Genomic DNA, 72,089 nt, shown 5'->3' on the forward strand with positions numbered 1-72,089 from the left:
AATACATTGATGCATTACAACACTAGAGAGCACATCCTAGCTCACTACCACATGCTCTTGGAGTGGGAAATGCCATTAATTACCTATTGGACCTTTAAAGGTACGGCACCGTCCAAGTTTGAGATTTGGACACCATTGCTTCATTGCTTGTTTGTACATGAGTTTGGTGTGTCCATCCTTGACATTTAATATAGATTACTCATGCTTTGGCATATAATGGGGTGTGACAAACCATGTTAATCCTAAAATGGGTTAACAGTTCCTAGCCAATTAAATTAAGGACATGTTATCACAACACAAAGAGATTGGTAAAGGGACTTTATGCCCTATATCTCCTCTAAAAGTTGATTCAACCAACTAATCTCACATGCAAGAATTGTGGGTTACTTTTTACTTATCAAGATACAAAACTGTTACTACAATAACTAGAAGTAGATCTTGAATCATATAAGTAATCAGCCCAATTAGCATCACTATACCCATACCAAAAACTAGATCTTAAATCAACCATTACTACAATAACTAGATATAGAATCATATGATTAATCAGCCTAATTGGCAATATACCCATACAAATATGAGGATTTTCAGAAGCTTCAAACACAAATCCACCATAGTCAATAGTACCTTTGACATACATCAATGTCTTCTTTGTTGCATTCCAATGGTTCTTTGATGGCTCTTGCATGAATTGAGCCAAATAAGTAACTGCAAAACTAATATCGTGCCTTGAAATGGTTAAATTATTAAGACTTCAAACCATTTTCCTATAGAGAATAGGATCAACAAATTTTGGCCCATCATTAGGATGTAGTTTCAAGCTTGCTTCCATGGGATTATTCATGGGCTTAGCAGTTTGCAATATAAACCTATCAATCAAGCTTAATGCGCATTTCTTTTGCGACATACAAGTCTTGTTAGCATCTCTTGATATCTCTATTCCCAATTCAGAATGCAAAGCCTACAAATCCTTCATGTCAAATGTGGTAGAAAGCATAGTTTCAAGTCAAAAAATTCTATCGTGTTATTATAGGTCATGATTAGATCATTTAACCACCATAAGAGCAATATTACCATTGCATCACATATAAGGTAGGCTATCAGCAACTCCACTTTGTTAAAATCCATGTGCTTCTTTTCAAACCAATACCCAAGTTCTTGCTCTAATCCATAGAGCGCTTTATTGAGTCTACATACATAAGTAGACATTTTCAAATCTTCAGTATCATGTGGTTGATGCATGTAAACTTCTTCATCCAAATCACCATTCAAAATAGCATTTTTAGCATCCATTTGATGTCTAAACATGGTTGCAAGAGAAACAAGTTCTCTAATTATTGTCATTTTAGACATGGGGTTAAAAGTTTCATCATAAAATCAATACATGGGTATGAGAGTAACCTTTGGCAACAACGAACCTAGCCTTGTACCTATCTAAATACCATCAGCTTTAAAATTTGCTTTGTATATCCATTTGCATCTAATTGAGTTTCCATGAGATTTGGATCAGAATGCACAAGCTCCAATGGCTTTTGGCACAATTGGCCTTGTTTGTTGAGGGCAATCTTGAAGACTTTCCAAACTCACATACATGTGATAATTCATTTGTACATTAAAAACAATTGGGCATAAATGTACTCATACATTTATGCCCATGCTCCATTAGAAACAATTGGGCATGAATGTACTCATACATTCATGCCCATGCTCCATTAGAAACAATTCGTGTGATCAACTTTTTCCTCTCTTCCTTCACCTGAAGTGGATGCATAGTTGCCTTGGTTATACCTTCCTTCTGAGACATCTTTATCTTTCTGAAAACAAATGTCCTACTTTTCCTCAATAATGGCATACAATTCCACCCCAATCATAGACACTCCTATCATAGTCTGGACCTCGGCCTCTTCCTCTGTTTGCATAACCACCTAGATAGACATTCATAGCTCTCTTGGTATCCTCGATCGCCTAGCAGCTCTTCCTCTACCTTGTGTCCATGATTCCTTTTAGTTTCCACCATAAGAACCTCTTCCTCTCTGGCTTCTGGCTGTTCTTCTTTGTCCTCTTCCTCTCAATAACCTATCTAGTATGTCAACTCTGAATGGAATGGAGATCCTCCATGTAAGTTGATCTCTTAATCTATAAGAATCAATTATCAGTTGGAAAAATGGTGATGTGATAGGTTACAAGGCTGAATTCGAGAATGGGCAATGTTTGATCAAAGGCAAAAGAAAGAGTCATCTAGGTCATTGGCAAGAGAATAATGGCAGGTAAACATTGTAGGCTACATCAGCTCCAAACTAATGTTCATTGAATGCAAATCTCATAGAGATGTGTTTTACATAATTTTAGCATAATATGTATGGTCATACAAACTATAATTTGTTGGTTTTATTGAGAAGGACGCATATGATGGTTCATGGTTTACCTCTTTAGACTCATTGTGACAAAGTTTGTTAAGCATGTTATACAAGAAAAAAGTGAAGGTAGTTTTAATCAAGCAACAATAAGAGCAAGAGGCACATTGGATCTTATTTACATAGATGTATGGGAAGCTCAAACCCCAACACTACATGGGTTTATTTTTTGAAGCAAAAATCTAATGTGTTTGGCATTTTTACAATTTTAAAGCAATGGTTGAGAAACATACAAATAGGAGAATCGAATACGGTGAGTATATTTTAGAAGACACAATAATGGCGAGTATATATCACATAAATTTCATGCATTTGTGATGCAAATGGAATTAGAATGCTATTTACATGTCCTTACACTCCCCAAGAGAATGTTAGAGGCATGTTGTATGAGACGGGACATAACCCCATCACCAAAGGTAGCCCAGCCATGGAAGGAACTAATTATGCTTTACCTTCAACATTAAAGTAGGTGGAAGAACCAGATTTGTATGAAGATGCCAAGATACTAAATGGAAGCAAGCAATGAATGACGAGGCGCATGCATCACACAAGAGCAAAACACCATCAAACCTCCTTTCTTCAAAAGCACATGGCTGACTTTTTACACTATAAATTTAGGTTTCTCTCCGAGCTTACATGTGCTTAATTTCACTCCTTAAAGGTCCTACAATTGGGTGTGTAATTTCTTGCATCCAATCTTAAAGGTACACAAAATCAACAATTTTAAAGGTACACTTCAAATTGTAGATGCTAGAGGAAGCTTGTGAACAAGAATGATTCCTTTTAATTTAATCATTAACATTAATCTATTTAAAAGTTCTTTTAACATTGGATCTCTATCAAGCCAACGAACAATTATAGGAAATCAATGAGAAGTGTACATACATCTAGTGAAGAGGATAAGGGCAGATGCTAAAAAACCAAAGAGGAGCATGGACATAAGAGGGAGCTGACGCTTTTGTTCCAGAAAGGAGACAAGGCAACAACGAGGAAAAGGGAGAAATTAAAAGATAGACAAGTAGACGAGTGGGACAATTAAGAGACCAGAGACAAGCAAGTGTGAGGAAGCTTTTATAAGGCGACCTATGTCTATTTATTTACCATAGGAATCTTCTATATTTGTAAAAACACCTCTAAATATTCATATCAATAAAGCATGTACTTACCTCTGTTGGTGACCCTAGAGCCAAATACAAACATTATGGACAAATGTGTGCTTTTGCAAAGGAATATCAATGTGAAACTAATCTCTCTCTCTCTCTCTCTCTCTCTCTCTCTCTCTCTCTCTCTCTCTCTCTCTCTCTCATGCTCTAGTGGCCCAATTTTGCATTAGCATCTTTTGCTCGGTAACTTAAATTATAAATATTTTAAACTTTGTACATTTTATCTTATTACTAAGAGAATTTAATTCGCTCTATAGGTTCATTACTTCTAAGGAGATTGATCTTGTTAATACACCAAAGATGAAGAAAATGGAAGCATGCTTCTATGTTTTATAGAAAGAATTACCTAGAGGCTTCTTTGATAGCCAAGTACATTTTCTTATTCATCTCGTGTATGAAATATCTCTTGAAGGTGTTATGAATAGTCGATTGGGTGTTCTTATTTTAGTGGTTTATGAAAGTTGTCAAAGGATTTTTGTGTCAAAGAGCATGGCTTGCGTGGGGTCCATGGTGGCACAGGGGTGGTTAGTCCATGAATCATTATATTATGTGCCAAATTATATGGTCACTATGGATTCAAAGGCACAAAAATTATGGAATGATGATGAAGATGTAAGAAATACATGGGAGGTATTATCACGAAATGGAAAGAAAGTGAAGTTATTAGTTGAGGCTCATAAACAAATAGACACCTTTATATTGTATAATATGGAAATAATGGAAAATGGATCAAGTTATATGAGAGAGAAGGAAAAGTCATCCAGAAAACGATCTCACACCAAAACATGAGAAATTCATTCTATAGTAGAGTGGATTAAAATCTTGTTTAGAAAGATGGAGGAGGAAGGAAAAACACTTATTAATGATGAAATACACATCTCATGTCGATGATGAATATGTTAGTATACGAAGAAAGATGCAAACTTTAGTATTTTGGATAATTTTCAAGTTTATATTATTGATGATTAAGATCTTATTAACTTACTTTTGCCTGCAAGAACGATTTTATAGTAGTATGTAGGCTTATTATCAAAATTTTTGAATTGAAAGGATTGATAAGCACAGAGTCACGATGATGGACAATGGCGATATGGCATCATTTGAGCAATAAAGTCATGCTAGTGCAAAAGATCTAAATGTTATTAATGGTGAGTTAGTATATATTGGTGTACTCAAGGAAATCATTGAGGTCAATGTCATTAAAAAAGGCCTTATTTAAAGTACAATGGTTTGAGAGCACATATCACGATCAGTGCATCACTTTTAGGAAGGAGAAAAATGGATTTTAGGGGACTCTCCAATGGCGGTGGCTAGACATCACCACAGAGAGAAGAGAGCATAGTTTATAGTAGAGGCATGCAAAGGATCCCAAATGGTAGGAGCGGCGTGACATCTGGGTGGATAAGAGCATGTGCGCAAAAGGAAAGTAAAGGAAAGTAGAAGACGCATGGGGAAGCAAAGGTGACGTGCGACGTATGTTCCATAAAGAGAGCGAGGCGGAAACAGGCTTGAAGAAGGAGAATCGAGATCGTTTTAGGGGACTCTCCAATGGCGGGGGCCAGAGATCACCACAGAGAGAGGAGAGCACAGTTTGTAGTAGAGGGGTCTTTTGCAGGTTTATTTTTCATCATGGAACATGCAAGGTAGAGTCCCTGCAACCTTTTTTTAGTTTGTAGTGATGATTGAAGACAATGCACTGAGGATTTTTATTGAATCAGAGTAGAGGGAGGTAGCCAAGTAGAGAATTGGCCAAGGTGTTTCCTAGGTTCTGTGAGCAGAACCTCCGTTAGAGATGTGATCCAGATCAAAACGTCTTTGACTATAGTTGTTTGCAAGTTGGACAGAGATCATCTTTTTCACTGGGAATAGAGTTTGCAAAAGCACGCAAAGTAACTTGTCGTGAATGACAAAAGAGAAGATCATCTAAGCATGTTTGAGGTGTGGTAATTATATAAAGCAATAGAGGCTACATCCGGGAAAGCTAATACAATTAGGAAATGGTGGCGAGATGGAACCACGCCAAAGGAAAATATTAAAGCATTAGAAGAATGGTTGAAATGGTGGGAAGAAAGAATCTCATTGGGGCTACCTACACATGAATGTACGTATAATGTATTTTTTCTTGAAGTAGATATTCAAGGAATTTAGAGAGTATTACCAATATTTGAACCTTGTAGGATGATAGAAGTCCTTGGGAGCGGGCGGCCATTCCAAATACAAATCTTTCTAAAAGTGTGCATGCCTGGCTATCTAGAGAAGGTGGAAAGAGATCATGTCTTTTTCACTGGAAATAGAGTTTGCAAAAGAGATCATATCTTTTTCACTGGGAATAGAGTTTGCAAAAACATACAAAGTACCTTGTCCTGAATGACAAAAGAGAAGATCGTCTAAGCATTTTTGAGGTTTGGAGGTGATGTAACACAATAGAGGATACATCCAGGAAAGCTAATACAATTAGGAAATGGTGGGGAGATGGGACCGCCGCTAAAGGAAAATGTTAAAGCATTAGAAGAATGGTTGAAATGTTTGCAAGTGGGAATGAAGATGATGCTGAGAAGTGTGAAGTCTTTGGAAGACCCTAAAAGTTTCTTGTGCTGTCTTCAATTTTCTTTAAAGCCCTAGGTCTCAAGCTTGTTGATACTATTTGTTTGGTTTCAATGAAAGATACAGTGTTAAGAGCTTGAGTTCTTTGTGGTTTGGTGAGGTTTTGTGCCTTGGTTCTTTATTTGTATTGTGTTGAGTGAGATGATCAACGAGGATCTCCTATAAGGGAAAATCTGTCGTCTACTATGTCAAAACTGATTCTGAGTCAAAATCAGAAGAGAGAGTACACAAAGTTGGTTCTGTGTCAGCACAGTCAGACACATCAGCTGAAGGTAGAAAGTCTTTGGGTTAACATGTCTGAACATAAGGGAGATGCATGTGAGTCCTGTCTGACAGTCAGCAAATTAGTAGACAAAAGACCAGAGAGTTAAAGGTATTTCTAAGGTAGGAGTGAGTCAACTGTGTATCTATTGTGATGCATCCTTGGTTGCATTGAATATCTGGTGGGTATACAAGTGCCAACTGATCTAGATGGGAGGAACTCTACTTCAGTTGAGTCAGATTGGTCATCCTTGAGAATACAGCCATTCAGAGGCAGTTGTGGATTAGTTGTGGCAATTAGCAGAGGACTAGGTAAGTGATATCCCGTCAAGTTTAGATATGTTTGAGGGTCTGAGGAAATCCAGGTACCTAAAGAAAAGTCTTGTTTCTGTAAAGGCTTTGGAAGAAGATGCTTCTGTGTCAGAATTCAGAGGCAGAATAGTCTATTTTAGTCAGAAGAGGTGTTCAGAGAGGCCCTGACAGGCAAAAGACATCTTAGAGATCTAGAGGACAAATTTCTATCTAGGAGCTAAAAGAGGATTTTCAAGGCAAAAAAATCCCTTTTTGTTTCACAGCAGCTAAGAGTGGATAAGGTCAGATGGGTGTCAGCCATGGTCAGGAGAGGCTAATATATATGTGATCAGAGAGCTTTTGGTGACTTGTGCTGGTGGCTGAGTCAAAAAGGGACGTCGGGAGGGTATAAAAGTGTCCTCTTGAGTCAACTGGAGTGAGTCAACTGGAGGTAGGAGAAAAAAGTACAGGTCTGGTTGGAGCCCTTGGAGCTATGATTCTAACATTCCCCAATTCTAATCCCATATCTTTTCTTCCTTGTGTGCCTACTAGTAGTGTAGTATTCCTTGTATATGCCTGTTGGTGGTGTAGTAGAGGCCATCACCCAGAGACCACACCACATAATGATAATTGGGGAGGAAAATGTGCACTGGACATTGTGGGCCATTAGGAGAATGTCACCTCATTGAAAAGCAAGTTTTTTGCACTGATACAAAGAAGAAGGTGCACAAACTTGATGGAGAGTAGGTCACCAAGATTAGTGGCTCCTTCTTTCTGGTCGAAAAGAACATATGATAGAAACAAAATATCTCAATGGATGTGGTTTTGTAATCACAATGTAGACCATACATGGGGTGTGGACAACTTTTTCAAGCATCCACCAGCGATGCCATACAAATGGCTTGTGATCTTGGTACTAATGTCACAAAAGAGGAGCTAGCAAGTCTTAAGCAAGCAGGGTTTCACTTGAAAACTATATCATTATCACCATTTTTGGTAGAACTAAGACGACAAAGTGTCATGCAGGCACGAAACAGTGACCTCTATTCCCTTTCATCTTCTAGCAAGAGAAGCAAAAAGTGGAGGCACGGGATATCAAGAGAAGCTGAGAAAAGGCTTGCTACCAGCAGCCGATACTATGAATTCAACACTAGTGGAAGAGAAAACATTATTGGCAAAGGAGTCATGAGATTGTTCGCTTGATAACAGAGAATTGCTGTGATGTGCACATTAAGGTTGAACCTTATTGCACGTGCCAAGATTTTTAAAGGAGAGAGATGAAGCACAAACCATTTCTTGCATGCAAGCATATGTACTATTTTTACATGCATGTCTTAGGTTTGCCATGCAATCAGCACATGATTATTCATCAACCAACTCTCTCCATTAGGGATGTCACCTTCATGCTTGATTCGCCTCATCCTATCAAACGAGTATCAAGCCCATAGGCTAGCCAATTCACAAGCCTGGAACTATTTGGCATTTTAGTATGCCCTTAACATATTATTTAATCCTCGATAATATGTATTGTGTCATAACAAGTAGCGTTCACATGAGCCGGTTTGTAGTGTAAATATCTTGGCTAAAATTTCAAATTTTCGGTTAGAGTTTTGCATTGCCCTTATTTTCCCAGTCAAGTTTTTAGGGTATATCTATACTTCCCAGCATATATGCAATTTTGAGGGCTAAATCCCAGTTTATTCATAAGATCGTCTTTGTTTTACAAGGTTGAAAAACGTTTTTTCAAACCCTGCCAACAAGTTTACATTCTTTGACTTGACAATTTGCACCATTCTTATTTCTGATTGACGAGTTTTAAGCATTATTTGTGAACTGACAAATTGCACTTATTTCTGATGTGATGATGACGAGTTTTAGCCATTATTTATGAAGTGACAAGTTTTGTGTGGTGAGTTGGAAACATTTAGTATTGATGGTTATCTATTAATTTTGTGGCATGTACATAAGGTAATTTTGTACTTCGAAGATTTGGTGTTGTCACCTCTTGTGGGTGATAATATGTGAAGTGAAGACACATTATTGAAAAAGCTCCCAATTTTTCCATATTGGGACTAAAAGATCATAATTAAAAACTTCCATTTTTATAACCCCTTAGAAAATATACCCCTTAGGTACACACCCACTGCATGAAGTTGTACCTTCAACTCCTCATGTCCGACCTCCTTCATCATCCCAATTTCATCCGCAGTAGGAAGACAACCATAGTTTTCATTCTAATTCATTATATTAATAAATGAAAGTCATTATTATAAATACTAAATAAATAAAAAATGCTAGTTAAAGAATATACAATGGATAACATGAATTACGAATCTAGCTTGAAATGATCTAATTCCTCCTTTTTTGATGTGGTGAAATTTTCCTATCCTCACCATCTCGCTCATTACATGCTCTTGATGTGGAAGCCTCTTTTTTAACTTTGGTTCATCTCAAAAATATATCCATGAGGCCTTTGGTAATTTTTAGGGGCGAGCAAGTGTGTGCACTTTATCAGTCTTTCTTGATTTTCTCCTAAATTTATTTTTGATGTAAGTTAATGCGTATGTTATAGCACATCACCATCATTATATCATTTAGGAGTGAAGAGAAAGGGATATAATATTAAAATACTAATTCATTCTTTATAAATTACAGGATAATGATTTAAATTCTTCTATCCATACACCTCCTCTACCTACTTTGGCTAGAGCACCGCTTGATCTACCCCCTTACCATGGAGTCATCACATACTAACTCTTCACTCACGAGAGTCTGATCCACAACATAGGTTTCAATACCAAAGGACATGTTGGTGTCATCATTATCATGGACAAGTTGAACATAGAGGAGATGTTTGTACCTTGCATGAATCTCAGAGAGGCTTGTATGTGCAACCTATGGTATGAATCATATTATTGAAGATATTTGATTCGTTTTAATTTTAAATATTTGCTTTGGTTATTTTCTTATAGTTTTGTTTTCATGTAAAGATCACGATTCAACCAAGTATCCGATTTATCTTCAATGCATCTAGCTCTCGAGTTCTTCAAAAACAGAGGATATCACACTTTACACTAAACAGGCAACAGCATAGAACACGTCGTTGCTCTAATGCTATTCATGGTATATGCACCTGCTCGACTTGGGATGGATGTGGATTTACCACAATGACTAATTACACAAATTGCTCAAGATTATGAGTTATCACCTCATTTGAATTCATTAGTGAAATATTATGATCACAAATAAACTAGTGCTTGCATTGGGAAACTTCCCACAGATTGGGATAAATTCTCTCATTTAGGATATCTCTACATTATAGCACCTTCCTTGATTAGCGATGCATGTCATGGTCTTTAAATTGCTCAACATCTTCAAATTCCTCTTGGTCATGAAGTCACTCTTATAACCTTTTATAGACCATTATACACTAGAAGTGTTTGGAATCGCCTTGCATCCTATATAATTAGCATCTCCTCATATGGCATGAATTTAAGTGTGGTTCAATCCAAATAGATGCTAATGAAAGGAGGGTATTTTGGAACTGCACAAATATATCTAGGAGACCTTACACCCACCAAAATATAGATGGGCTTATAAATAGTTCAAGGGAAATATATATAGTGTAGAGCCCAATTGTGTTTTCGAGGAGCACACAAGTTGTGAGGACTATATGGGCCAACATTCTCAACATTATGTATTAGTTCTTGGCTACACGTTGTGAGGTTGTTGGGTGATGGCCTCTACTATACCACCAGCACAAGAAGAAAACACAATGGGATTAGAACTTGAAGACATTGAAATCCCAACTCCAAGGGCACCAATCAAACTAACTCCTGTCCTGAGCCCTCCAATTGACACCTTTGGACACCTCAACACCCTACCAACCTCCCTATCTGATCCAAATGCCTCCTCAAATGGTCCTATTAAGTCAACACTAAGCTCTAGCACCTCAAATCTTCCAACTACAAGCCTCTCCTAACCTCAGCTTATATCCAACTGACCAGCAACATCCCCATCTGACACAAAACCGACTAGAAACTACTCTAGAAATCCTCCACTTTTCCCCAATCAGAAACCTATCCTCCATGATCCCAGAATGTTTCCCAATCGTTAGCTTGCCTCAAAACCTTGCTTCAAGACCTAAACCAATCAACTACCCTCTACTAACACACAGATGACTGAACCTGTCTTAATTTTGCCTAGGCACTCTGACCAAACCGACAGACTTAGAACCCTCAACTGAATTAGAATCCTCTCTCACTTGCCTACAAACTATCTATGGCACGCTCATAATGCCCTCACCTTGCAAGGATACCACACTAAAGGCTCTCAGCTAATTACAGTGCTCTGACACACAGCTGCCTCCGAATAACTATCCTCTCAAAGCTTGTACAACTGACAGCTCACTCTAGTTCCCTCTCCTCTAAGTCAGCTGCTGTTGACACTTCTAGACTCTCAAAAAACTCTATCCTAACCCGGATACATCACTATAAACACGCCTAACCACTTATCTGGCGCAGCAGGTGACTCACAGCTCTACCACAGAAACTCCACTGAGACCACAAACTCGTCCAACTATTGTTGCCTCTCCTCACAGTGACCTCTGACCCACAAACACCTCTCTCAATCTTAGATAGACCAAAGCAAGGTCCCTACACCTTTAGGTGACTATCCTGAGGTCCACCTAACACTGTACCTTCTCAGCAAGTACTGACTAAGTGAGAACCAACTCAAAATCTATCCCCAATCATTAAATTATCATCCAAATGAGCTTCATCTCCATGAATTCAATGTAAACAACTCAATAATCATGACCAAAAAATCAAACAAAAGATGAGACCCAAAATGTATGTCTACTTCATATAACAACAAAACACTTCAGTGTCTCAATAGCCCTGAGGACCTGGGCAACAACATATCAGAATATAAACCACAAAACACTTCAGTGTCTCAATAGCCCTGAGACCTGGGCACCAACGTATCAGAAGAGAATACAAAATAGACCTCGGTGATAATTAAAAAACATAACATCTACAATAGAGGAGAAATCAAACTAGGTCAAGTATCTAATAGAGATGCTTCTTAGAGAACCCAGGGTACTCACCTGCCAAAATTCCTTCTAGATTGTTGCACTACCCAGTTTACTCATTCTCCCATACAGTTTCTTTTTCCATTTCATGCACCTGCACCTTATCCACCCTATTGTCATGTCTTTTTTCACTTTAGACTCTCTACACATCATCATTCATATATATCGTCCCCCTATACATAGTGTTTAGGATAATAGTGTTTAGGATGGGCTTGATATTCTCCTCACAACATTCTCTAGTTGGAGAGGAGCTTCTTTGTTAATTACTCATTTAGTAGACCTCTTGGTGCTCAACATAGACATGAGCAAGCAGGATTACCAATTAAATGTACCATTAGGATGCCCATCATCCAAATCTAGGACATGATTGTACTTCATTTTGTACCAACTATAAGTATGGTTATCATCATCTTTAAGTCTCCATAAACTCTTGTTATAGGATGTTTCTTCCCATGGATCATTCATTTAAAAAGACTGAAAAAAATACGATAACAAATCTGAGATGCGATTATCGCCTCCTATAATGACTCTTGCAAATAGCAATACAAAATGGACAGAGTTTAAATTTGCAAGGATAAAAAAAATCCAAGTGAAATACAATTGGGCATGAAGCCTAAAAAGTCTATATTTTATAGCCTTTAGTAGTGGAAAAAGCTGAAACTTGTACATTATCTTGATCCTAGGTATATTTTAAAGAATGTTGAAGGGTCCTTATGGAGATATTTGACAGGTGATAACGACACACCTGCATGCCGAGCAGATCTCAAAGAATCTAAGACAAAGAAGTGACTATGGCTTAAATACTCTGATGATCGTACTCATATCACTTATGAAGAAGCTCCATGGGTCCTCTCTAAGAAAGAAATACAAATTAGTTTTATCAAGAATTGCTAAAGTCTGAGCTACAAGTGGTTATGGAGCTTCTTTTGAAAATCTTTTCACTCTGGATAATGATGATCTATTGGGTTTAAAGTGGCACAACTTCATTCAGGTGAACTACAATGTTGGTTGGCTACTCTATTAATGGATTTTTATTTGCTTACAACTTTATCATTATTAAATACTCATGAATGAATCTAACAGCATGTTCTACCATTGGTTATCGCATGTTCTTCCATTGGTTATCGCATGTTCTACCATTGGTTATCGAAGATTGCTTAACACCTTTGATAAGGGATATAATTTATCGATTAGCATCTTTCACTCGGTAATATAAATTATAAATATTTTAAACTTTGTACATTTTATCTTCTTAGTAGTAAGAGAACTAAATCTTTAGAACTAAATTCACTCTACAGGTTCATTACTTCTAAAGAGATTGATCTTGTTAATATACCAAAGATAAAAGAAAATGGAAGAATGCTTGTATGTTTTATGGAGAAAGAATTCCATAGAGAATTCTTTGATATCCAAGTACACTTGCTTATTCATCTCATGGGAAGGAAAAACACTTATTACTGATGATGAAATACACATCTCATGTAGATGATGAATATGTTAGTATACTAAATTTGCAAACTTTAGTATTTTGGATACTTTTCAAGTTTAAATTATTGATGATTAAGATCTTATTAACTTACTTTTGCACGCACGATTTTAAAATAGTATGTGGGCTTATGGTCAAGATTTTTGAATTGAAAGGATTGATAAGCATAGAGTCATGACGATGAAAATTGTCCCTGTAAATCCTCATGGAAAACATGTATTTGAAGGAAGAGAATATATGATCGAGGAAGAATATAAATATGACATATGGTAGAGCAAGAGTAAGATATGGTAGAGAGAGACCCTGATATAGAGTAGGAGAAAAATAACAATAACATTAAAGACAATTAGGACAAACACTTCAAGAGCATGGAGTGGACCATATGAAGACAATAAAGATAGAGTGGTGCGGGTCCGTGTGATGCAGGTCCATCACAGTATGGGTGTGATGAGCCTACACCACCTCGTAGGGAAGTCTGGGTAAGCATGATGCTCAATTATGAAACCATCATATGTGAGCTTGTGGATTGGGTATGTGGCCTTGCTTGACCTTCTCGGACTAGTTTGTTTCTTACTGGTCAGAGTTGTACCTATGGAATCCACCAGTGCCATTGAAATTTCTTGGCTTACATGTATGCATGATGGGTCTACTCATACCAGCATCAGAACCCATGTTGAAGTCATCTATTACATCAAAAGTAACAAAAACAGGGTTGCTGTAAACTTCACCTTGCATGGCTCTGCTGCCACCTTGACCTGGTCTATAGATATGTCCAAACATCTTAGTTTTGTTTGGGGCTTGACTTGGTGATTTTTCAACATATCTACTACAACCTGCTGAATTTAGTTTGTCCAAAACTATCCTAGTCTAATTTTGGTATGTGAATTAAATGGCAACTTTGCCTTCTGAGAACTATGCGCATTTTGACCTGAAGCCATTTGTACACTTGGTTTTACATGTGTGCCACTTGTCATAATTGGTCTTGAGATTGACCTAAGTCTTGCAGACCATGAAGCCACTTCACTTGACACTTCTGTCACATCTCTTAACCCATAGCTAGAGTTACTGCTTGTACTTGCATCATAAGGTCCACTAGCACTTAACTCATTCTCTCAGGCCCATTTCTACCATGTAAATGACATCTACAACATCTGATTAACATCCAACAAGGTTGTATCAGATGTTTAACTCATCAAACACTATAGCTCTGCTAGTGTAAAACTATCCTAGCAGATGGATTGTAGCACCTACAGGCCTTACTTCCTGTTGAGTATCCTATGAAGATATACTTGTTTGCTTTAAGGTCCATCTTTGTCCTCACATCAAATAAACAAAATTTCACTCAAATAATAGCCTCATATTGTGAATAAATATCTATAAGTCTATCTTTCTTTTAATACCTTTTGTTGAACTCACGAGATAGTGACCCCCCCCCAACTTTTTAGCTTGGTAGAGTTTTTATTTGGACATGGATAGTGTAGGATAGATACAATAGCTCTCCCATGATCCACACGCGGCCCTAATCTAAAAGATGTTGTGGCCCTTGGATGGCCCTTCAAACCACATCCAAATGAATGGGGGTCTTGGATCCTCTATGTTTATAGTAGTAAGGGCCTAGGAATACAACATAGATGAGTTTCTCTACTAGCAACCCATAGCTGCCTTGTGCATGTGATGTGAGGGTGGCATGGTCTGCCCCGACTGGCCAAGTGGAGTAGATTGCCCCCATGGAGTAGATTGCCCCCATGGAGTCAATTGCCCCAATGGTAAGCCCACCTGTATATAAGATTAAACAATGAGACTTATAAAAATTCATAAGAGGTTAACTTTGTGTATGTGAGAAGGTTTGATGGAACCATATCTATGTCTGAGTAAACTGAGACCAAGCTTTCTGCCCATATCGTTCGTTGATAATAGATAGCATATTTTCCACATCTGGGTCTTTCGATGGGTTGATCTACATTACCTATACATAGATGCATAAAAGTCAATTTCTTGAAGCATAAAACATAAAGGCCTTATGTATAAATCTCTATGCATAGAGCGTACGCATAGAGTCTTATGCAGAGCCTTATGCATAAAGCCTATGTAGAGAGCCTTATGTATAAATCTTTATGCATAGAGCCTTATACTAGAGGTATGCATATAGCCTTATGCATAGAGCTACGCATACAGCCTTATGCATAGAGCCTACGCATAGAAGCTTTATGCATAGAGGTTGCAATAGCCTATGCATAGATGTAATCCTAAGCTAAACCTAAATCCAGCACCCAAGGGTGCAATAAAGCAAAAACATGTTGTAAGCAATCAAAAGAAGAAGACAGCTTACCGCTCTTATGTGAAGCCGAAACAGAGGATTAGTGCAAGAGCTGCAAAAAAAAAAAAGAGGCAACAACACAAGAATGCTCTAACGAAAGAATGCTTAAATCTTAAACAAAAAAGGCAAAATGTGACATTAGAACATTATTGAGACCTTCTACAATACTGCTTAGACAAGCAGGGTGCACAATGCCCCTTTTGGATAACAGCTTCTGAGAACTTTCCACACGCTCCCCACTAACAAGAGAATGATATGAAAAGATCGAGGGTTCCCCCTCCACTATAACCACGTACTCGCCACTCCCTACTTGACTTAACCAACATTCTAGATGGCCTACAATAATGCCCTATATCTCTATGCATAAGCCTAAACTCTAAACGCGGCACCCAAGGGTGCAATAAACATAACGTTGCACGAATAAGAGAGCTTACCTCGACAAGGTCAAGCTGAAGGAGAGGACAACAACACAAGAATTCTCTAACATAAGAATGCTTAAAGCTTAAACAAAAGAGGCAACATGTGATATTAGAATATTGTTGAGACCTTCTACAATACTGCTTAGACAAGCTGAGTGGACAGTGCCCCTTTTGAATGATAGTATCTAAGGACTTTCCACAAGCTCTCCACTATTAAAGCCAAAGGCAAATTCTCTTTTACAAGAGAAGGATAGTGAAAAGATCAAGGGTTCCCCCTCCACTATAACCACCTACTCGCGGCGGCCGATAACCACTCCTAACTTGACTTAACCAGCATTCTAGATGGCCTACAATTATGCCCCATATCTCTGTGCATAAGCCTAAATCCTAAACCCGGTACCTAAGGGTGCAATAAACATGAGGTTGCATGAATAAGCATAGGGCTTATGCATAAGCCCTATGCCTATGTATAAGCCTTATGCGCATAAGCCTATGCTTAAGTCTTAAGGCTTATGCATAAGTCCTATGCTTAAGGCTTATGCATAAGCATAGGGCTTATACATAAGTATAGGGCTTATGCATAAGCCTTAAGCCTTAAGCATAGGACTTATGCATAAGCCTTAAGACTTAAGCATAGGACTTATGCATAAGTATAGGGCTTATGCTTATGCATAAGCCTTAAGCATAGGACTTATGCATAAGCCTTAAGACTTAAGCAGAGGCTTATGCATAAGCCTTATGTATAGGCTTATGCATAATCCTTATACATAAGTATAGGGCTTATGCATAAGCCTTAAGCCTTAAGTATAGGGCTTATGCATAAGGCTTAAGCATAGGACTTATGCATAAGCCTTAAGACTTAAGCATAGGCTTATGCATAAACCTTATGTATAGGCTTATGCATAATCCTTAACCATAAGTATAGAACTTATGCATAAGTCTTAACCATAAGCATAGGGCTTATGCGTAAGCCTTAAGCATAGGCTTATGTATAAGCCTTAACCATAAGCATAGGGCCTATGCATAAGGCTTAAGCATCAGCCTTATGCATAGGCTTATGCTGCATAGGCATAAGCCTTAGATATAGGCTTATGCATAAGCCTTATGCATAGGCTTAAGGCTTATGCATAGACCTTATGCATAGGCTTTAATGCTAGGCTTATGCACGACTTGACCTAACCCTAATCCCGGCACCCAAGGGTGCAATAACACAAAGAGAAGAATCATAAACAGACAATGGAAAAAGAGGACTTACCTCTTCTTTAAGAAGTCGTAGGAGAGGATTGGCCTAAACCCTTGTTAGTTGTTCACTTGAATAAACCTACAAAAAAGAAACATAATAAATCAAAAAGGATAAAAAAGCAAAGGCACCGATTCCCAGGTCTTATTTGAATCCAATGCAACCATTTCTTCATACATGGCTATATTGCAATTTGCATGCCTAACAACATCATCAAAACATGTGGGTTCATCATCCTGCACACCCTTTGCCATATATGTATAATGGTGAGCCACATAGTCCTCAATCTTTCCTTGGTGTCCTCACAGCGAATGCCTTAGCCTTCCTTACACCAAGTGTACTAATAACTGGAATCCCAAACTCCTCGTTTAAGCTCTGCGCTTTGAGCTATTAGACTCTCCATCAACAAATGAATGCCCTATCGAAATGTCATGCATACCAAAGGACTTATTGACCTTCTCTTTGCCTTTATGTGATGCAACTGTTGAATTTACAGGAATGACGTTCTGACGCAGCTTGCAACTCCATGGTCTATCAATAGACCCATTTCTAGGGGACTCTCTCACAATCCACTCAATGATTGTGATTGTTGACTCTGCATTTTATGCAAACCACATGTTCTTGTGTATCAACCCCAATTGAGTCTTTTATATCAGCATACTGAGATGCTTATCTCATTAAATAAAACATCCCTGGTCACTCTCATCTCACGTGTGAGAAGGTTGTAACATATGTATCCCTTTTTCTCAACGGAGTAACCAATGAAAACATACTTTTTAGCCTTCAAATTCAGATTATCGCATAACTCATCAGGATAGGAATATGTACATATGCAATGCATCCAAAAACTTTCAGGCGTGACAAATTTGGTTTTCTGTCATTGTACTTCTCCTCTGGAGTCATACCATGCATTGATGCTATGGGAGTCTTGCTTATAATGTAAACTGCAATCGCACTGCTTCAATCCAATAATGATGAGGTATGCTCTTCTCAGCCATCAATGCAAGAGCAACTTTTGCAATGTGATTGTTCTTCCTCTTAGCAGCTCCATTTTGTTGCGGTGTACCTGCATGTGAATTGCCTCTAAATTCCATTCTTTCTTAGATACACATTGAACTTATCAAAGAAATATTCTCCTCCTCCATATGCGATCAACGTCCATAGTTTCACATGCAAGTTTTGATGTTTCTTCTGCACGGATGTTCCTACTATTCTGAGTTGAGTCCCTTTGATGACTTTTTTTATTTTCCTATCCTCATTTGAGCTTGTTTCAACCTTCACCTTGTTGAAATATACAAGTGAATAGGGTGTGTGTGGGAACAAGCTCTTGGATAGAGGCTGTAAAAGAGAAGATGTAATTGTGAAAGAACCTGTGAAAAGGTGAGAAGAATCTACTGGGAGAGAATAAAGGGTAGCATGAGAGAATTTAGGAGTGTGGAGATATTCTAGGAGATATTCAGGGAAAAGAGAAGAGGTGGAGAGAATCAGGCAAAAGGTGGAGATATTCTGGGAGTGAATCATGGAGAAATCAATGGGATTTGATGCTTATGTAAACACTATAAATTGAGGCATAGCCCTAATGAGAATTTGCTGGTTTTTGAGTATCCATGCCTACATTAATCTATTTGCTAATTATTCACTAATTACGTCTTAATCATTTGCTAATCACTTTGTTAATGATGTTGATTCTAGTGTTTGATCCACCATAGCTCATCATTATGCTCAAATTTCAACATGGTATCAGAGCCATGCCTAGAATCAATTAGGTTTATGAGCCCATTAGTTAATTAATTAGGATTAATAAATAATTAGCAAAAAATCAAATTTTTAGTTAGTTTTTCACTTCCCCCTTCACCCCCAGCCAGTGGAGGATCTCTAGCACCTTGCACACATAGAATTAGGGCACAAGTTTCTAACACAAGCTAGCCAACATCCTTGGCTACAAGCACATCAAAACGGCGCAGCAAACCGCAAAGTAAATCAGGAGAAATCGACGATGAAGTCAGCGCTGTTTTTTTGAGTGATTTGCAGATCTTGTGCTCATCAAATCAAATTGCTTCAATTCCTCTTAGCCCCAGGGGTTTTCAAGCATGCTCTACAAGCTGGTAAAAGACAGAATTCAATTTCATCAAGTCTACAGTGAGATCCAAGCTCTTCATCAAATCTGCAGGTGACTTTGGTAAAACAGAGATTAAGCTTTCAATATTTAGTCAAATCTTGTGTTTCTTGGCTTAATCCTCTACTAGACTCATTTCTATTGATGCCTTTGAAAGCATTTGAGCTCATTCAAAGTGGAAGGCACCAGATCTGGACCCCCCGCATACTCTGTTTTCTGCACACAAAACAGAGCATTAATTTGCTAATCAATGATTAATCAATGCTAATCACTATATTTTGGTGCAATTGAGGGTTCAAATTAACCATTAGGTATTTGATACAGATCCCTATAACTTCATATTGCAAATCGGAGTTGGTTTGATACTCCAACCATCTCGTACAAATTGGTTACCCTTGATTTAATGTAATTTCTGGTAAAATTGTGCTGATAAAATTGTGAAAATCATCATTTTGCATTTAACCCTTGGTTAATGCCTGTAAATCTCACTCAAATTCAGGATTATTCAAAGCCAGAGTTGCATTTGGAATGTGCATGAGAATGAATGCTATACGCATTATGTATTGGGCACATTGCATCAGTGTAAAAATGGGAACAGACACTGCCCTTGTCCAGAATAAGGATAAGGCAAGAGGTAAGACCTCCCGCATAGATTTGGGTTTGCATTGCATAATGATAAAAGATAAACATAAAAAGCCCAAAGGAACTATCAGCAAAACATTGAAACATGTTGCTCGCATGGAGCAAAATGACCTGACGGACGAGCTCATGGCCCCAGCCATGAAAGAAGAAGAATATCTCTTTCCAAGAAGAGGATCCACACCGAGAAGAAGATCTGAAGGAAGACATGGACACGAGAAGAGAAGCTGCCCCAAGAAGACTGAAAGAAGAGACGGACGTGTGGAGAGAAGCTGCCACCACGACAAGAAGACTGAAGACAAGAGAAGATGTGAGGCTCCAAAGAGTGAGGAGCCATGTGAAAATCTCTGAGAGAGAGAGAGAGAGAGAGAGAGAGAGACCCCACAACCCAATGTAACCTGCCCCAATAAAGTAAAACCACCTCTGAGCCACCGATGATGTAGGCCACATGGTAGATGTATGTGTGAGCACTTTAGTCAAGGTCGCAGGCACTTATAGTAGCCTTGGACACATAGAGAGAGAGAGTGTCAAGGACTATGGAGTTTAGGGACTTGAGGCACTGGTCGCAGACTATCAAGTAAGAGAGAAACTTGATACAGGGTCCACGTGTGCTGAGAAACTTGATACAGGGTCCACGTGTGCTGAGATAACTTGAGGGGAGGAGTAGACACTGGTCGCGGACTATCAAGTAAGGGGAGGCAAACTTGGTATAGGGTCTAGGTGTACTAAGATTATTCACTTGAGGGGAGGTGTTGAAATATACAAGTGAATAGGGTGTGTGTGGGAACAAGCTCTTGGATAGAGGCTGTAAAAGAGAAGATGTAATTGTGAAAGAACCTGTGAAAAGGTGAGAAGAATCTACTGGGAGAGAATAAAGGGTAGCATGAGAGAATTTAGGAGTGTGGAGATATTCTGGGAGATATTCAGGGAAAAGAGAAGAGGTGGAGAGAATCAGGCAAAAGGTGGAGATATTCTGGGAGTGAATCATGGAGAAATCAATGGGATTTGATGCTTGATGTAAACACTATAAATTGAGGCATAGCCCTAATGAGAATTTGCTGGTTTTTGAGTATCCATGCCTACATTAATCTATTTGCTAATTATTCACTAATTACGTCTTAATTATTTACTAATCACTTTATTAATGATGTTGATTCTAGTGTTTGATCCACCATAGCTCATCATTATGCTCAAATTTCAACACACCTTTTGCTTGTCCTTGGGTTTTTTTGGTTTCTCAGGTTCCAAATCCCTTTTCTTTGGTTGAGCTCTTGGTTGATTTGAGGCTTGTTTGTCTCCGTTTTAATTTTTGAGATTTCTTGTTTAGCTTTAGATCCTCGATGGTTTGATATGTTACAGCATTTTCCTCAATCCATTTTGAAGTTTCAGCATTGGGTAGATTTTGTTTTGGTGCGCATCGTAGCTTACAGCAAGTGTGTTAACATTTAATGGTACACTGGTTAACCATCCATTATGCACACAAACAACATTGAATGGTGCATATGCTTAAAATTTTCTACCCCTTGTTTGGTCTCATTCTAGGCCAAGGGCACTAAACTTTCTAATGTGAGTTCTTGGATTTATAGGATTTGAGGATTTTATGTCTCGAGTTGATTCATTTGTATAATATTTTTCTGAGTTGAAGATGATGTACTAATCAAACAAGGTTGGTGCGCACAACTTATATTGGTGAGATTTATTTGGATTAGTTGCATCAACTTTAGGAAAAAGTGTGGTTTTATAGCCTTGTTTGCAATGATTTCAATATAAAATCATTGGTTTAACACGGCTAGGTGGAAGAGATTTTAGATTTTGTTGATGTTTATCTCCTTTTGCATCCAAGATTTCTCTCGCCAAGTTTTTCATTAGGGCAACATAAAGCTGTTGAGTGATGAGCTTCAAAATCAATTTGTTTAAAACCCCTCGTTTAGTTCAGGGATTTTCTACTTTTGATATGTTGTCATCCAATCGGATAGCCTCTTTGCAACATTGGTCACATGTCTTAGGATTTCATATAAGGATCGAATTGTGGAAGAGCCATTTTTCTTTAGCCCCATTATAAAGCATCATTTTAATTGACCATTATTCAATTTTTTCCATGGTTCACGTCGTGAATCTAGAGTTTTTATCCAAAGGATAAAATCTCGTATGGTTTCATTAGTTCTTCGCTTAATTGAGTAAAGTTCACGTGATGCACACCACTAGTGACCCTACCTCGAGAACCCATAGATGAAAGATACCTTTAAGGTTTTGAAGTTCACTTTGATTTCATGCTGCAGTCTGGTAAACCTTCGAACTGGCTTTGCCCGTTAAGCATAATATAAAAGCTTGAACCTTAGACGTATAGTCAATAGCTCCTAAAGCACCACTATATTGTTCAAACACTTGCATGAATTCATATGGGTCTATGGAACCATCCAATTTATTCATATATTTAGATATTTCCTAGGCAACATGTTTAAGGACATCCGTTGAGCTATGTAACTAGAGGATAAAGAGGGTTGATAAGTGATTGGGTTAGAATTAGTGTTATGCAACGAACTTGAGATTAGTAAAATTGAGGTTACTACAAGTTTGGTAAAACCGAGTGGAGCACTTATGTGTACAGTGTTGGTCCAATGCAGATATTAAGTCCCGAAGGAGTGTGAGGCCTCAATGGGTGGCATAATTCTTAATGGGCTACCTAAGGCTAGCTTCAAGGTCTAAATCAAACATCTACATGTGCAGGTGTAAGCTTTGATCTCCTAGACTAACCATTGTTCCCTCTTTTCATCTTCTTCTTACAAGTCTCTTGGCTAAGAATCTCCGTTTTTTTCAGGTTTCTAGCATATGGGACCCCTTGGGCTGAAAGTCACCCATGCCTTTGAGATACTTAAACCCATTCATATTTTATAAGTATAGCCCTCATCAAGGAGATCAATTTGAACTAGACTTCTAGGTGCAAAACGGGGCCTCTGGAAGCTTTTAGATAGCTGGGATTCTTGAGCTAAAGTGCACACTCCTAGCTTCTTAAAAGCTTCTCTCCACTCCCTTTTATTATTTTAGACTCCATGTACCTTCTTTTGACCTTGTTCTTGCATCATGATTTTACAAGTTTGAGTTTTCATGGTGGTGATTCTGCAGGTTTACTTGTACACCATGATTCTAGTCATACACCGTAATTATCATCATGATTGGCAAAATGACATCGCTCATATGCCAAGTCGTACGGCATCGTAACTGTAAAATCACATGGATTTCCGCCTCGACTGTAGAATCACGTCACTCATACACTGTGATTTGTCGTCATGACTACAAAATTACACCGAATTTGTGATTTGTCGTCACATGACTACAAAATTACACCGAATTTCGCCCGTGACTACAAAATCATGCCCATTTTCTGTGACTGTAGAATCACGTTGCTCGTACACTGTAATTTGTCCATACATCGTGACTACAAACATTATTTTGTTTAAAAAACTAAAATTTAATTTTTTAGGAAGTTTTTAATGTTTTTTCTTGACCAAATTATCCAATATGGATCGCCGAAGCATTAAGATCATGAATATGTGTTCACTGGAACCCAATCTACCCTCTAAACTTTATTTTTTTATGTTTTCTGTCTCTTAACTTCACTAATTACAAAAAAACTAGTGTATTAGTAAAAATTAGTTTTTTTAAAAAAAAGAGTTTTGTTTTGATTTTTATGAAATTGTTTGTTGATTAAGCTACCTAGTATGAATGCTAGCATCCTAATGTAATCAAATACCCAAAAGAAATCTAGTTATCATGCAAAAATTAAGCATCTAAGCTCTATGTTAAGATATAAAAGAGAGCAGAAAAAAAACAAAAATCACAACATTTTGACACAAATCTCCATCAAATCCCACTATGATTCGTTGCACTCTGCTATTCAAGAGTGTGAGCAATGGATACAGTATAGATTAGAGAAAAACAAATCATAAAGCCAAGGAAAGCACGGCAAAAATGTTAAGGCTAACAGATAGCTTCGAGGGAACCACTCACCTCAACGTGTCGTGAAGATCTTTTTTATGGACGAGCTCGTAACCCTTGAGGTCCCCAAGCTCAACACTGCCATGGATAGCTTACCATTCAGCTTCTCCCGCCGTAAGCGTTGTCACACTGTCATGTTGCACTACGGACACTAATCCCTCCTCTCAGCTCAAATCATTCATGCACCCTCTAGCATGCATTGGAGAGAAGATTAGGGAGAGGTTTAGCAAGAGGAAAAGCTCAATTACATAATGGGAGAGTATTCTTGCATTATGAGAGAAATTGCCTTATATCAATGGCTATAAGTGTTCACACACTTAAACTCTGGCCGGGCAAAGATACGTAAAGCTTCTATTTGACCTATTGCTTATACATTGATTCATCTCATAATACATTGATGCATTACAACACTAGAGAGCACATCCTAGCTACCACATGCTCTTGGAGTGGGAAATGCCATTAATTACCTATTGGATCTTTAAAGGTACGGCACCGTCCAAGTTTGAGATTTGGACATCATTGCTTCTTTGCTTGTTTGTACATGAGTTTGGTGTGTCCATCCTTGACATTTAATATAGATTACTCATGCTTTGGCATATAATGGGGTATGACAAACCATGTTAATCCTAAAATGGGTTAACAGTTCCTAGCCAATTAAATTAAGGACATGTTATCACACAATACAAAGAGATTGGTAAAGGGACTTTATGCCCTATATCTCCTCTAAAAGTTGATTCAACCAACTAATCTCACATGCAAGAATTGTGGGTTACTTTTTACTTATCAAGATACAAAACCGTTACTACAACAACTAGAAGTAGATCTTGAATCATATAAGTAATCAGCCCAATCAGCATCACTATACCCATACCAAAAACTAGATCTTAAATCAAACATTACTACAATAACTAGATCTTTAATCATATGATTAATCAGCCCAATTGGCATCACTATACCCATACAAATATGAGGATTTTCAGAAGCTTCAAACACAAATCCACCAAAGTCAATAGTATCTTTGACATACATCAATGTCTTCTTTGTTGCATTCCAATGGTTCTTTGATGGCTCTTGCGTGAATTGAGCCAAATAAGTAACCGCAAAACTAATATCGTGCCTTGAAATGGTTAAATTAATAAGACTTCAAACCATTTTCCTATAGAGAATAGGATCAACAAATTTTGGCCCATCATTAGGATGTAGTTTCAAGCTTGCTTCCATGGGAGTATTCATGGGCTTGGCAGTTTGCAATATAAACCTATTAATCAAGCTCAATGCATATTTCTTTTGCGACATACAAGTCTTGTTAGCATCTCTTGATATCTCTATTCCCAATTAAGAATGCAAATCCTACAAATCCTTCATGTCAAATGTGATCGAAAGCATAGTTTCAAGTCGAAAAATTCTATCGTGTTATTATAGGTCATGATTAGATCATTCAAACATAAGAGCAATATTACCATTGCATCACATATAAGGTAGGCTATCAACAACTCCACTTTGTTAAAATCCATGTGCTTCTTTGCAAACCAATACCCAGGTTCTTGCTCTAATCCATAGAGTGCTTCGTTGAGTCTACATATATAAGTAGACTTTTTCAAATCTTCAGTGTCATGTGGTTGATGCATGTAAACTTCTTCATCCAAATCACCATTCAAAATAGCATTTTTAACATCCATTTGATGTCTAAACATGGTTGCAAGAGAAACAAGTGCTCTAATTATTGTCATTTTAGACATAGGGTTAAAAGTTTCATCATAAAATCAATACATGGGTATGAGAGTAACCTTTGGCAACGAACCTAGCCTTGTACCTATCTAAATACCATCAGCTTTAAAATTTGCTTTGTATATCCATTTGCATCTAATAATGAGTTTCCCATGAGATTTGGATTGGAATGCACAAGCTCCAATGGCTTTTGGCACAATTGGCCTTGTTTGTTGAAGGTAATCTCGAAGACTTTCCAAACTCACATACATGTGACAATTTATTTGTACATTAGAAACAATTGGGCATGAATGTACTCATACATTCATGCCCATGCTCCATTAGAAACAATTGGTGCGGACAACTTTTTCCTCTCTTCCTTCACCTGAAGTGGATGCATAGTTGCCTTGGTTAAACCTTCCTTCTCAGACATCTTTATCTTTCTGAAAACAAATGTCCTACTTTTCCTCAAGAATGACATACAATTCCATTCCAATCATAGCCACTCCTATCATAGTCTGCACCTAGGCCTCTTCCTCCGTTTGCATAACCACCTAGATAGACATTCATAGCTCTCTTGGTATCCTCGATCGCCGAGCAACTCTTCCTCTACCTTGTGTCCATGATTCCTTTTAGTTTCCACCATAAGAACCTCTTCCTCTCTGGCTTCTGGCTGTTCTTCTTTGTCCTCTTCTTCTCAATAACCTATCTAATCTATAAGAATCAATTATCAATTGGAGAAATGGTGATGTAACACGTTACAACGCTGAATTCGACAATGGGCAATGTTTGATCAAAGGCAAAAGAAAGAGTTATCTAGGTCATTGGCAAGAGAATAATGGCACATTGTAGGCTACATCAGCTCCAAACTAATGTTCATTGAATGCAAATCTCATAGAGATGTGTTTTACACAATTGTAGCATAATATGTATGGTCATACAAACTATAAATTGTTGGTTTTGTTGAGAAGGACACATATGATGGTTCATGGTTACCTCTTTGGACTCATTGTAACAAAGTTTGTTAAGCATGTTATACAAGAAAAACGTAAAGGTAAGCCAAAGGTTTTAATTAGGCAACAATAAGAGCAAGAGGCACATTGGAACTTATTTACATAGATGTATGGGAACTAGCTCAAACCCCAACACTACAAGGGTTTATTTTTTGAAGCAAAAACCTAATGTGTTTGGCATTTTTACAATTTTAAAGCAATGGTTGAGAAACATACAAACAAGAGAATCGAATATGGTGAGTATATTTTAGAAGACAATAATGGCGAGTATATATCACATAAATTTCATGCATTTGTGATGCAAATGGAATTAGAAGGCTGTTTGCATGTCCTTACACTCCCCAAGAGAATGTGAGAGAGAGAGAGAGAGAGAGAGAAAGAGAGAATAGTTTCACGTTGATATTCCTTTGCAAAAGCACACATTTGTCCATAATGATTGTACTTGGCTCTAGGGTCACCAACAGAGGCAAGTACTCGCTTTACTAATATGAATATTTAGAGGGGTTTTACAAATATAGAAGATTCCTATGGTAAAGAAAGACATAGGCCGCATTATAGAGTAAGGAGCATCTCTCTCTCTCTCTCTCTCTCTCTCTCTCTCTCTCTCTCTCGCGGCCCACTTTTGCATTATGGAGTGGAAGTTTTTTTTTTTTTGGGGGGGGGGGGGGGAGCATATCTCAAGCTTGTTGGAATGACATTGAGAAAGTGCAAAAAATGTTCTTAAGACGGCACTTACGAATCAAGGCAACTATACCCCTTACTCCCATGCTTTTAGAATCTTGTATGCAACCCATTGAGATGGAGGCCATCATGGGAGTGTAAAAATATGTGACTAAGGTTAAAGGTATAAAGAAACACCAGGGCACACTTAACTACATTGTCATTCCCTTGCCATCCAAGGCACAATTCTTCGCACCCGCTCCCATGATTTGGCCATTGAATCCGGGGCATGAAGTGGCCTAGAAAGAAAAGGTCGAGTATGCACATTATCCCAAGGTCATGAAATCGAGGATGAGGAACATTTCACACTCACATGCCCAACATATGCTGACATTAGAGTTCGCTTTCCAACATTGATCACCCAATGTACCAATCTATCCCAACTCCTCGAGGTCAGCCATAGCAATCCTCATATCCTAGGTACCCTTTTTATGTCTCTTATTTGAGCATACACAAGAAAGCATGACAAAATGCATAAGAGTTGGACCCTCTGATCCCTCAGAGGAGACTATGTAATGTTCTTACTGGTCTCTCGAGTATGCGAAGACATCGTCATCTCTCTCTCTTGCTTGGAACATACATATAAGTAAAATGTATGGGCAAATAAAGTTAACAAAAAGAATGAAAGCACCCACCAATAGGAGCACATCTTACTGTCATTGCCCCTTGGACGGCCTTCTTTTGCATTAGATAAGAGCGCTTAGAATAGATGAGATGAATCGTTTTGAAACCCCACACCAGTTTGACCTATTAATTATTTGCATATGAACAAAATTAGTACTTTGGACTCTCCTCTGAATTACATCAACTAAATTCGTAAAACACTTTACAATCAAAACAACATTAAGGAATCTTTCTATGCTTTCACGGCCAACAGTTGTAGGTGTCAAAGCAACCACCAGGTGGATCTTATCGTCTTACTCATATTGCAACAAGTCATAACACACGCACAATCTAAACTTACACAAGAACTGACACAAATCATTTTCACTTAGGATATGATGGTACAGTTCAGCTTGAACCTATGGAGCTCAGGCAAAGCATGACCAAAAATGCAATAACTTTGAGATGAGCCAAATCCTATACCAGGGCTCTTTGAGGTAAAGGAGGAAAGCAGTAATTTGACTTAATGATGCAAAGCATGCATGACTGGCCATACTTTTTAAGAGCTGAACATTCAACTCAAAAGATGGAAAGCATGTCTGGCCATGTTTTTTAAGAATGCTCCAACGAGCCCCTTACATGCATGCAGTAGCCCCAACTAGCCTTGTACTGTCAAGAGCTAAATGCTTGAAGCACTTGTATGATCATACTGCATAAACTGCATTCAGTTCTACCACTGGTGAGACTTCAAAAAACAATTAAGTTACTGCAATGAAAGCAACCATGCAATGGCTCTCCACCATACAATATTAAACTAGACTAAAAAAGGACTGATGATGTCACCTCCTTGCGGCATAACCCAGCGAAGGTGACCACCGAACAAAATAAATTACACCTACAAAGCTTGTAACAACATCCTCCATTCAATACATTATAGACCTGTTTTGTGTACTTGTCCTGCTGCAATTGGTTAAATGGATGCTCTCATCAACTATCTGCTTCAAGCTTCCTTGAGCTCCATGAGACGAGCAGCGTGCTTCTTCCCTTTTAAATGAGAGTCTAAATTTAGCTTGCTGGTGCAAGAGATGTTGCAAACCTTACAAACTGGATGTGCCTCGATCTGATTGCCCTGTTTTGCGTCTGCGGCAGCTGCAACCTTCACAGTAATTGCATCCGCCGATGCAGAAGCCTTCGGACGTTTAGCACTCTGCAAGGTTTCAACTTTCTCATCATTCACTCTTTTCCTGTCAACCACACGGACAGTTTTTGCCTCTTCCTTCAATTTCTCTAGCGCACTTTTGTGTTTTTTTCCTGCAATGTGAATAGCCAATGTTTTGGCATAAAAGCAGTTAATCTTGCATACAGCACACCATCCTTCTGATTCTCCAGGAGCAGGTTTTGGCATGTCTGCTGGTGGTTTCTGGTCCAAACCAGCCCGTGAAGAAAGATTTGAGCTCGGAAAGGGCTTAACTTTTTCAGCTTGCTTTCTGACTCTGAAGTTCTGCATCAAAACACCAGAGTCCAGACAGATGTAAAGTTTGCTGAGACAGCTACACCCAATAACACCAAAACCGAACTAAATCTAGGGTATTTAAGTCCAAGTAATAAGATAATGCTCATATAGCACTACCGTTAGGCCAAAAAAGAGCCAAAATGCACATATACAACTAAGGAGAAGCATGAATTGTATTGAAGGCTACTGTGTGATGTTCACTAAACACACAAGTACACACTTCTCAATCACATATATGTAGCTGCTATAAAGAGCAAAGAGACTTCCCATGCCTAGAGGGCACAAAACTGAAAATCCCTTTTAAGCAAGTGTCCAAACTGTCGGAATGCACAGCGGAAAATGAGACACTTGCTGTGAGAAAGGAAATGCAGAAGTATAGAGAGAGAAGCTGTATGAACTCTGCTATATACAATCAAGATCCGGTACAAAACCTGGTGTGAGGGTAAGGGTGGTATATATACCATCCTGGGATGCTAGTCGGTCAGGCTAAAACAGGCCGACAGCTCCAAGACAACTCCACAACTAGAAATACCAGTCGGCCAGCAGTACAGTAGTCGGCCAACAGTCCAGCAGTCGGCCAGCAACAAGAGAAGTCAGTGTCACGTGCATCCCGCACTTGATGCCACATAGACATTTCTGTACAAAAGGTGCAAGACTTGGGTGAAAGAGTGCACAGAGCGGAAGCAGAGTGGCACTAGAATGTGCTGAACAGAGAGTGCAAAACTATGCTGAATATACTGAAGCAAAATAGTCCCAAGCAAGAGACACTACAAGTCTCATAAGTGAGGGAGCAAAACATGTACAAGACTGAATGAGAAATGAGAGGCCAGCACCCACTATTTATAGTAGGGGAAAGCTGGCCGACTGGAGCTGCAAAACAGGCTGACTAGAGCTACTGGACAAGGCCGACTGGAAAATGCCAGAAAGGCTGGGAAAAATCCCAAAAAAATACTAGAAAAAGGGGTGGCCAGCCCACAAGCAAGGGCCATGCAAAAGGGACCAAATGGGCACCATAAAAGAGCAGAATCTGGGGATGAATGTGCTAACACCCCCTCTCAACACCAGATGTTGAACAAACTCCGAGAATCCAAAGATGAGGAGCCAAGGAAGCCTGAGAAACCGGCTTAGTGAACAAATCTGCAGCATTCTCCGCGGAAGGACAATACTCCAAACGCAAATCTCCAGCAGGAACCCGTTCACGAACATAGTGATATTGAATCTCAATGTGTTTCGTACGAGCATGAAACACAGGTAGGAGGACAGCCGAGCTCCTCCAATAATCTCCGCAACCATATCGCCTCACATGCAGCATAACAAACTGCACGGTACTCTGCCTCGATAGAGGAAAGCGCCACACTAGGCTGCTTTTTACTCCTCCAAGAAATGGCTCCAAACCCAAGTGAAAAAACACAACCAGTGGTCGAATGCCGTGTATCTGGATCTCCAGCCCAGTCTGAGTCAAACCATCCAACAAGAGTGCGTCCTTGGCCATAAAAGATGCCAAAATCCAGAGTGCCACGCAAGTACCGAAGAACTCTGAGAGCACACCGCCGATGCTACTGACGGGGTTTGGATGAGAAGGAACTCAATAATTGACTCCGAAGCATATGTCTCGGAAGCTTGTTGGTTCATTGATTTGGTTACTAAACACCAAATTGGACTTGAGCTTTCCAATGGGGCTGTTGAGCTCATTCATGTAGACACCTTTGAAGACTCATTGGGACGCAGAATTGTGGATCTTGCCGTACCTGCAGGGTAGGAAGGATCTCGGATTCTTCTATGACACTAGAGGGGGAACGACGGACCGAGTTAGACTCCAAGGTTGGAGTGACTTAGATTGGGCCCTGGGGAGGAGATCCAAACACGAGGAGATTTACATCAAGCTACGGATTTACCTTTGGCTCAAGAGCCATGTCTTGGGGCAGCCAACTATTGCCTTGTCTTCTACTGAGGCAGAGTACCGGGCTACCTGTGGTGCTCTGTGGTTGCGGAGGTTACTTGGCGAGATTGGGTTTCCAGAGAAGGAGCCCAGGGTCATCCAATGCGATAACCAGAGCCGTATAGCTATTGCTCAAAACCCGGTCTTCCATGCCCAGACTGAGACACAACATCACTTTGTTCGTGAGAAGATTTTGGCTAGTGACATCTTGCTTGTTTATTGTTCAATGGAGGACAATGTGGCTGACCTCTTCATGAAGTCTCTACCTCAGGCGATGCTCCGGTAGCACTCTTTAACTCACTAGGGTTGGTTCCACATCCAGGAGCTGAGAGGGGGTGTTAGCAATCATCTCCTGTCTATACCATATTACTCAGAAGGGCCTCTGTTGTGGGTGTGCTCGCCCAAGAGTTCTCTCCATTTTTCTCTCATTTTTCCATGTTTCTCCCTGTTTTTCTGGTCGTGGGGGCTGTCTACTTCTGGGCGACTGTAACACGCGGAAGCTTCGGGGAAGCTCGGTAACTTTAATGCTCAGAAATCAGCACACTTTTCGCGGCGGAATTAATGCACAAAACTGAATGAAGATGTGCAGAAAATAGAGAGAGAGAGAGAGAGAGAGAGAGAGGAGAGGACACATTATTAGGTCCGAAATACCCTCTGTAGGGCCCCCACCACAAATGGTGTATTTGCTTTATTAGAATGCTGTAAATCTGAAAGAAAATACAAGAAAACTTGACCTTTCTTGGCTAAGATAACTCTGCCCTTGACCTGCAGTCCTTCACCCCTTTGCGTTAGCACTCCTTGGTTGTTCTGGCTCCTAATTGCCTTAGCACGTGGTGAATTATGAGATAACACAATGGGATTGTGGCTCATCTATTTATACTACTCCAAATAAGCAGTCGGCCAGCTTAAGTCCAGGCGGCCAGATTTAATTCTGCCCACAACTGAAATAATAGCATTAAATGCTAGATAATTTCCATAAACTGCTACGCATCAGTCCCTTGATGGCTGGGCACTAGGCGCATGATTCTCTAGGGGCTGGGCAGAAATAAGTCAGTAGAAATGTCGGTGAACGACAAAGTATTCACCTCTCTAATCCGACTAAGCGCATCTGCAATATTATTCATGGACCCCTTCCGATAAACGGATCTCAAAATCAAAATCTTGCATTAACTCTGCCCAACGAGCTTTCCTGCCTCTCAAATCATCCGCATCACAAACATACTTGATTGACTGATGATCAGTCAATACCACAAACTTGGAGCCATATAGATAATGTCTCCAAACCTTGAGAGCATGAATCACAGCATAAAGCTCCTTCTCAAGGGTTGGCCAACGAGATTGAGTGTCGTCTAGCTTTTTACTTTCAAAAGCAACCGGTCTACCATCTTGAAATAAAGCAACCCCGATAGCATAGTCACTGGCATCAGTTTCAAAAACATAAGGCCGACTAGGATCAGGCAATGCTAAGATAGGTGCTTCCTTGACTTTATCTTTCATAAGTCTGAAGGCCATATCCAAATCGTTATTCCAAGTGATAGGCTGATTGGACTTACGTCCACGACCTTTCAATAAGTCGGTCATCGGTAGTGTGAGCTGAGAGTACTCCCGTACAGATTTCCGAAGAAAAACAACAAAACCGAGAAAAGAACGAAGTTATTTCACTGTTCGCGGTATAGGCCAGTCCAAAACCGTCATAGTCAATGCTCAATCCATCTCTAGTGAACTTGTGTCCCAAGTAAATGATGTCGGTCATAAAGAACTCACATTTACTGAATTTAGCATATAGTCGATTCTGTCTTAAAATAGATAAGACAATCGTGAGGTGTCTGACATGATCCTCAAGAGTACGACTATATATCAAAATATCATCCAGGAACACCACCACAAATTTTCCCAAATGTTCACGAAAAAGATCGTTCATCATTTGCTGGAAAGTGACTGGAGCATTGGTTAACCCAAAAGGTAATACGAGAAACTCGTAATGGCCATACCTAGTCCGAAAGGCGGTTCTTTCGACATGCCTTTCATGAATACGTATCTGGTGGTAGCCAGTACGCAAATCTATCTTCGTGAAATATTTCGCTCCTGCTAACCGGTCAATTAGGTCATCTGATCTAGGGAGAGGATAACGGTTCTTAATGGTCAACTTGTTCAATCTTTTGTAATCTATACACATTCTCCAAGTATTGTCCTTCTTTCTCCTAAGCAACACTGGTGCACTCCAAGGTGATTTACTTGGACGGATCTGGCCCATCCTCAAATAATCTTCGAGTTGTTTAGCCAACTCATCTTCCTCGGCTTGGCTCATCCTATAAGGTGGATACTCACAGGATGAGCACCAGGGATCAAGTCAATACGATGATCTACTGCCCGTTCAGGTGGTAAACCCGATGGCAATTCCTTAGGAAATACATCTTGAAACGAATCAAGTATCTTCTGTAATTCTTTGCTTTCAAACACACTTAATTCATTCACATCCATGGAAGGGATGAGAAAAGAAGAAAGTGGAATCAAGACACAATGGAAAGCGGTGTACAAGGAAGAATTCATTATATTTCCAAAATCAATTGTATTTACAAGAGGTCCCTGAGAGGGATGAATACAATCACCTAAAATACTATACTCGGTGTCCCTATGCTGAAAAGAAAAAATATGACTAGACCAATCTATCTGGACATCAAGAGTCTTAAACCACTCAATCCCTAATAACAAGTCTACATTTTCCAGATGCATGACATAGCATTCCAGAGTATCTTTGTAGTCCTGAATCTGGATTGGAAGCATCTCCACTTGCGATCCCAAACTTGTCTTCCCGCAGGTAGACGTACCTCATAGGTATGGTCGCTGAGTGTCGTGTCAAGACTCAATTTCTGCACAAGTTTGTAGTTAACAAAGTTATGCGAACTGCCAGGGTCTAACAGAATGTGAATTTATGGCCATTCACTTCTCCATAAACTCGGAGAAGATCATGCATGCCAAATACCTTAGAATTGATCAGACAATCAGAACAAGTACTAGGGCGAGAAAGTACAGTAATTGACTTACCTGTCAAAGACAACTGGTTAGCTGCCTTTGGCTTGGGTCCTGTGTTTGACTTGGTACCCTTTTGCTTCGGGCACTCATTACGCATGTGTCCTTTTTCTTCGCAAATAAAACAACGTCCTTCTTTCTTGAGCTTCAAAGCCCTAAGGAGTCGTTTCTTCTTCGCTGGTGTCGAACTTGTATTCTTCGAAGGTTGGTCCGAAGACTTGCCTTCATTCGTGTTAGCCATAGGTGCGGAGAACTTTCTTTTATGCTTGTTCCCCTGCTCGGTAACGGGTTTTGACTTGGAAGAGACCATCGTATCATCATAGATACGAGCTGAATGAATAGCCTCGTCCAAAGTTTTGCATTTGTTATTTTTAACCTGTAATCGGTATGAGTCGGGTAAACCAGCTACGAGAAACCCCAAAAGAGTAGTGGGATCCATCTTTGTAGCTTTCATCTGCAAGTCACGAAACTTCTGGAGGTAGACCTCATAAGTGAGGTGCTGCGAGGTCATGGTCAAAGCTGAAAACCGGACAACAACATCGTAGTCATCCTCTTTCTTGAGGAATTCTTTCTTGAAAATGTCTTCGAATTGTGCCCAAGTCGTTGGCTTTGGGTTCAGTTCCTTCCACCAAAGCAAAGCTTTGCCGGACAGGAAACCTGCTGCTAACTGTATCTTCTTTCCATCATCATATGGAACACAAACAAGTGGACGGATGCCTTATGCCCGTGATCATGTATGGTTGGGACAGCCGTCCCGTGGCAAGGAGAAAATGCAGGAGCAAGAGCAAGAGCCAAGTGCCATGAATGCAGAAATTCAGCGTATGCGAGAGCTTCTCCATGCCAGGGAGATGGAATTGGCCAGCCTACGTGAGGACCCACACATTCAACAAGTGCTAGATGCAAAGAAAAAGGAGGCAACCGTCTTTCAAGACTTTGAGGCTTTGGCTCGTGGATCAGGGCTGAAACCTCGTGAGCTAGCTCTTTCATTCTTAGTGGATAAGGGTGATGTATTGCAGGGCCAGGATGGGGAGTTTGTTATAAAGAGATCTCCATTGGTGGACATGCCTGGGATAGCCTCTCCAAAGCTGAAATCTGCTGTCCACAAAGAGGAGCCTTCCATTACATCCCGACGTGATTCTACCTTACATGGGAGGCATAGCCATGCCTATGAAGGTAACATTACTTCTAGAGATGATCGTTACAAGCCTCATTCTTCATCATTGCAGGTTTCTCATGGGCTTAGAGAGCACCGACATCCCCGTACTACTACTTTACCTGTTGAACTCTCCCATGAAGAGCCATTTCTTCATGCTCCCATCTCCACATCCTCTCCGGATCATGCTTATGCTGCAAGAGAAAGTGGTGGGGCTACACACATGCATGCAGGTACAGCACATGGTTCACGTCCACGTATGCCACCCAGGTATGCAGGAGCATCTATGGATGCCAGGGCTGATCCACATGAACGTGGAATCAAGAGGACTCATGGGGATTATGAGCATCATGTTCATAAGCAAAAGGAATTCAAAGCCGGGGACAAATCCGTCAAGTTCGAGACATATCATGGTGAGTTTGATGCTTCCAAGGTTATGTCATTTGTTTCCCAATTTGACATTGCTTTTAGTGATGAGGATTTTTCAGAAAAGTCCAAGGTGAGGCATGCCAGCATGTTCTTGAAGGGCACGGCCGCTCATTGGTGGCTTGCAGAAAAGCTCTCAGGCACTCCCGTGGACACTTGGGCTGAATTCAAAACTAGATTCTATGCCCAATTCTTACCCCCTAATGCCAAGAAGAACATCCGCAAGAAGTGGGATTGGGTTAAGCAGAATGAAGGTGAGTCAGTTCATGCTTATGTATCCAAGTTTTGGAAAACACTCTTGGAAGTTTCCCCTATTATGCAGGTAAAAGATGAGGAACGCAAGAGAAAGTTTGAATCGGGACTCCAACCGGTTTACCAATCGGGCTTGGAGTTGTACCCAAACCACACTCTACAACAGCTCATTTCAGCTGCTTTGGCCACCGAACAATTGGAGCAAAAGCTGAAGCAAAATTATAGAGATGGACATGCTCAAAAGGGGAAGGACAAGGCTGTCCCAAATCTGCATAAGGGTGGACAGCCACCAAAAAGGGACTCCAATGAAGTTAAGGGAGCTCCAAAAGCTGAAAGTACCTCAGAGAAGAAGCGTCCCAACAAAAGGCCTAACTATGGACTTACTCCGGAACAAAGGGTGCAATATATACGTGACGGTAAGTGCTTTTCTTGTGGTAGTAAAGATCACATGGTCCGGCAATGCCCAAAGAAAGCAGGCAAAGAGGATGCAAAGGAAACCAAGGTTAATGTGCATATGGTGCCCGATGTACAAGGGGGGACAGCCCATGATGCTTTGGATAGGATGGTATGCAAGGCATGGGGACAGCTCAAAGATCAACCTGCATTATTTATGTTTGATGATTGTGCCACGGACAACTTCATATCATTGGAAATGGCTACAGCATTAGGCATTAGTGTGGATGACATGGGACAGGAGATTGAGGCCGGAAGTGCATTTGTTGGCAAGCAAGTCAAGGTCACACCCCTTATTGGCAAGCTTCGCATGCATATTCAGGGATATTTGGACCATGAGAACTTCCTCATTGCACCATTAAATGGGTGTGATGTATTGCTTGGAAAGCCTTGGCACTCCCGTCTTGATCCTCGCAAGGCTTACAAGACCAACCGGATCACATTTATGCATAGGGGCAAAGAGCATGTTATTGATGCCGGTGTGGAAGGGAATTCTATCCCTATTGTATCCCACATTCAAATAAATAAAGCCATGAGAAAGGGTCTTTGCTCGTACATGATTTTTGTTCGTGATAGAGTAGACCATGTTGATCATTCTCTTGACTCTCTCACATGTGATAGGCTGGAATTTTTGAAACAATATGAAGATTGCTTTACAGATTCACTTCCAGGGGAGCTACCACCACCACGGCCGGAGGATCATCGTATAGACCTTGTGCCTGGCAGTTCTCCACCAAATAGCGTCTTACAAGCTTGCCTGCAGATAGCTTACGCTCTTTATGAAACACAATCTGCTCTGGTTGCAAAATCTCTTCCAACTCATCCACTTCTGGTGGATCCTCAATGATAGGAAGACTTGGTTCCGGACCCACATACTTTCGTAAGAGGCTAACATGGAAAGCATTATGTATCTTCCAATGAGATGGCAATGCTAAACGAAAAGCAACTTCATTAATCTGCTCAATGACCTTGAAAGGCCCATAATACCTGGATGAGAGCTTGGGAAACATCCTCTCCTTACCAGATCTCTTACGGAGTCTAGCTTTTTCGAATTTCATGCTTTCTATGCTTGTCTGCAGCCTTCTTATGCTTCTCTTGAGAACGGGCTATGGCTGTCCGTACCTGTGCAAAGGCAACATCCAAGTCCCTGACAAAGTCATCAGCAGCAAAAATCTCATCCTTAGTACGTAGGATGGGAGGCAATACCACTTTACCATAAACTATCTCAAAGGGAGCCTTCCCAGTAGAAGCATGCACCGTGTTATTGTATGCAGACTCCACAAGTGGCAAATACTTTTCCCACAAAGTCTTTTGATCAGCTACATAGCATTTGGATGTCAAGGTAAATGATTGGGTATTGCTGAAATTCGAAAAAGCTAGACTCCGTAAGAGATCTGGTAAGGAGAGGATGTTTCCCAAGCTCTCATCCAGGTATTATGGGCCTTTCAAGGTCATTGAGCAGATCAATGAAGTTGCTTTTCGTTTAGCATTGCCATCTCATTGGAAGATACATAATGCTTTCCATGTTAGCCTCTTACGAAAGTATGTGGGTCCGGAACCAAGTCTTCCTATCATTGAGGATCCACCAGAAGTGGATGAGTTGGAAGAGATTTTGCAACCAGAGCAGATTGTGTTTCATAAAGAGCGTAAGCTATCTGCAGGCAAGCTTGTAAGACGCTATTTGGTGAAGTTCAAGAACTATCTCCCCATTGATGCTAAGTGGGTTGATGAGGACTACTTCAAAGATTATCCGCAGCTTCTCCATGACTATTTGGAAGCTTTTCAGTTGCGGACAACTGTTTAGAAGACGGGGAGATGTCACCATTGAGCTATCTAATGGTCCTCTTATCTTCTTGTGTGAGCTTTGGGCTCTGGATGAGCATATCCGTAGTGGTGCTCCATCGCTAGGACTGGCACGGCGTGATTCGTAGTGCCAGGGACGGGTGGATTGCACACGGTGTATGTTTCTGGATTACCACCGCTAGGACTGGCACGGCGTGATTCGTAGTGCCAGGGACGGGTGGATTGTACACTGTGTGTGTACCTGGAATTGACTTTCCGGTGGGCCTGTTTGTGCCCGGAAATGTCAAGTATTGTGCAAGTACATGAACGGAGATTATCCTTTAACAATGTTGCATTGTGCACTCATGTTTGCCTGCCTTTGAAATGTTTTCGCGTGAACTCGTTTCGTTTGCATGCCTGACATGTGTGTCTAGCTCAGGGGTCGGGGACGCCCTCCCGTGAGCCGTGGAATGCCTTGTCTTCTGACAGGTTTTGTGGCGTGTGAACAGGTGGGAAATCCTTATTTAAATAAGAGTTTTAAGTTATAAGCCTTATAACTTACAGGTTTCATACTTCATTAAAAGTAGGTGGACACTTTATAAGTGTGGGCACCCTCTTTTGGCCTGGGCACCCTTTTATAGCATGTGGGGTGGGGGTTGGCCACCTACCCCACCTACCACACCCAATCTTTTGCATGGGAGGAAGGCGCCTCACTTCCAGCCCTCTCCCTTGCATTTTGGAGGAAGGAAAACACAATTGTTGGCTGGGATTTAGAGAAAACAGGCTGGAGCACTCATTGTTCTCATGAAACTGGTCGTACAGCAGGTACAGCAGGTACACCAGCAGGTACAGCAGGTACAGTACCTTCATTAATTGCTGATTCTAGTCATACAGCAGGTACACCAGCAGGTACAGCAGGTACAATACCTTCATTAATTGCTGATTCTGGTCGTACACCAGCAGGTACAGCAGGTACAATACCTTCATTAATTGCTGATTCTGGTCGTACAGCAGGTGCAGCAGGTACAACAGCAGGTACGGTGGCTCCAGAAGATTTTCATCGCGAAGAATGAGGAATTCTCCTGCTCTCCTATGTCTGGACTCCTCTTCCATTCACCGAGTCAACTCCGTGAGGGTGCCCCATCGCTAGGACTGGCACGGCGTGATCCGTAGTGCCAGGGACGGGTGGATTGCACGCGAAGTGTGACTCTGGAAGGTGCTATGGACGGGGCAGCCCTTGGTGACTGCAGACTCGGCATCAACAAACATGTTTGGGTTTGATACTTTGTTTTCATTGTGCATTGCTTATTGGAAATCTGGCCTTGGGCCCGTGTACTTGTAACAAATTCTCCCAAGTAATAATATCATTTCCTTGGGGGGGGGGCCGGCCGTTCCGGCCTCAGTGTGGTGTCATCTATCTATGCTCAGAGTTGTTAATTACTTTTTGCTATTGTCTTGTGCTATTGTCTTTTAAGAGTGTATATTAAAGTGCTAACTGGAGAAGTGAGTCCAGGAAGGGGTGACCCCTGCTTGGGTCTCGTTTCAGTGCCGGAGTAATATTGGGGCCTAAAGCAGAAGCCAAGGTATCCATTCCCGAGAAAGTAGAGAGGGTAGTGGTCAAGAGAGCGATGGAGTTTTGCAAAGCCTGCATCTGGGCTGCGATTTGTGCCTGACGTTCCGCCGAAGAAGCTTCGAGAGCTACTTTGAACTCTTGGAAATCTGATTTTAACACAAACTCGTCAAAAAAATCGGCATTAGTGCCTTCCGTAGCCGGCAAGCCTTCGCGTTCCACGAGGGGCTCCAACTCTGATTCTTGGGTCGACATCGTGAAGAGAGAACGTGGAGAGAAAATTTGGTCTTTGCACAACAAAAGTGCGAGCGAACTTGAGAGCTTGAGAGCTTGAAAACTTGAGAACTCGAGAACTCGAGAGATGTGTGGCAAGAAGCCTACGTGAGAGGGTTTATAAAGGTTTCCAAAAGCCAAAAAAAACTCGAAAGCTAGACTTCGCTTTTACTTTAGCTTTTGTGTTTTTTTTTTTCGTGAATAAATATATATATATTTTTTTTAATATATATATATATGGATATATATGCTCTTGTCTAAAAAATAAAACCTTGGAAACCTTTTGAACCTTGGAGGGTTCTTTTAAAACGTTGAAAGCTTTAAATTCTTTTTTTTTTTTTTAACGAAAGCCAAGGAAAAAAAACGTGCTTTCCTTATGTTTTTTTTTTCCTCCAAGGACAAATCTGCCGGCCGGTGAGCTGACGTCACCATGCTGCTTTCTAGCCGTCGCTGTACGCTTGCCCGTCGGCTGCTGGAAACCGGCGCCTGCACGCCTGCCCGTTGACTGCTGGAACCCCGCCGGCGGCTGCTGGAAGCCTGCGCGCTGGTCGCCTACAAGGCATGGCTAGGCGCCTACGTAGGCCTGGGTGCTGCCCGCCTGGCCTGTGCGCCGGCCTGGCCTAAGCACTAGCCCAACGTGCCTAGCCTGGGCGCCTACATGGGCTTGGCTGCCTGGCCGCTTGGCTAGGCAGGCCTGGCCGCTTGGCTAGGCAGGCCTGGCCACCTGGCTACACAGTCACGTGCGCCTACCTGCCAGCCGTCGATGGCATACCAACGTCCCCGCCAGCGCACAAACCTGGCCGCCTGAAAGCGATCCAGCCAAACAAACGAACAGCACATCTCTTGCTCTCTCTCTCTCTCGTTCAACAACGAAAAGCAACATGCTTTTTTTTCTTTTTTTTCTGTTTTCTCTCCCTGCAAGTTATGCGACTGCACACAAGGCCTCTTCTTTGCAAAGCAATCAACCCTACTAAACCTACCATCTCCCATCAACAAGGGGGTCTTTGATGAAGAAAAAACACATACAAAATCTGAAAACTGCAGTATGCACAGAAAAAACAGCAAGCTTTTTAACACATACCGTTCTTCGACCTCTTCTTCTCTACCTACCGACTTGCTCGTTCACGAGGTATGCTCTGATACCACTATCAAATCCCCACGGATCCCCTCGTGATCGATCTTGGTTCGAAACTCGAATCCTGCAAACAAACGAACAACAAACAAGCAAGGGGGTGCAGGCCTGACTCACCTCCCAACCATGACAGCCGTGGGCGAGCCCACAGTCTTGGCTGTCTCCACCGAGCCACGAGCTGAGCTAACTAGGATGACGTACCGACCAATCTCCTCCTCACGACGTCCCATACCGCCGCGAAGCTGCCCTCGCGGGCCTCGAGATTGCTGCCGGCCTTGGCTGCATAAAGCAGGTGCACGTCTGCACTAGACCCAGGCTCCAAGACCATAGAGCTCTCACAAACTCGCGAGACTCTATAATCCAATAACTAACCTTGGCCACCCTTTTATAGACTCTTGGCTGGTCATCGGGCGTCCACACTTGGCCATCCGCCCGTCCATACTTGGGTGCCCGCCCGTTAGTATATCCCTAACTCAGCTCGTCAATCAGCCTGCCTAGTTCCAAGCTTCCCCAAGCCTCGACTAGTCTAGCATGCGTATAGCACACGGTAGATACCCACTGTGCACATGACATATATACACACCACATATATATATATATATATATATATATATATATAGACTATCACCTTGCATAGTGTTTGTATATATATGAATATATATACCATATATATATATCCATATATATACAAACACTATGCAAGGTGATAGTCTATATATATATACCATATATATATATATATAGACTGTCACCTTGCATAGTGTTTGTATATATATGGATATATATATATATATATATATATACATATATATATATATATATATATATATATGGATACATACATATATATATATATGGTATATATATATATATACCATATATATATATATATATACCATATATATATATATACATATATATATATATATCTATATATATATATACCATATATATATATATACATATACCATATATATATATATACCATATATATATATGTATATATATATATATATATATCCATATATATATATATATATATATATATATATATATATATGGATATATATATATATATACCATATATATATATATATATATACCATATATATATATATACATATATATATATATATCTATATATATATATACCATATATATATATATCCATATATATATATATATATATATATATATATATATATATATATATATACCATATATATATATATATATACCATATATATATATATACATATATATATATCCATATATATACAAACACTATGTATATATATATATATATCCATATATATATATATGGTATATATATATATCCATATATATACAAACACTATGCAAGGTGACAGTCCAACAGTGATGGCCGCCTTCTACCAGTTCTCCAAGTCCCGAACAACCCAATAATTCTCCAATCAACACCAAAAAACAACAAACCCTCAAGCTCTCACTGTCTCTAAGCTTCAAGCCAACTAGGGCTCTGATACCATGTCGGAATGCACAGCAGAAAATGAGACCACTGCTGTGAGAAAGGAAAAGCAAAAGTATAGAGAGAGAGAGAGAGAGAGAGAGAGAGAGAGAGAAGCTTTATAAACTCTGCTATATACAATCAAGATCCGGTACAAAAACTGGTGTGGAGCAAGGGTGGTATATATACCACCTTGGGATGCTAATCGGCCAGGCTAAAATAGGCCAAGGCACTAGGACAACTCCATGACTGGAAATACCAGTCGGCCAACAACACGAGAAGTTGGCCAGACGTAGACAGTCCCCACGACAAGAAAAACAAGAAGAAACATGGAAAAACGAGGAAAAAAGGGAGGGAACTCATGTGCGGGCAGACCCACAACAAAGACCCTCACCAAGTGATATGGTACAAACAGGACATGACTGCTAACACAAAAGTGTTCTCAAACCTTAAACTTTTCCCTACACCTAGTGTAAACCTAGTGTCTTCACAAACTTTTAATGACCTTTGAGAAAAGAACTAGAACCCATAGTGAGAGGCTAGACACAAAACATTCCCCACCCATGGGATGGGCAGGAGTGTAAACCTAGTGTCTTCACAAACTTTTCCTGACCTTTAAGAAAAGAACTAGAACCCATAGTGAAAGGCTAGACACAGAACATTCCCCACCCATGGTATGGGCAAGAGTCAGGACTTGGACGAGAAATCGTCCCTGCAGCCCAATCCTCTTCAGCTCTAAAAAAGCTACGTGCCATGATGTTCCCATGTGCATTATACACACTAACTAGAGGGCATGAAGAAAGCCCTAAATCCTTCACTACGTTCCTCTCATATGTTCATGTTCTAGGACTATAATTAAGATAGATTTAAGGTGTTAAGTAGAATATTAGATACTTTTGATACACTTAAAATTGAAAAACCAGTTCATGCACTCACCTCCGAGGGTTCAGGGCGTCTCAAGTCTGCCACTCTCTTGCCATTGCCCAATATCCGATCGCGGCTTGCTGGAGTGCCACGCCCATGAAGCTCTAAACTTTCTCGCCCACCACGAAGCTCTCGACTCTCTCTGTGACTTCGAAGCTCAGGATTTTCTCGGCGCCCACGAAGCCCTAAACTTTCTTGGTGAGGGAGAGGAGCACGAACTAGTGGATCTGCTGAAAAGGGGGGGCGTCCCTCCCTTCCAAGGTCGCGAGGAGGAAATAACTCAGGAGGAGGCAAGCGGTCCCGACCTCTGAGTCCAGAATCCCCGATGAGGGGAGGCACTCCAGACCTGCCATCGAGGCCGTTGGCACGAGCGTCGTGGAGGCTGTCAAAGAGAGCCCTGGAGCGAGCGTCCCGAGGCAGCAGACCGACGGAGGAAGCTCTGACGCGGGCGTCCACGGGTTGGAAGCCGTCAGGGACTCCCTTGGGGCGCGAGTCCACCACCCGCGCAAGAGGCTGCAGGCCATTGGAGAGGGCCCTCGCGCGCGCGTCGAGAGACTGCAAGCCATCCCTCGCCCGGGTGTCGAGAGGCGGTAGGCCGTTGGACAAAACCCTTGCCCGGGTTTCGGCCTCGACGGGCAGGGCCCTCAGCAGAGCTTCTCTTTCGGCAGCGAGAAGTTTTGCCCGGGCGTCGAGGCTTTCTCTGTCGGCTAACAGAGCTTTGGTTCGGGCATCTAGACGCAGAAGAGCTTCCCGCTCTGCTGTAAGGGCGACGGAGGCAGGATGAGTTTCCGGGCGAGGGAGAGGGAGAGAGGGGGCCGTCTTGGGAAGAGGAAGAGAGGTAGCGCCTTCAAGGGACTCCACAGTGTAGAAGCCTTGGCCGGAGGAGAGGCTCGTCGCCAGCGCCATGGCCTGCTGCGAGGGGGTGTGGCCCAGAGCATCCCTCCTGCCGTTGACGCTGCGGAGGTATGGTTCGCGGGCGTAGTTGAGTAGAGGATCAAAGGGCAAAACGCGCTGACGATCCATGGAAGCCAGAAAACTGCAGCCAACAAAAACCAACGACGCAAAACCTACCCTAGTTTTTCTTGGCCTCGTGATAGTGTGTTGTAGTGCTGAGCCCTTCAAACCTAAGTCCCATTCAAGAGATCCTAGCAGTGCGGTAGGGCAATTGGTGAAGCGAGTGTGTGTGTGTTTGGGGTAAGGTCTCGTGATCGAGTCTTACTTCCAGCTTTCACACTGCTCGGTATAAATAAAAATCTCGCATTACAAAAAAAAAATCCTGGGTTCAAAACCTCCTAGCTTTTTTGACGCCCGCATGGAAGCAGACATGTACACTAGCACAAAAGAATCCAAGAAAATAGGGTTGCAAAGGCCTCATTATGGGGTGTTGGGGGTGGGTTGGCGGGACGGGGGCACTCTGTGTGGTCTAAGGACCAGTGCTGAAATTTGAAGCCTTCACAGCCCTTCAAAGTTCAAACCTTCTAGAGAAGACCTCTTAGAAAATAGGGTTTCAAAAGAAGGCCACAAAAAGTCACTATCTCTAAATTTTACACACATATATATTTTGAAGGTCAACCTAGTTTATATGGCCTTCAAATTGAAGCCCTATAAGGCACATCTCCATGTTGTGAGCTCCTTTTGGGAACAATTAGGGGTGTGGTTATGTACATATTGACACATTGACAAGGCTTGGTCATGTGGACACAAGCTTGTATTCTATGTGTGGAACTAGTTTTGGTGGACTTGGGGTCATGTACAAACGCAAGCCTTATTTGATCTAGTTGTCTAGTTGGCTAGGGTTTGGCCACCCCAAACACTATAAATAGGATCCTTAGGTCTTCTATTCATCCATGAGTTATCTTAAGCACAATAGCAAGCAACTCATCCACCAACTGAAGGGCTTAAGCCTAATGCAAGTGGAGAGAGAGAGTCGTTTTAAACATTGGTCAACAATATACTCATGGTGTTAATCGTGTTGCAATCACTCCATCACCGTTTTCTGACAAGTGTAAATATACATAGATGAGATTTTTTGTTGCATGTGTTACAGTGAACGAATCTTGCTTTTCTCTCTCAATGCATTGAAGGTTTCTTCTGATATCTTGTGTTTAAAGAAACATCATGGCAACCCATGTGTAGAGCTTGTTGCATGGAGACTTTGCATGGGCCTTTGCATGGCCAATGGAGCCACCTATGGAGATGACAGCGTTAGTCCTAAGCTGATTTGATGAGAGAGGTGCCCAATGGAAGTGTGTGGTCAGTTGGGGCCATCCTAACATGTGAAGCAAAGCATACTAGGTATTGTGTTCACAAAAGGATTATTATGTTTTCTCATTGCTAGAGGCCACCAGCTGAATGCAAAGGCGTGTGATGAATGCTTTGGTGGTGACGCCGCCAGGCCACATTAGTCGACAAGGTGGCAATGTGACCCAAGGTAGGAAGAAGAGTTGCATATGGGCACAACACAAGAGACATTGAAGACAAAAACGGCTAGCGACTACTACCTAGAAGGGCGGCACTTGGAAATGACGGCTACCTAGAAGGGGGCCACTTGGAAGAAGTGACTGCTACCTGGGGTATTAAAAGGCCACCAATGGAGGGCATCACCCTATAGGATGGTTGCATTCTTCTATTGAGACTTCTCTGGAGTGGGCTACATGGAGGGAGCTATTGGGAGAGCCTACGTATTTTCTCCTTCTTTGCTAGTATATGTTGAACTGGCACACCAATGGGAGGGGAGAGAAGGCTTATTAAACCTTAGGGATTTAAGTTCCTATTGGAATCAATACTTTACCCTCGTCATTATGACTATGTGGGCAATAGGTTGCTCTATTTTGTGGGAGCCCTTTTTGACGAAAAGCCACTTTGTATTTAAGCATGCTTGGATGCCTAAGAGTATTTAATTTAGACACTGGTTTCCAGATTTAGCACCATGTTAGATAGGATGCGTAAGAGTACACTCGGGAGCTCTTCTTGTCCTCATGTTGTTAAGTCCAACAAGTGATTGCCATGATGATCTCAAATAGGCCAGATTGAACACCATGTTAGATATGATGCATGAGAGTGCTAGCTACTAAACTACACTCAAGGGTAGAGGGAGCTCTTCTCGGGGACACCTTATCCTCGGGTTGTCGGGCCCAACATATGATGTGACCTTGTCCTCGAGTTGTCGGGCCCACTAAGTGAGTGCGTAGATGATCTCAGATAGTCCTGGAGGCTGTGCCAAGAACCTATGTTCTCGAGCAGCGAGAACAACATATGATGTGACTAGTTAACCCTAGGTACTATATATATATATATACTTATATATACACATTTGGTAGCCTCCTCTATCATATTAAGCACGGTCTCAACTTGAACTTCCAAAGAGTGTAGTTGGTGCCATCCAATTTTCCATTGTGGAATGGTCGAGCCCTTTTTGCGGTTGCATTATTTACAAGCTGAGCCATTTCTCCAAATATACTACCATTGCAAACAAGCCAAGTCTAGAGCTTTGTGCTCTGATACTATGTATTAAAAAATATGACTTTGTGTTTACACAAATAGTATAATCTTCCACAAAACAAAGAGAAGATCTTGGAGACAAAGGAGTTACTGAGCTTAAAGTTTGATTTTATAAATTTTTATTTTTGGGAATTGAGGTCCGAATTGTATCTTCATTAGAAAGTAGAAAAATGCAAAAAAGGGTATTTGTTATAGCTGAGTATAAGTCACTTTGCACCTCTATGGAGGTCAATGTGAAACTATCTATAGAAGACACTTCTCTACTTGTGGATGTGATGGAGTATAAGAATCTTGTGGGAAGTTTGATTTTCTTGTACAATACGTCACGTTGTAATTGGTATATTGATCAAGTTTTCAAATCAAATGAGCCTCAAGAGAACCATTAGAAGACAAGGATGCAGGTATGTGTCAAAAAACATATGAGATACACTAGGGTATGACATCATCTATACCTCGACCACCATGACCTTAATTGGATAGTATGACTCGGATTTGGCATGAAATCTATGATCATGTAAGAAACAACTATGGTGGCCCTATCTTTCATAAGCTTTGCTTCATATGAAGAGAAGAATTTTGTAGAACATCGGAGCTACACAGGAGTAGCCAATAAAGTTATTGTGTGTGTGACAATCAAAGTTGCATGGCATTTGCAAAGAACCCGGTGTTCTCCTCTGCTCGTATAAAGCACATCGAGATACAATATGACTTTATGTGCGACCTAATCATGGATGGAGAGGTCAAAAGCTAACAATAGAGAATTGTGTGGATATCTTCATGAAGGCTCCTTGGGAGAGATTTGCTAGAGCTCGACATTAGATTGAAGAGGTAGTTTGCCACTATTGTGCCAATGAGGCGGCCGTTTGGAGATCAATGCTTCACCCTTATTGTTGCGATTCTGCATGTAATGGGTCACTCTATATGATAAGGCCTCCTTCTTTAACAAGAAGTTGATTCGTGTTTTAGATGCCTAGGTGCTTGCAAGTTCTTAATTTAAACACTGGTTGGCCAATGTCGGTTAGAAGATATCTTATGTAGAAGATCCATGTTTTGTTCTTGTGCAATGCATGCGCCTTGTCATTCATTGCTTGCTTCCACTTAGTATCTTGTACTGCATCTTCATACAAATCTAGTTCTTCCACCTGCTTTAATGCTGAAAGTAAAGCATAATTAGTTCCTTCCATGGCTGGGCTACCTTTGGTGATGGGGTTGTTTCCTGTCTCCTACAACATGCTTCTAAAATTCTCTTGGGGAGTGTAAGGACATGTAAACAGCCTTCTAATTCCATTTGCATCACAAATACATGAAATGTGATATATACTTACCATTATTATAGCTTCTAAAATATACTCAGCATATTCGATTCTCCTATTTGTATGTTTCTCAACCATTACTTTAAATTTTTAAAAATGCCAAATGCATTAGATTTTTGCTTCAAAAAATAAACCCATGTAGTGTTAGGGTTTGAGCTAATTCCCATACATATATGTAAATAAGATCCAATGTGCCTCTTGCTCTTATTGTTGCCGGATTAAACCTTTAGCTTACCTTCACTTTTTTCCTATATAACATGCTAAACAAACTTTGTTACAATGAGTCCAAAGAGGTAAACCATGAACCATCATGTGCATCCTTCTGAACAAAACCAACAAATTATAGTTTGTACAACCATACATATTATGCTACAATTATGTAAAACACGTCTCTATGAGATTACATTCAATGAACATTAGTTTGGAGTTGATGTAGCCTACAATGTTTACCTGCCATTAGTCTCTTGCTAATGACCCACATAACTCTTTCTTTTGCCTTTGATCAAACATTGCCTTGTAACCTGTCACAACACCATTTTTCGAATTCAGCCTTGTAACCTGACAACACCAATTTTCCAACTGATAAACTGATTCTTATAGATTAAGAGATCAACTTACATGGAGGATCTCCATTCCATTCAGAGTTGACATATACTAGATAGGATATTGAGAGGAAGAGGACAAAGAGGAACAGCCAAAAGCCAGAGAGAGGAAGAGGTTCTTATGGTGAAAACTAAAAGGAAACATGGACACAAGGTAGAGGAAGAGCTGCTAGTGATCGAGGATACCAAGAGAGCTATGAAATCGCTATGAATGTCTGTCCAGGTGGTTATGCGAATGCAAAAAACATGCCAACATAGAGACAATGTTTATTATTTCCATCTTCAATCTATTAAAAAAATGATACAACTGTAAAAGAAGCCATTTTCTAAACATATAGCTTATGGCATAGGTATGGTTCCTCATAATCATTGCTACACCATCACTAGTCGATGTGCCTTTCCCTGAGAAGGTAGATGAGGCATCCTCTTCTTCACTATCCACAAATACAATTTTTTTCTTCTATGTGTACACTTGAAGTTTAGACTCCTTGGGTCATCTGCCATGTTACCATGATTGAGAATGTGCTACAGAGAGTGCAACTATAAAAAACTATATGTATAATTATATTACAAAAGCGTTATCTTGATACAATTATTATTTTAATTGTAAAACCCTATTTTGGCTCTCGATGAGAGTAGCATTAAAATCCATTTTGAAGCTCTTGAGTATCACAGTTTCTTAATTGATAATATATACTTTTTTTAAAAGAGTTCGTTACGTACATATGAATTTTAAAATATCATGAATAAGCTATTTAAAAGTTATCTAATTTTGAAAAACGATTTCACACTCATTTTTAAAGAATATGTGTCCTTAATGTGACAAAAAAGGGTTAAATGGTAATTTTAGTTATAAAATGAGTTTAGAAAGTATGAAAAATGTCTCTTTAAGAAACAAAAGTTCATACTTTCCAAAATATCAGGCAGGGACTTAGGTTCGAATCCTGCTGGTTACTACACATAGTAAGAATGTTTTAGCTATAACATTTGCAGCGGCCAACTTAATGCTGAGTAAGAACTTTTGAGCTAAGAGTTGATGTTTTCCATCAACTTGATACAAAAACATCAACTTTTACGAAAATTTGATATTTTGCATCAAGTTGATGTAAAACATTAACTTTATATTCAAAACATTAACTTTCTATGCAAAAGATCAACTTTTTTACAATACTTGATGTTTTGTATCAACATTATACAAAACATCAACTTTTTTACAATACTTAATGTTTTGTATCAACATTATACAAAACATCAACTTCCCACAAAACTTGATGTTTTACATCAACTTTGATGCAAAACATCAAGTTCTATGGAAAAGTTGATGTTTTGCATAAAATCGATGTAAAACATCAACTTTTTCATAGAACTTGATGTTTTGCATCAACTCGATGCAAAAATATCGAGTTGTGTGAAAAAGTTAATGTTTTGCATCGACTCGATGATGCAAAACATTAACTTTTCCACACAACTCAATGTTTTGCATCGAGTCGATGCAAAACATCAACTTTTCCATACAACTCGATGTTTTGCATCAAAGTTAATGCAAAACATCAACTTTTTCACACAACTCGATGTTTTGCATCAGTTGATGTGCAAAACATCAACTCTACCACATGGTTAATACCCTGATTTGAGATCTATCTTTGTGAAGATATGGGCTCCATTTAGCCTGTCCAGAAGCTCATCAATTCTGGGGATAAATTTTGAGTACCAACATGACTATGTTTCGATGCGATTTATAGACGTCATAAAGCGACTTACTGCATCAGCAAGTTGCTTTGTGATGTCTGCAAGTCGCATCGAAACATATTCATGTTCAATCTCTGATCCTCTAACTCTTTTCTCCAGAGCATCTGAAACTTGATGCAAAAACATCAAGTTTTGTGGTAGAGTTGATGTTTTGCGTCAATTTTGATGCGTCAATTTTGATGTAAAACATCGAGTTGTGTGGAAAATTTTATGTTTTGCATCAACTTTGATATGCAAAACATCGAGTTGTGTGGAAAAGTTGATGTTTTGTATCAACTCGATGCACAACATAGAGTTGTGTGGAAAAGTTGATGTTTTGCATCGAGTTGATGCAAAACATCAACTTTTCCACACAACTGATGTTTTGCATCGAGTTGATGCAAGAATTAAAGAAAAAATATACCTAGGATGAGGTGATATAGGTAGAACATAGGTTTACGGCTAAGGACATGAAAAACACAAATGGTCGCAACCTTTGACTACAAATTTGAGAGGAGGTCATTAAAAAAATGCTTGTCTATGTAACCATGTAACCTTTGTATCATAAATAATGTCGCTACATAGTAGATCCCAAAAAATCATGATAACAGAAGAGCTAGATGAGATAATCCATGATAACAGAAGAGCTAGATGAGATAATCCATGATAACCTATAATCCATTGGTTTTAATCCAAATGTGCAAGGCTCCATTGATTTGGAATACCACAAGTCGATTGATTCGCCAATCCCGATTTATGTTCTACAATTCAATTTTAAAGCTGAAGAACTATAAGCAAATACACGTGGTGCGACCATCTATGTCGAGGAGGGGGGTGCATGTGAGCCTGGACTCTGCCATGCCTATGTGCAGTAGTATGCTCTCCAGCATAGGGGACCTTGAATCTACCGTCATCGTGAAAGCTTTAAGCTCTTCTCTACCACCATTCCAGAAGCCCTAAGCTCCTCTCTTTTCTCTTTATACACAAAGCCAATGTCGCGAGCGAAGATTGTATCTCTCAACATCCTTGCATGTCCTCTAAATAATTATAACCATAGTTCATTCTACACTACCCTTAGACATACCATCTTTCAACATCTTTCACATGCACTATAAATGCGGGTCACACATGGGTTGAAAGATGTCCTAGGCTAAGAAGGAGCTACACATAGCTCAAGGGATGTCTTTAAACATGTTGCCTAGGAAATATCTAAATATATGAATAAATTTAATGGTTCCACAGACCCATATGAATTCATGCAAGTGTTTGAACAATGTTGTGATGCTTTAGGAGCTATTGACTATATGCCTAAGGTTCAAGGTTTCATATTATGCTTAACGAGCAAAGCCAGTTTGAAGGCTTACCACACTGCGAGCGAACTTCAAAACCTTAAAGGTATCTTTCATCTATGGGTTCTCGAGGTAGAGTCATTAATGGTGTGCATCACGTGAACTTTACTCAATTAAGTGAAAAACTCATTCAACCATATGAGATTTTATCCTCTAGATAAAAACTCTAGATTCATGACGTGAACCATGGAAAAAATTGAATGATGCTCAATTAAAATGATACTTTATGATGGTGTTAAAGAAAAATGGCTCTTGCACAATTCAATCCTTATATCAAATCCAGAGACATTTGACCAATGTTGCAAACATGCTATCCGATTGGATGACAACATGTTAAAAGTGGAAGATCCCTCAACTAAACGAGGGATTGTAAACAAATTAATTTTGAAGCTCACCACTCAACAAGTTTATGTTGCCTTAGTGAAAAACTTGGGGAGAGAAATTTGGGATGAAAAAGGAGATAAACACATCAACAAAATTTGAAATCTCTTCCACCTGGCGGTGTTAAACCAGTGATTGCAAAAAAGGCTATGAAACCATACTTTGTTCTAAAGTGTGTGCAACTAATCCAAATAAATCTCACCAACACAAGTTGTGCACCAACCTTGTTTGATTGGTACATCATCTTCAACTCAACAAAATATTACACAAACGAATTAACTCGAGACATAAAATCCTCAAATCCTATAAATCCAAGAACTCACTTGTTAATCTAATTCTAGGATTAACAAGAGCTACCACCATTATCTTACATCAAGGAGTCACGGTAGATACACCAAATGGTCATACATTCAAGATATGAAGCAATAGTGTCCAAAGCTACAACTTGGACGGGCACCCGTAATGGTGTGACGAAGTATTTATGGCGATTCCTGCTTCAAGGGAGTGTGGCACCTAGATAGGAGGAAGTCCTAAGTGACGTACTTCATGTATATATTATGAGAGTAGTCATTGTAATAGCATTAGGCCTCTCATGAGCCTAAAGTGCTAGGCTAGCCACAGTTTAAAGTGAGTGTGAACACTTATGGCCATGTATATAAGTGAATTTCTCTCATAATACAATATACTCTCCCATTGTGCAATTGAGTCTTGCTCTCGCTAATCCTCTTGCTAATCTCTCTCCCTAATGGAGACCTCAAGGGTTACGATCTTGGCCATTGGAGACCTCAAGGGTTACGATCTTGGCCATTGGAAAGATCCTCACGATAGTTGTGGTTCACCAGGTAATCTCTTTTTGGATGTGTTTCAAGGAGGAGGGTTAGGGTGAGCCATCCATTTTTGGCGCCGCTCTCGGGGAGCCATCCCTTAGCCTTTTCCATCGTTTTGTCTCTAATCTATGCATAACCCATTGCCCATTATCTTGATTAATGGTTTCCCATAAAAAAGATGTGGATTTGATGGTGATTTGTGTAAGATTTGGTGTAGAATAGTTCTCTTTTTTGTTTTTGAAAAGAATGTTTTTTGCTTAATTTTTATATTAGTTTGTGTTTTTGTTGTTGTTTTTGTGGTTTTTCATTTTCTTAGGGCTTGCACATAGTTTGTATTAGGCTTAGTTTGCATCCATTGCATCAAACAATACAAGAGAATGCAGTTTTTAGTGAATGTTAGCTCTCTCTAGTGTTAAACATAGAACTAAGATCATTAATTCTAGTTTAATTATGTGTTGAAATTGTTTGGATTAAAGTGTTACCAAGCATTAGGAGTAGCTTAATCTTTCAAAAAATTTCTTAAAACCATAAAAAAATCCTTGAATTTGACTAATTTCTCATAATGGATTGGCTTTTGTCATTAAGGGTGATTAATCTTGTTCAAGAGGTCAAAAAATTAGAAAATGTATTAATTGGGGTCTAATTGATCATATGAGTAGTCGAAATGGGATTTTTCAGTGTTTTGTGAGCATCTAGATGCATCAAAACACCTAATCACATCAATTTTTTGATCAATTAGAGAAATTTGACTCTCTTTGCTTAATTTTACCTTAAAAGAGGAGATCTTAATTAAGAGTCTAATTAATCTCCCATTTTAGATTAATTTACACAATTGTTGATGCACAAAGATTAGCATTCCCTTGCTCTATCCAATGATGTGCTCAATTGTGTGAATTAATTAGAGATTAGTGGTTAATTAGAGTCCTTGATTAGTATAAAAGAAGGAGATTAGTGAAATGATTAATCTTAGATTAAATTTTAATCACTTTTTTTACATAACTCATTAAGGCTAATGAGCATTCAATGAGTAGATGCTCATGAGTTGTTAAAATTATCCATTTTGGGGGTCATTTATGAAGGGTATAAGGGGTGTCATTAAAAGGTTGACTTTTTTTATTCTCATTTACCTTTTTCGAAAAATGCCCATACCCTTTTCATTTTAAATTAAAAAAATATTCCTCCCCAAAAAGGGAAATTCATATTTCCCACTGGACTCCACAAAAAAAAGGCCATGAAAGAAACTTCGGCGAAAAAATTTCGGCCGTGAAAGAAATTTTGACGAAAAAATCTCGGTCGTGAAAAGCCAGGCTGTGAAAAAGTCTAGCATGAAAGTTCAAACGTAAAAAAAAATTGAATTTAAGATTCCATGAAGTCCAGTTTCACGGTGTGAAAAGGTAACGTTTTCACGACATGAAAACCTAAGGTTTAACATAGAAAATAAAAAAAATTAAATTTAATATTCCATGAAGTCCAGTTTCGCAGCGTGAAAAGGTAACGTTTTCACGGCATGAAAACCTAAGGTTTCATGCGAAAAAAATAATCAAATTTAATATTCAGTGAAGTTCGATTTCATGATGTGAAAAGATAACATTTTCACAGTGTAAAAATCGAAGGTTTTATACGGGAAAAAAATCGAATTTAATATTCCGTGAAGTCTGGTTTCACGGCTTGAAAAGGTAACGTCTTCACAGCGTGAAAACCTAAGGTTTTACACAAGAAAAAAATCAAATTTAATATTCGGTGAAGTTCAGTTTCATGGCGTGAAAAGGTAACATTTTCACGGCGTGAAAACCTAAGGTTTCACGTGAAAAAAAAATTCAAATTTAATATTCTGTGAAGTCTAGTTTCACGGTGTGAAAAGATAACGTTTTTACGGCGTGAAAACCTAAGGTTTCACGTGGAAAAAAAATCAAATTTAATATTCCATGAAGCTCAGTTTCACGGCGTGAAAATCTTTTTACACGTAGAAAAATAAAAATAAGAATATAATAAAAAAATAATTCGAATTTAATATTCTGTGAAGTCCGGTTTCACGTGAAAAAAATAAATAAAATTTGAATTTAATATCCATGAAGTCCAGTTTTATAGCGTGAAAACCTAAGGTTTCACGTAAAAAAATAAAAAATAAAAATAAAACTCGTGAAGTACGTTGACGTAAAAAGGGGTCAATTGACAAAAAAGGGGTCAATTGACAAAAATAAAAATAAAACTCGTGAAGTACGTTGACGTAAAAAGGGGTCAATTGACAAAAAAAAAAGGAAAACACCCCTGTTTGGAGGTCCGTATCTCCTAAATTGTATAAAGGCGCTCTAGGGCTCATCAGAAAGTTGACATCATTGAGCTCTTTGACTTTGGACTTGGTTGTCCGAAGTCAAAATCGACCATTTTAGCCTCCGATCAGCAGTCTACCCAAAAATCGAGGTAGAAAACAGCCCAAAAATCACGAAAAATCGTAATTAGCGCGAAAATGACGAGGCACCATATTCGGGCTACTTTTTGAGGGCCTAAATGACAAAATCACGGATGACTCAGGAAAACAAAGTTGTAGTACTCCAAAAATACTACAACTTCCTCATATAGAGTTTTTCAAAATTCCTTTTGGAAAACTCTCAAAAAGTGCTGCAAAACATGAAAAAAACTCTCAGAATTTTTTTTCGTCTTGAAGTAATGATGGAAAATAGGTTTTAGGACCTCCTCTTCCATTTGGGAAGTTTCTAGCATATGTTTTTTTCAGAAAAATATCTCAGAGGTCGTTCATATTGCGTATAGCGCCTAAGCTAATTAGGGCAAACGGACACCCGTTTGATCCAACGAAGAGTACGCCAAGCCTTTTGAGGCTGTAAACATGATGTGGGAAAGTATAAAAAGTTTAAAAAAAATTGTGATTGCTCATTAAGGAGCATTTAGGTACTCTGACATGGCCACGATAAAGGGATTGCCAGGGATCACACAAGCACTGAACCCAATGGCTGACATCTTCGAGTCATTGAGATCTATGCCACAAATTAACCTCCCAATACCATTGGCCATGCCTATAACAAGCGTGTCATTGGGTTTTACACCCCCTATCACTTCGATCCCACCGAGCTTTGGTCCCTTACCTAATATTCCCGCAAATCCTATAAGTACGAACTCTTTCCTGGATGCCCACACCTTGGACATATTGACTAGTCTAGGAAGGGAGGTGGCCCAAGGACTCAACTGAGTCTCTTTCAATAGGAGCACTCACATACGGCCTCATTGACTCATACAGAAATACGATCGTAAAAATTTCCAAAATTATGGGCAAATATGATGGAACAACAGACCCTGTTCAATTCATTCAAATGTTTGAACAGAGATGTGAAGCCTTTGGAAATCCCAACTGCCCCACTAAGGTACATGTGTTGAACTTAAGCTTAGAGGGAAAAGCTAGTCGATGGTTCATCGCATTGATGCCAATGATCAAGATCAACTTCAAAACCTTGAAATCAGCCTTTATACATGGCTTTACCAGACAAGGTGATCGATGGAGTGCAGTAACAGAACTCTATTTAATTGAGTGTTAACCAAATGAATCCATTAGAGATTTTATCCTTAGGATAAAACTCTTGGACTCACGTTGTGAGTCATGGGAAAAATTAAACAATGTTCAATTGAAGAGATGTTTCATGATGGGCTTGAAGAATAACAGCTTACACAACTTGATCATTGTATCCAATCCGAAAACATTTGATCAATGTTGCAAAGAAACAATACGTTTAGATGACAACATGTTAGAAGATGATCATGCTACGAGGTGTTCCTCATCTAAACCAAGTGAAGCAATGACAAAAGAAAGATCGATCTCGAAATTGACATTCCCAGATTTTTATATAGCCTTGCTTAAAACCTTATTGCCAACATCTCTAAGAGAGGATGAAAACCTTTAAAACCAGACATCCTTAATGCCTCTAAAAGTGAGGAACGAAATGCCTTGTGTTGAATGCAATCACTACGACCATCCCAATCCTCATTGTACATACAAGGCACCTATTCTTCTATATTGCATATATTGTAAAACCTTTGACCATGATACTAAAAAGTGTCCCGCTTCATCCACAATGGACTCAAAAATACCATCTGCCATGTGCCAAATAGAAAGAGTCCAAAGGGTAGAAACTGCTCAAGAAGTAGTTAATCGAACACTTTAATGTTTCTATTGTCGTGGACCTCACAAGGTGGCATACTGCACAGTTTGGAATACTTCTATGCCCATAGTCACTACCAATGTGTGAACGATGTGGCATTGATCACATGTTCCAAGATTGCCCAAGACGAGTTGCTTCAATGCAACTTGTCTCACAAAATACAACTCTTAACATCTTAAGTGTACAAAATGGGCAACTGGCTACGGTACCCTTGAATGTGCTTACATGCTTACAAGCCAAGGCATGAGAAATAGTCAAAAGGAACGCAAAAGACAATACCTCAACATGGGTAGAAGAACATGCTTTAAAGCAGAACCCAAAAGAAAAAACAAAGCCTTACTAAAACCAAGAAAAACAAAGGACAACAAACTGTCAAAACCAAGGTCAAATTAAAAGACAGGGAAAAGGAGTCTGTAGAGGACATAAACCCACAAAGGGACATAAACACGAAAGAGCCAAAAACTATACATGATGCAGAAGCATCCACCTCAAAGACCACCTCACAAACATTGACACCCATATGTGCTACACAAATTACAAAAAATTCGATCTCGTCACATGGGTAAACATGACGAAAAACTGGCAAACCAAAGAAAGTCAGAAAATGAAACAAGTTCTAGTACATCACTAAAAGTGAGGATGAAATAAGTTCTTACTCCACTTAGTGCACCACATAGACTAATCAAGAAACTAGAACCCACCCAACCACCCCAAATGGATAATAATGATCACATGACGTATGTGGAACGCAAAAAGCAAGCTCAGGAGAGCATGCTTAGCTTGGTTGAATGTCTTACATGGTCACCAGTTGTGATTGAGTCTCATAATGCCAATCCTGAAACAGCAACCAAGATATAAAGCCTAGATGAGTACCACTTCCCCTTTCAAGAGGAAGACATACTCTCTACAGAAGAGTCATTTGAGATAGATTGTATGAACTATACGCTTGAGAAAGCACGTGAGGAATTCGATAATTCCCTTACAAGATTAAAACAGTCTCTCAAAACCTCATTCGGAGGAATGCTCTTCTCTCATGTAATAAAGACATCATCACATCATCACTTGCACCTTTAAGGGCTCAACCTGAGTTATACCAAGACATAAAGAACTCTATAAAATAAGATTGTGAAAATTCACAAGTTTCCAAACAGATATCATTAAGAATTGTCAGAGGGCCAAGTGTGCTAGTGTACGCATTGGGTACTCTTGAAAAAGCTAGAAGCCAAAATGAGAATGAAAGTGAATGGGAGTATGAAACAAAAATGAGATTGAAGCCGAAACAATAACCAAAACACCCATGGTTCCTTTGGTGAATTCTACCATGGTATGGTTGAATTTCCCTACAAGCAATGATGTTAAGCGCAAACGCGCATTGATTAGCCCTTAGGCTAGTTATAATATCATGACAATAGTAGACACTTGGGTGTCATTTGGGGCAACCTAAACTCATCGCTACAAGTAATAGTCTTGGAAGAGGAGCTAATGGACAAAACATTGAAGTTCTAGGTTACTTTAACTACACTACTCAAACAATCGATGGCAATATGGAATTTACATTCCATGTTACCCTAGATTCCCTTGAGTATCCTTGGCGGAACTAAAATAGGTGAATCGTTGTATTCACTAGATGAATCCATGCAAACAGTCACCTTGAAAACAATCGATGGGCGATATGGAATTCACTTTAACTACACTACTCAATTTACATTCCATGTTACCCTAGATTCCCTCGAGTATGATGTTGTCCTTGGCGGAACTTGGATAGGTGAATCGTTGTATTCACTAGATGAATCCATGCAAACAGTCACCTTGAACACTCTTGCAAGCAATGTAAAATTATTATTACGGGAGGAAGAGACCCTGCAAGAGCTGGAACTTCTAACATATCTTACTGAAAAGATCCCTAGGATTCTGGTTGGATTGGAAATTTCAAATAAAATCACCACAGCTCAAGCACACAGCTTTATCCAACACGAGAACACAATCTCATGACCCTTGAGCTATGGGATTTGTTAGGTCAACCAACACTCATGGCACATTCTGAAAGGATTACCTTTACACAAGACTTGAACACAAGACTTGAACATGCCATGTTTGGGGTACTTTGAACATACAATGTATATTGAAAGTAACCCCCTCACGTGCAAGTTTTTTGTGGTTGAGTATGAAGCAAATTTAATCTTGGGGCGTAAATGGACTGTTGTTGCCCAAGCACCAATGTGCTTTGTGAGGGATAGAGTCATCATGATGGTCAACGATAAAAAGTTGTCAATACCATACTACAAGGAAGAGGATCCAACTTTAATGGATATCTATGATGCTGAATGCAAAAGGTTACAAGCCTCTTCCACAAAAGCCCCTCTATACAAGCCTCTTCCACAAAAGCCCCTCTATACAATGACCTACCATCTGTGTCAAAACAACCGACTCCAATAAAGCATCTACTCCTTTAACCCCATCCTCAACGTACGAAGTTTGATGCCAAAACCTCGTAATCAGCAGCTATTCCTGAAGAAATTCCCAGAGCCAAACCATCTATCTCTAATAAGGAAATCAAAGGAAAGACCCCGGAGCCTATGCATCTTCATTGACAAACCTCACCAAAGGAGACAACCACATGCTCAAAGGCCTCGTCATCATCGACAGCAACTCCATAAGAGACTCTAATCTCATCATTGTCAAAAATTATCATGAATCTCAAACCTGCAGCCTTAGCGCCAACCAAAGTCAATGAGGGCTCCAAACCTTCCACATCAACCCTAAAGAAAACTCCACCAAGAGTACCACAATCACGATATCTTAATAGTATCAAAATGTGGGTGGAGAAGCAGCTACTTGTAGCTCAAGGCTACTATGAAGGTGCCAATCAAATTTGGGTGCCTTGATAGTCAAAACCTCTACCTCAACATAGCACTCAAAGGCCAAGGAAGAAGAAGAGTACTCCACAACAGTGTCCACAAAAGCCTATGTGAGTTCCTCAAAGAATTCCACCAATGCAACAAGTGTGGGTACCAAAAACATTACTGCAAGCACAAGGGTACCAAAAACATTACTGCAAGGACAAGGGTACTACCAAAGAAATACCAAAGCTTGGGTCCCCAAGCGTATCATAAAGACCCCTAAGCTTGCACAAAGAAGAAAGCCTTAGCACCAAGCACATCAGCCCCACCAGTTTACAATGTTCATCAAAGATGGGTGCCTCTACTTGTGCTTCAACAACAAGGATACTATAATGGTAATTCCATCATATGGTTGCCAAAATCGAACAATGCGAAGAAAATCTCACCACCGACTTCAATCCCAACTTCACCTAAAGTTTGACAAGAATGGAGGCCCAAGCTATGACAAGCAAATCACTCAACAACTCTCTTGCATTCAGCACCAACACAAGAGCTTGTGTGTTCAACCAAACAATCAGTAATCTTCCCTACTGCCTCGACAACATCTGAGCAATAAATTCTAAAATCAATACCCACATCTGTGGAGACTTATGAGCGCATCAAGGACAAAATGACAATGCTCTTGTCGCCCCTCTGGGGATGTGAGACATAAGTGCATAAGAAGCGGTTGTTTGTAAGTCATGACCTAGAAGACAAACAAAAAAACTATCAAGGTCAAAACCTACAATTCACGAAATTCCATCTCATGGAATTACAATTCACGGAGTTCCATCTCATGGCTTAAGAACCTACACTTTGACGATTCATGGAATTCCATCTCACGGGATTACAATTCACGGAGTTCCATCTCATGGCGGCTTAAGAACCTGCCTCATCCCGGATTAAGCCATATCACGCAATAGCCATTATATATTTGTCAAGTTTATTACTTACTATTCTTTTGGCTAAATTAATGTAGCAGCTGCTCAATGAGTACACATCCATACTCATGCACTGGAGAACATTTGTACCAAAGCCTCACCATCGACAACTTCTAGGTACATCTCTGGGCCATGGTGGGCGAAAGCCTGGTCAATGGTACAACCCATCGCTTGGATTTTTCCTTCAAATTACAAACCTCTCCAAATGACACTATCATCTTCACAAATCAATGATCTTCAATCCTTCGTGAAGATATCTATATTAGCCTCGCAAGTCGACGTAATTCTTTCAATCCTCACCACCACCAACAAGTAGCTATTTTAACACACAGAGCAGTTCAATAAGAGTTTATATGACTCAATTCTTGTACTTCATGTAAATCTGCATCATAAGAGCACTTAAATATACATAAAAACATAAAAAGCACATGGGCAGAAGAAGATAGGAATAGGTCCTTCTCAATAATATTTGACAAGAATCCTGCCACACAAAGGGACATCATAAAAAATCAATTACTTCACATGATGAATGTCGCTTCAATAAATCAAATGAGGAACTAAGAATCACCATCTCGTTCTGATGATTAGGTCTATGTTCCTTCGGAATCCTTCCCTCTCTTCTCTCCCATTATTAACATCTCTTCGTGTCCCCACTAACAAAAATCAAATGTAGCCTTGCCGATGATTGCCAAAAACATATTGAGGCCAAAAAAAAGGAAAAAAAAAAGAGCTCACAAATATAAAAATGCAATCATTCACAAAACACCCCACCCCCCCTTTAGGAATTCCCAATACACCACTAACCTCTTCATTCATTAACTAGCTCTTCTTATTTCTTTCAGAGGAACAAAGACCATTGAACGTCACTCAACATCAATGCCATCGACAAAGCTTGTTCATTCTCCCCACACAAAGGTCTTCAATGCGATCACAACAAGGACGCGATTGCCATTAGGAAGGGAGGGAATGCTAATCCAATTCTAGGATTAAGAAGAGCTACCGCCATTATCTTACATCAAGGAGTCATGGTAGATACACCAAAGAGTCATACATTCAAGATATGAAGCAATAGTGTCCAAAGTTACAACTTGGACGGGCGCCCGTAATGGTGTGATGGAGTATTTATGGCGATTCCTGCTTTAAGCGTGTGTGGCAGCTAGATAGGATGAAGTCCTAAGTGATGTACTTCATGTATATATTATGAGAGTAGTCATTGTAATAGCATTAGGCCTCTTATGAGTATTTATGGCGATTCCTGCATCAAGCGTGTGATGGAGTATTTATGGCGATTCCTGCTTCAAGCGTGTGGCAGAAAGCTAGATAGGATGAAGTCCTAAGTGATGTACTTCATGTATATATTATGAGAGTAGTCATTGTAATAGCATTAGGCCTCTTATGAGCCTAAAGTGCTCTGCCGGCCACGTTTAAGTGAGTGTGAACACTTATGGCCATGTATATAAGTGAATTTCTCTCATAATACAATATACTCTCCCATTGTGTAATTGAGTCTTGCTCTTGCTAATCCTCTTGCTAATCTCTCTTCCTAATGCATGCTAGTGAGTGTGTGTGAGTGCAGTGAGCTGAGAGGAGGGACAAGGACCCATAGTTGCAACGTGGCGGTGTGACAACGCTCATGGGAGATGCGGTGGAATTTCTTCTAAAGGAGTTGTAGAGCTTGGAGACCTCAAGGGTTATGAGCTCGGCCATTGAAAAGATCCTGTCACGATAGTTGCGGTTCACCAGGTAATCTCTTTTTGGTTCAAGGAGGCTTAGGGTGAGCCATAACATTCACATGAGAAAGTCTAGTGCCCTTGGCCTAATATGAGAGCAAATGAGGGGCATAAGTTATTAAGGATATGCACCATTCAATGTTGTTAGTGTGTATAATGGATGGCTAACTAGTGTACCATTAAATGTCAACACACGTGCTAGCGTACCAAAACAAAATCTACCCAATGTTGAAACTTCAAAATGGATTGAGGAAAATGTTGTAACATATCAAACTAGCAAGGATCTAAAGCTAAAGGAGGAATCCCAAAAAATAAAAAATGGAGACAAACAAGCCTCAAATCAACCAAAAGCTCAACCAAAGAAAAGGGATTTGGAACCTCAGAAACCAAACAAAACCAAGGACAAGCAAAAGATGAAGGTTGAAAAAAGCTCAAATGAGGATAGAAAAATAAAAAAAGTCTCATCAAGGGACTCAACACAGAATAGTAGGAACATTAGTTGATGAAGAAACATCCAAACTTGCATGTGAAACTATGGACGATGATTGCATATAGAGGAGGAGAATATTTCTCCAATAAGTTCACTGTGTATCTGAGAAAGAATGGAATTTAGAGGCAATTCACATGTAGGTACACCGCAACAAAATGGAGTTGCTGAGAGGAAGAACAGTTACATTATTGCAAAAGTTGCTCTTGCATTCATGGTTAAGAAGAGCATACCTCATCATTATTGGGTTAAAGCACTTGAGATTGCAGTTTACATTATAAGAAGGACTCCCATAGCATCAATGCATGGTATGACTCCATAGGAGAAGTACAATGAAAAAAAAGATTTGTCACACTTGAAAGTGTTTGCATGCATTGTATATGTACATATTCCTGATGAGCTATGCAATAAGCTGGATTCAAAGGCTAAAAATCATGTTTCATTTGTTACTCCCTTGAGAAAAAGGGATACATATGTTACAACCCTGTCACACGTGCGATAAGAGTGACTAGGGATGTTTTATTTCATGAGATGAGCAGTTGGTATGCTAAAATAAAAGACTCAATGGGGTTGATGCACAAGAACAGGTGGTTGCACAAAATTCAGAGTCAATAATCACAATCATGGAGTGGATTGAGAGAGAGTCCCCTAGCAATGGGTCTGTTGATAGACCATTGAGTTGTTGGAAGCTGCATCAGAATGTTATTCCTGCAAATTCAACAGTTGCATCACATAAAGGCAAAGAGAAGGTCGATGAGCATCTTGGTATGCATGACATTTCAACAGGGCATTCATTTGTTGAGGGGGGACAGTCTAATAGCTCAGAGCAGAGTCTTAACGAGTAGTTTGGGATTCCAGTTTTGTCAGTACACCTAGTGTAAGGAAGGCTCAGGCAGCCACTCGTGTGAGGACACCAAGGATAGATTGAGGACTATGTAGGTCGAATAGGGTAAAAACCCCTTTGTTCAAAGATTGATGTATAATGATTATGTAGCTCACCATTATGTATATATGGCAAAGGGTGTGCAGGATGATGAACCCACATGTTTTGAGGATGTTGTTGGTGGGCATTCAAATTGCGATACAGCCATGGATGAAGAAATGGTTGCATTGGATGCAAATAAGACCTGGGAATTGGTGCCTTTGCTTGTTTACCCTTTTTGATATATTATGTTTCTTTTTTGTAGGTTTATTCAAGCAAAAAATTCACAAGGGTTTAGGCCAATCCTCTCCTACGGCTTCTGGTTAGCCCTCTTTTTCCATTCTTCGTTTATGATTCTTCTCTTTGTGTTATTGCACCCTTGGGTGCCGGGATTAGTGTTAGGTCAAGTCATGCACAAGCCTATGCTTAAGGCCTATGCATAAGGCTTATGCATACGCCTATGCATTATGCTTATGCATAAGTCCTATGCATAAGGCTTATGGATAAGCCTATGCATGCATAAGGCTTATGCATAAGCCTTATGCATAAGCCCTATGCTTATGGTTAAGGCTTATGCATAAGCTTATGCTTAAGGCTTATGCATAAGCTTATACATAAGCTTATGCTTAAGGCTTAATGCTTATGCATAAGCCCTATGCTTAAGGCTTATGCATACGCCCTATGCTTATGCTTAAGGCTTATGCATACGCTCTATGCTTATGGTTAAGCCTCATGCATAAGACCTATACTTATGTTTAAGGCTTATGCATAAGCCCTATGCTTGTGCATAAGCCCTATGCTTATGCATAACCCTTAAGCCTTAAGCATAGGCTTATGCATAAGCCTAATACATAAGCATAAGGCTTATATATAAGCATAGGGCTTATGCATAAGCCCTATGCTTATTCATGTAACCTCATGTTTATTGCACCCTTGGGTGCTAGGTTTAGGGTTTAGGCATATGCATAGAGATATGGGGCATTATCATAGGCCATCTAGAATGCTAGTTAAGTCAAGTTAGGAATGGTTATCCGAGCAGGTGGTTGTTATAGTGGAGAGGTAGCCCTCGATCTTTTCACTATACTTCTCTTGTAATAGAGAATTTGCTTTTGGCTTTAATAGTGGGGAGCATGTGGAAAGTCCTCAGACGCTATCATCTAAAAGGGGCACTGTCTCAACAATGTTCTAATATCTCATGTTGCCTCTTTTGTTTAAGCTTTAAGCATTCTTATGTTAGAGAATTCTTGTGTTGTTGTCCTCTCCTTTAGCTTGACATTGTCATGGTAAGGTCCCTTATTCATGAAACCTCATGTTTATTGCACCCTTGGGTGTCAGGTTTAGGGTTTAGGCTTATGCATAGAGATATGGGGCATTATTGTAGGCCATCTAGAATGTTGGTTAAGTCAAGTTAGGAGTGGTTATCTGTGAGTAGGTGGGTATAGTGGAGAGGGAGTCCTCGATCTTTTCACCATCCTTCTCTTGTAAAAGAGAAGTTGCCTTTGGCTTTAATAGTGGGGAGCGTGTGGAAAGTCCTCAGAAGCTATTATCCAAAAGGGGGCACTGTCCACCTTGCTTGTCCAAGCAGTATTGTAGAAGATCTCAACAATGTTCTAATATCACATGTTGCCTTTTTTGTTTAATATTTAAGCATTCTTTTGTTAGAGAATTCTTGTGCTGTTTCCTGTTTTGTTTTGTAGCTCTTGCATCCTCTCTTTCGGCTTCACATAAGAGCAGTAAGCTCTCTTCTTCTTTTGTTTGCTTACAACATGTTTTTCCTGTATTGCACCCTTGGGTGTTGGGTTTAGGATTAGCTTAGGTTTACCTCTATGCATAGGCTCTTGTAAGCTTTATGCATAAAGCTTCTATGTGTAGGATCTATGCATAGCTCTATGCGCATAAGGCTCTATGCATAAAGCTTCTATGCATAGGCTCTATGCATAAGGCTATATGCATAGAGATTTATGCATAAGGTTCTATGCTTAGCTCTATGCAGAAGGTTATATGCATAGCTCTATGCATAAGGCTCTATGCATAAAGATTTATGCATAAGGCTCTATGCGTAGGCTTTATACATAAGGCTCTATGCATAACACTCTATTTGTAGGCTCTATGCATAGAGATTTATACACAAGGCTCTATGCAAAAGGCCTTTATGTTTTATGGTTCAAGTAATTGACTCTTATGCATGTATGTATAGGCAATGTCGACGATCGACCCATCGCAAGACCCAAATGTGGCAAATCTGCTATCTATTTTCAATGAACAATATGGGCAGCAAGCTTGGTCTCAGTTTACTCAGACACAGGTATGGTTTCATCAAACCTTTTCAAATACACAAAGTTAACCTTTTATACGTTCTATAAGTCTTATCGTTTAATCTTATATGTAGGTGGACTTACCATCAGGCTAGTCGACGCTATGGGGGCTTACCCATCAGGCCAGTCGACGCCTATGTAATTTTGCAAGTCAAGTTTATTTTTAATGCACAAACAACAGCACTTTATAAATCTACGAAGGTCACACGTGTTTTCAGTCTTGAAAAAAATAGCAAAATTCAATTATTTTTTAAATTTATACATGGAATTCTAGATGTATTTTCAAAAAACTATGTTTTTAAGCCATTTTTGAGATGTCACACATTTTGGGAGGGAATCTTTTTAGGTAACCCTCGTCAGTTACCTATTTTGCTTGCAATAGTGTTTATTGCTTCCTGATACGTTCTAATCTCGCTGGCGACTTCCTTTTCTATTCTTTGTGATTCTACTGCAACATCGGTGAGGACCCCCCCATCTTTTTATATGTCTTCTTTTTGCGGTCTATCTTGATCTGCTTTAAGATGTCCTAGGTCTCCATCAAGATGGCTTGTCCTTCTTCCTCAGTTCTAGTTGTTACCTTGGGCTGGTCCTGTAGTAGTGCTAACTGCAGTCGTTCTTCTGGTTCGGGCTCTTTGAGAGGCCTTTTTGCTACATGGTTGAGGACCTGTGTGAGGAGGTATGGGTTACTTATCTTTGACTGGTGAGCTTTTAAATAGTTTTCCATCTCCTTGTGGAGGTAATATGCCCAATCTTCCTCTTTCTCTTCATGTACCTTGGCAATTCTGTGGAGGCTCACCCTATTGTATCTATCTACTGGCTTTATTTGTAGCATCAAGGATATTGCTCTGCAAGCTTTTTCTATTGCCCCATCTTTAATATTTTCATACTCAGCACCATTCAAACTAAATGCTATCTTCTTGAGCATGTCCTCCAATGGCATCTTGTCAATGCTGTGTGAATGGTGTCTAGTTGTAGCTGGAAGGTGTAGAGCCTCTCTTATCAAGTCCTCGGTGATGAGGAGTTCTTCACTGGTGCCATCAACCTTTGTGATTCTCCCTCTCTTGGTTCCCTTGTTGTAGGTTCTTAGGTATTCTGCACATAATTCTGTGTCGATGGTTCGGGAAAGAATTTGGGCCATTGTACTTAGTCCGATTCTTTCCAGCTTTGCTTGAACTTCAGCTTCCTCCAGTATCTTTAGACACTCGAGGCTGTGGTAGTGGAGAGCTACCTTTCCATGGGGCGTATGCATTTCGCTCTGGTGATGATGGTTGGGGGCCGTGAAATGGTTGTCTGTGAAAATTCAGACTCGTGAAATGGTGGGCCATGAAATGGTTGTCTGTGAAATGGTGGGACATGAAATGTTTGTCCGTGAATTCTAAACCATTTTCTACAGTTTCGCGTTGGACCTTTTCACGGTGTGAATTCATTTTCTGTAGTTTCACATCGGATCTTTTCACGGCGTGAAACCATTTTCTGCAGTTTCACGTCGGAGTGCATAAGATCAAATTTTTCTCATTTTTTCGTTATGCTCAAGCAATCAATTATGCACATGATGAGTGAATGATACAGAGCTTACCTTATACCCATTTGTGCAAAAATTGGATACGTGTTTGTTTATTGCCATGAGAACCAAGGGTTCACCTGGGCTCTGTTGGGCATTTGTTGATGCAGTCTTTTTAGTTCCATGTGGGAGTTTTTTATTATTCCTTCCACCCAACTGAACAATGTTGTCACTATTTCTTGTTGTGGAGGGCTTTTGTCTACATCTCCCTGCTGAATGTTTGGGCTCCTATCTGCATCTCCCTGCTAAACATCCTTGCCTTTATCTTTGGATTCCTTGTTCGGCTTTGTAACTAATGTGGGTACTTCTGTAGCTTTGGCCCTCCTCATCCCAATTGGCTGATTCTTCTTTTTCCTCCACACAAGGGGTGGCGTGGTGCTAGCTTGGGGTGGGAGTTGATGTTGCACACTCTTACCACCCTCTTGTTGATGATTCGAATTGTTTACTGTATTGACCAATGGATTTGGTTTAGGTATCCATATTGCTACATTGCCTCGATAGTAGCCTTGTGCTTGTAATAAGTCTGTCCGGACCCATGGCTTACAAAATCCTTGGATTTTCTTCAGATGCTTAGAGTCCTTCCACTTGGTTCGTGTCGGCAAGGTTAGACTTTTGAATTGTGTGCAAGTTCCTCTTTGGTTTTTTATACTATTCATGGTGTCCTTCTTGATTGGCTGACCCTTAAGTAGGTTCTTAGGCACCCACTTCTGCATACCCTTAGATGTTGGATATTGTGTGGGCGAGCTTCTTGGAACAGGTGCTGGTGTTGTTTCCTGATGTGTTGCCTCTGTACTTGTTGTTTGTTTATCAAATATGATGTGCTTCCCTTTGTTTGTCGAGTTCCATAAGGGTATGGACATGACCTTCTCGCCTGTGCTTAGCCATGATGTTCCCTCTTCCCATTGGATATTGCATTTACTGGCACAGATCCAGGATCGTCCTAGAATCATCTCTTCTTCCATGGAACCTGCAGGCATGTCAAACACCTTTTCGACCAAGGAATTATTTCTGATGGAAATATTAACATTAAATACCCTTCATCTTTTGTGTGGGTCAAACGAACGCTAAGGTAACGTTTTCACAGCGTAAAAACCTAAGGTTTCATACGAAAAAAAATCGAATTTAATATTCTGTGAAGTCTGGTTTCACGGCTTGAAAAGGTAACGCTTTCATAGAGTGAAAACCTAAGGTTTTACGTGGGAAAAAAAATCAAATTTAGTATTCCGTGAAGTCCGATTTCATGGCGTGAAAAGGTAAGCCTTTTCCTCTTTTCTCTTCTTCCTAGGTTCCTATACTTTTTCTCTTCTTCCTGGTTCCTGTACTTTTTCTTCTTGCATAGGCTCTTTGCCATGGGCCCTTATCCTCCGCACACCATGATCCACCTCCATGTTGGTAATTTTTTCTTCTTCACATCCTGAATTCACTAGTTCTAAGGCAGACACCTCTCTGTTTGGCAGGAGTGGTATAAGTGCATTCTCCTCTGGAGCAGCCTGGATGATGGGAGGTCTTTGTCAACCATCATTTAGAACCTGCACTCCTTACGCTAATCGTTGTGGGCCCCTATACTCATCATCATGCTGTTGTGTTTGCGGTGCTCCTCTTGCATGCATCACCGGGTAATTAAAAGTCAGTCTTCCCTGCTCTCCTCTGGGCCGCCACGGATACTTTTACATCACGTACGCTCTCTCTCTCTACAGTTCCAACACTATATAGAACACCTCTTCCAAACGGTGAGCATCGCCTCCTTCTCCCTCTCTATCTCTCCCATATTGTTTGGGCAAGGATCTCTCTTCTCATCACCCCACTGTTCTTGTGATCCAAGATGAAACATGCTTGAACGGTTTCCCAGAAATCTTGAGCACCCTCTCCGTAAAAGATGAAGTACCCATGAAACTGTTCCTTTATACCATCCTTACGGCTCTTTAGTCTGATGCGCTTCCCTTGCTAAAGGTTTTGTAAGGTTTATCTCCTGATTTGCTTGCTGCTTGTAAATCTCTAGGTGGTGGGAAAAATGGATTTTAGCTTATTATATTCCAGCAAAAGACATGCACATTGTGAGTAAATTCTACAAATCACCTTGCACATGAATCACCTCAGAGGGGAGAAATAGAGTGATCCTCCTCAATGGGGGCACCAATGATGCCACCTCAGAAGTCCGGCCTCTAAATGAATCAAACAAACATTCACTGAGAATAGATGAGATACACACCACCAATACACCAAATACTTTGTCAAAAATTAAAAAAACAAGAGCTACATGTCAACATTGTTATAGTGGGATGCTCCTCATATACCACTCGTCGAGAGAAAACACACACACCATTGTGCGCACACCCTTGATTTTCACGAGAATTTCACTCAATACTACATGAAACTAGAAAACCAACAAAAAATATACTTAGGTAAAAATGGTGGAACATGTTGACTCAGACACACAAGTGCACGCCTCTACTTTCTCCCTTCTCTATTCTATTTATGTGTCACACCATCCTCTCCTTTACGCCCGTCTTTTCTCCCCTCATCTCATCTTTTCCTCTTTCTGTCATCTTTCTTTATGCTCTCTAGCTTTTTAATGGAAAGTATACACTTTAATTCTCCTCCTCCATTTTTCTTTTCAAAAAAGCCAACCCAACAATGAAGATCTACCTTCCTTTAAGTGTACATGGCCTTGCCAACTTTGCATGGGTGCGTCCTGGTGGCCAAACAAGGATACCATTTTTTAGGCCTTCTCTCTCGTGCAATAGGTGTTTTTTTAAACATCCAAATCCTTTTTCTGAGTGCTTCGTAGGAGGGGCAAAAATCTTGCCATCACTATTAACCACTTCATAGATTAAGATGGTTTCACCCATGCGACCTACCGCGTTAAGGCCCTTTGCCATCTTACCTGCTCGAATGAGAGCTTACCTTTTGTAGATGGAACTAGAACATATAAAGTGGCCTTACCTTAAGCTTAATGTCAAATACCTAAAGTCTAAGGACTTTATGTATATACTTGACTAAGACTAGTAATAGTGGTTGGACCATTTTTAACTTTGGCCCACCTAGTGTGAAAACTAGTCGGTAGTATAGTGGACTAGCGTGAAAACTAGTCACTTGTTTAAGATTAGTAATAGTGGTTATACCATTTTTAACTTTGGCTAGCCTAGTGTGAAAACTAGTCGCTTTTGTAAGATAAAACTAGAACATATAGAGCGGCCTTACCTTGAGCTTAATGTCAAATAGGGAAACTCTAAGGACTTTACTTGCTTAAGACTAGCAATAGTGGTTGGACCATTTTTAACTTTGGCTAGCCTAGTGTGAAAACTAGTCACTTGTTATAAGTTATTTTTGACAAGTCTAAGCAATACACAATCATTCCCTTCTTGTGAGA

General features: G+C 40.0%; 1 protein-coding gene across 1 annotated transcript; it reads right to left on the reverse strand.

Annotated features, from left to right (window-relative positions):
* Positions 1 to 28,582: 28,582 nt before the first annotated feature.
* Positions 28,583 to 45,129, reverse strand: LOC147617268 (uncharacterized). The gene is made up of 2 exons (XM_086776905.1): positions 44,027 to 45,129; positions 28,583 to 29,582 (listed from the first exon to the last, which is right to left on the reverse strand). Exons 1-2 carry the CDS (start codon positions 45,035 to 45,037, stop codon positions 29,082 to 29,084), a joined length of 1,512 nt encoding a protein of 503 aa, XP_086633031.1. The 5' UTR covers positions 45,038 to 45,129; the 3' UTR covers positions 28,583 to 29,081.
* Positions 45,130 to 72,089: the final 26,960 nt, after the last annotated feature.

This window comes from Cibotium barometz, chromosome 37, assembly GCF_041138505.1.
Source record: "Cibotium barometz isolate CiBa-2024 chromosome 37, ASM4113850v1, whole genome shotgun sequence".
Lineage (NCBI taxonomy): Eukaryota > Viridiplantae > Streptophyta > Polypodiopsida > Cyatheales > Cibotiaceae > Cibotium > Cibotium barometz.

What these genes read in the sequence shown, in the direction of transcription:
- LOC147617268 (XM_086776905.1), bottom strand. Translation starts at nt 45,037, where the DNA reads ATGGATCGTCAGCGCGTTTTGCCCTTTGATCCTCTACTCAACTACGCC. An exon ending in GACGCCCTGAACCCTCGGAG is followed by an intron (nt 29,583 to 44,026) that starts GTGAGTGCATGA and finishes GTTTTGATGCAG; the next exon opens with AACTTCAGAGTCAGAAAGCA.